This window comes from Talpa europaea, assembly GCF_964194135.1.
Source record: "Talpa europaea genome assembly, chromosome: 5".
In the NCBI taxonomy this organism is placed as follows: Eukaryota; Metazoa; Chordata; class Mammalia; order Eulipotyphla; family Talpidae; genus Talpa; species Talpa europaea.
In genome coordinates, this window is record NC_140071.1 from 114,093,536 (window position 1) to 114,165,624 (window position 72,089).

The window sequence follows — 72,089 nt, forward strand, 5'->3', positions numbered from 1 at the left end:
CAACTAGTCAATCATTTGTCATTTGAAATATCTCAAGAAGCAAAGCAACATACTTCTGATCACTGACATTTCCCAGTATCTCCTGCTTTCCCATGGTTTGTTGTCGTGTAAACAATGCCCTAATTAGGATCTTTGGGATTTCCCACCCAGTGCTCTCATGACTCAGTTGTATGAATTTTAGAAGTCACTGGTCTCCTTATCTAGAAATTGTCTTCCCCTGCCTGCAACTGCTATTGTAAGAATCAAAGAATTAAATGTGAAAAGGATCTTTGAAAAAGTTTGAAAACCCTCCAATATTAAGAGCCATTTTTTATTATCATAACTAGATAAAGTAGGCAGAATTGTCTGTGTTATATTAAGAGGCAGAATTACACACTGAAAAGGAGAACAAAAAGATCTCTGCAGTCCCAGAGCACTGTGTTGATCCTAGATTAGGCAGCTATTGTTTAATCAGCAGGATCATTGTACCCAGTTAATTTGTCTCCTTCCTGGAGCTTGAACAGAGGCAGAACCAATACCAACCTGCAGCCAAGCTCCTTCCAGCTTTAACTCCGAGGAGCTGCACTTGCTTTGATCTGCAGACTACTTGAATTTGATTAATAAGGTGCTATGTTGGAATTGGGTGCTATATTCCAATTATTAACACCATAGCTGATTTCCATTATCCAAGAGGTGAAAACAAAATTAATCACATCCCTTTTTTTAATTCTAAAAGTCATTTGATTCAGCCTGCTTCAAAACACAAAAACCCATCTCCTCCCACACATATCACATAAGCAATGTGAGGCAGAAACCCTGGAAAATTGCAGATAATCTGAAAAGGAGGTATGCATGTACAGGAATTCAAAAATTCATTGTAAAAATCCTATCTGCAACCTTGGGCTCAACAATATTCCTGCACATCCTTTGGGCTGTTCATTTTATTTCTAGGAATCTATCCTAACAAAACACTACTATATGTGCAAAAAGATGGTGTGCAAGGATGTTCATGAAGCCATTTAGTAGAAAAGAATTGGAAATTATAAATCGATAGAATATGATAAATTATGGCACATTTACAGAATGGGATACTATGAAGCTGATAAAAAATGAGGAATATCTACCTTGTTACTTCTCTCTGAGCTCTCTAAAACATAATATTAAAAGCAGAAAACACTGTGGATGTTCAGTGATAATGATGTGTCAATGTGGGTTCATCAGCTGTCACAAATGCACCTCTCCAGTGGGGGCTGCTGATAATGGGGGAGGCTCTGCATGTGTGGGAGCAGGTGGTATCTTGGATGTCTCTGTACCTTAGCACTCAATTTTGCTATGGACCTAAACCTGCCCTTAAAAATAAAGTCAATTTTCAAAACTTGTAGACAACCATACATATGAGGCTTAAAGCCTAGGAGGGAGAAGAAAAGGAATCAAAACAGGGGAGGGAAGGGCACAAGGGACCATGGTGATGTTCATAGGTGTGGTGGTGGTGGGAGATTTACAGGGAATACAACTGGGGGGAGAAATAAAACATTATAAAAATATGAGCAACAATATAAAAAAATTAAAAATTAATAAAAGAAAAAAATAAAGTCTAATTTTAAAAAAGGAAAGGAAATAAATAAAATTTTAAGTTATTACATAAAATGCAATCCCATCCTGGTAATTTATGAAGCAAGAAATAGAGATGAGCATATAAGCAGATACACAGAAAGGGACTGAACAGGTTTAACACACACGCAGTGATGCAGTTCTGCCTGTAGGGATGGGGCAGGGGCAGAGAAGAAGAAAGGTATATAAAACAGACATTCTTCAGGGGAGGGGGAGGGAGAGGGATCAAAACAGGGGAAGGAAGAGCACAAGGGATTACGGTGATGGTGCACAGGTGAACTGGTGGTGGGAATTCTATAGGGACTTCACCTGAGAGGAGAAAGCAAACATTACACAAAAATGAACAGTGATGTAAAATATATATAAATAAATGAATTATATTAAAAAATACATAAGTGGAATAAAGGAAACAGTGAACAGTAAAAAAAAAAAACTAATATTTTACTTTTGCACCCTGACAATGGTTGAATACTCTCAGGAGAAATGTAATCCTGTACTCCTTTTGTAGGGAGAAAGAAATAGCACAATAAAATGCTATTGCAACAAATAAAAGATAAGGCAAAAGATGATCCAAGTGTGAATCATCTTTAAGTTAAATGCTGTGTCTGAAAACTACTAACTAGCTCAAATAATGTTTGTTTGTTTGTTTGTTTGTTTGTTTTTGTTTTGTTTTGTTTTTGCATAGAAGAACTGGGGTGGAGTGTAGGCCAAAGGTACAGGGGTGAGAGGATTCACCAGAGACAGAGTCGGGAGCATAACCAGCATATTGACTGAAATATACTGCTGATGGGAGCAGCAGGCGAGACAGAAGAGGTCTGCTGTGCCATGTGTGTATCTCCGTGGCTGGGGATCGAACTCAGGTAGTAGTGATAGCACTGAGACTTAAACCCGAGGCCCAGCAAATAATGTTTAAATCTTAAATTTTCTGTTGGCAATAATCAAAACCATAATTCAATATCCCACTGAAAGGTAAGAGTAAATTAAGCAGGATTGCTTCAATTAGTAGGATGAAGCTTAAAACAAAATTACTGAAACCTTAAAATAACTTTAAATTATATATATCATTTATTGAAATATAAAGATCTTCATTTACACATTTTAAAACAAAAACATGAACAGGGGCATGTGTAATACATTTTGTATTGGTAGACCCTTCTTATCCAGTTAGCTCTTCTCACACATTCACCACACCACTGTTTTGGGAACACTTATGTATTTTTCTTTTTATTATTTCTAAAATATAAATTTTGGACATTCAAAAGTGCAACAGTTAATGTGCCTGTGGGGAAACTCACAGTTAAAAAAATATAAACAAAGGCAGTGATACAGCTTGTCATAAATGTTTTGGCAGTATTCTCCAAGTCTATATAGAAATACATATATACATATTGATGTATAACATCATTTTATCTTACGTCCCTCTTCACAAAAATAGGACCATTTTGTACAGATTGGCAGACCACATTTTAAGGACATTACTGATCATTTAGAAAGTCACAAATTGTGTTTCTCAGGTCAGCTTTGATTGTCTTCATAAAAATTGAAAGCGAGGAAGGACTGGAAATTTTCATCTGGGGACTCTGCACGAGGCCAAAAAGGAAATAAATCTTTGATACATTGAAAACACTGTTAAAAAAATATACAATCACAAATTTAGATGAGGGCATTTGATAGGACTGGACCCTGCTGGTCTGAGAATTTTCATCCAGTTTCATGACGTCATGCAAAACATCACAGTAACATCAAAATGCAAAGCACCAACAAATGAAGATTGTGCAAGGGAGAGTGAGTGATAAACAGAATGCTTGAGCTGTGATTCTAGAAACACAAATGTATTTCAAGTCTAATTGGCCCGACAGAACCAAGTCAGGTTTTCTCTTTTAATTGGCCAATCTGGCTCAGTCTTCACACTTACTATGAAAAAGGTGGATAAGAAAGTCAAGGCTTGCATTGAGATTACACCAGTAGGTAGTCAAGTACCTCGTTATTGCTGCTACATCTTCCAAAGCATCACCTGCCAAAAGCACACACGGTGATTGCCGTAATCACAGCCCATGTTTCATTCATATGGTGTCAGCAATTAAATGGTATTGCAAAGAATGCCAATGAATCCACACCAATCATTCTGACAGTTTTGGGTGGAAGTGACAATTTGTCCTTCTATCTAACCCCAAAATTTCAGTAAAACTTTAAAATTACTTTCACCAAAATATTGACATTGTTTTACAGAGTCTGGGCACAATGAATTGCATCATTTTTGTACATGTCTTTTCACGAGTGCTGGCAGGGCTGGGGTAGGCAAGTTCAGTCCTTCCTCCCTGAAGTGGGAAGCAGTGTCTTTACTTTTAGAAGAACTGCCAAACCAAGATTTAGCTTATTCAGCCTCAGCTAAGACTGAAAAGTTAAATTAAGAGTAGTAATTCTTAGAAATATGGCATTAAATGTCACTGATCTGAAGCCAAAGATTTAACTAGTAGGCTTCCTGCATGGTTGACTTTTAGCCCAGTTCCAAATTTCAAATTACTTTTTTCCCTGGGCGACTTCCTGTAACGTAAGCCAAACCTGATCAGTCCAACCTAAGCCAGTGTTTCCCAAACCTGATCAGTCCAGATAGTTTATAAAAGCAGATTCCTGCTCCCCCAAACAATAGGTCAGAATCGTTGGTGTGGGTACCGAGATCTGGTTGCCAAGTTACATTTGGGAACCCAGGATCCAGGCTAAGGCACACACAGCCTTCCTTAAACAATGCCTTTTAGGATCTCAGCATTTCAAGCTATTTCTCTTCACAGTAAGAGATGATGAAAGGCCTGGGGCTGATGTTCAGCGCATCCTTCTGACTTTCAGAGTTTATAGAGTTAAAAATATAGATATGTTTGGGGCTGCCAAGTTTATCACCAGGCAGGAAAAAAGCCTCTGCAAATTCTATCTTTTTGCTGATAATTGTATTTTCCATGGGGTAATAATATGGGAAGCCATGTTAGGCATAAGCTTATTCCTCTGTATTGAGAATGTTGAGGATTTGGGGGCTTTGTTTGTTCATTTTGAATCCCATTACTTCAGAGGGCAGTTAATTGTTTTCAGTACAATAGATTAGGGAACCTATTCAGTACACAGTTAAAAATGTCGACTTCCTGGAAGACGCTACTTTTACTTTGTCTTCTTGTTCACAACTAAATTTAATCCACTAAAGCTATTACCATATTTAATAGAGAAACATGTTATTTAATATAAATGTCAAAAATTGTCAAACTTGTTACCTACTTAGTAAGGGTTTTTTTAAATTGTGCTTTATCTGTAGGGAAAATGTGTTAGATATTACACATTTAGCATTACTGATAACAGTAGTATGATTATAAATGTAGATTACAATAGGAAAATGAATTGTTGGGTTTCTAAGTGACCCAAATCTATTAAACAAGGTTGGTTAATTATTATCCTTTATCTCTTTAACACTAAAAAAAAAAAGTGAAATTCTATAGTACCAGTACCTTTTAAGGTTCAAAAGTGGTTTTGCATGTACTTCATAAAAAGTTCAACAGCAGCTGATACCAGGTTTCAAGCAGGAAGTACATGGTTGGGTTGAGTGGTCTCTCCAGAAGTCCAGAGAAGATAGTTAATACAAATCTAAACACATCCTTGATTAGAGTTATTTACATAATTACAATGCTGGAGTTCTGTCGCAGTAAAAATTGTGTATATTCGATCTCACCAATGCCCTTGAAACACAAAGTTCATCTTCCGTGGCCTATCATTTCCTTGTCCATCTACATCCAATCTTCACACACCACTGAGATGCTACCGAAAGCATTGCAAGAGGCAATGCTGAAAAAGTTCATTTCAAAATAATCCACTCGCTCATATTTAGAAAGCTCCCCAAGACCCTTGGCCAGGAACTTCTCTTGACATATCATCCAAGTCCTCCTCTCAAATTTTGCATTGCAATAAAGTGGTTTTCTTAAAGGGACCCCAAGTGGCTTCAGGAGTGGAAAGGTAGCTCCTGAGTCCACCAGTTACAGGAAGCTGTCCTCCACCAGGTCTGAGGAGTCTATGCCAATGTCATCCATCATGTCGATGTCCTCAATGGTCTCATCCTCTCTCTTAATGAAAGTTGAGCTGCTAGAACCTGTCTCAATGGCACTCTCTTCAGAGGTCTGTGAGCTGGAGGAGGGAGAAGAGAAGATAAGTCACCAACCAGGCTGCAGTGGTTTTTCTAGGGCAGCCCCCAAAAGCAAAGGAGCTCTTCCTAGAAGGAACCCTGGTCATTCAAATTCAGGCTGCCCATTCTGGCAAGATTCTGCCACCAAGCAGACAGCTCAGCTACTCATCATCCACCACACTGCATCATCCACCACACATCCACCTCGTGGGCCACATGGAATTCCAAGATCCACAGGTCATCATCACACCTAATTTTCCCTCCTCTTCTAACAAATCTTTAAAAATCATCAAAGTTTCTAATGATCTGAGACAACTTCTACCTTCGGTACTCAATCTTGGCGGAAGAGAACGCATGCACGAGCACAGGGACAGACAAGGAAAGGGGTGAAATCTGCTGCACACTGCACCAGGGCAACCATGGAGCCCCACCTACACCCTTGTCTGGAGCCTCATTATGAACCAGAGTCCACTTGGTTAATCTTGAAACTGGCTAGTTCGGATAGGAACAAGGGTGACTCTCTGAGAGGTCATCCCTGTCCCTAGGGTCCCGGCCACTCACTGGAGGCCTGTGTCAACCCTTGGATATTGTGCCCAACCCGGCTAGGACCCACATTTATGACACTTGCCTGGACACTGTGATTTGGATAGCTGGACCCCTCCTCTGGGGCCAGTCCTCTCAGAACTTGTCCTCCACCCCACCTGGCATAGTTCTCTCTCTGCCAATCCAAACCACAGAGAGAAGGCAGGGGCGTGTCTGCAGAAGTTAACTTCCACCCAATCTTGGCACCAGATCACACCTGCTGCCTTTCAGGCTTCACAGTGTGTCCAAAAGTTAACAGCTGAGCTGACTTTAGGCTCCCAAGCCACAATGCCCAGCTTGTTGTCAATTTTGGGAAGTGAGATAATGGTATTGTAGTCTTTTTTAACAACTTTTTTAATGATTTATTTTTTATTTATTTATATTTACAAGAGCTGGGGTGCAGGGAGAGGTGTGGGGAGTGAGAGCATTCACCAGAGACAAAGGGGGGCAGAACAGGCAGATCTACTGAAATACACTGGGGAGAGAGGCAGCAGACAAGACAGGAGAGGTCTGCTGCACCATGTGGGTCAGCTCCCTGGCCAGGGGATTGAACTCCTGCTGCAGTGGCTACCGAGACCTTCATAATGCTGAGACTTAACCCCTTGCACCACCAGGGAGGCCCTGTTGTAGTATTTTTAATAAATGTAGATACTTTTTAAGATCGAGATTTGTCTTCTAGAGATACACACTGGATGAAACGACATGAAGTCTAAGATCTGATTCAGCCTAACCCCGAGGGGAGCAGAATGGCCATGCGTGCAGACTGGCCACACGCTCCCCTGCAACACATCCACCACCCACAGAAAGCGCCTCATCATTCAGGGCTTTGGCGCTGGCACCTCCTTCAGCTGGGCGGAGGGGAAGGAAGAGGCTGAGGCCCCGCCCACATCCACCTGTGTCGGTTCCTCTTGCCCAGGTCTTCCTCCTCGGGCACAGGATCGATGTCAGGCAGAGGGATGATGTAGCCACTGTCCGCGCTCAGCCTCTGCTCATCCAGGCCACCCTCCCAATCCTTCAGCTTGTCTTCCTCGTTTTTGTAGGTGACACCAATGTAGGCATTGTCGGGGTCCACGCGCATGCGTGCCACAGCCGGATGGTCGCTCTTCAGGAAGTCCAGGTGAATCTTTTCATAACTCTGCAAACATTCATTTCACCAGTTAAATAAGCATTATTGGCGGAAACTAAAGGGAATCAGCTGCTCAGAACTTACTGTTATTTAACTGTGTTTCCCAACTATCTCACAGATGTGGGGTTCAGACAACTGGAGAGTCAGCTGTCAACTGTCCAGAGAGAGATAGGACATGAAGAAAGGGCCACTGTAGGGGAAGTGAAAAATTATCAGGATTTTCCGCCCTCCTGCCATTAGCATTAGTCATGGCTCCCTGCGGTCCTACATGCATGCCTGATGGCGGGCTCCTGGAGTAGGGCGTGGGCATGCACAGGTAGGCGCACCTGGGCTGAGGGACTGGGCTTATAAGGGCGGCGTCACAGGAATGCCAGAGAGAAGGGAGCCGCAGAAAGAGAGGAAGAGCAGCAGAATGAGAAAAGCAAAGCAGAGACCACGAGAGAACACCAGAGAGCCCAGAAAGAGTGAAGACTTGCGGGGGCTAGGAGGCCTGCCAGCCTCCTGGCGCCCTGGCCCCCTACCTGCCGTATACCTGCTTGCCGCACTACATATGATGTAAAAAGTGCTCAAAAAAAGACTGAAAAGCCACCGAGGGCTCCAGGACTCTCCTTTACCCATATGCTTGGATCATAGAGAACTTGCTCTGTGCCTGGCTGGTACTACAGCCACCAATGGCAGAGATCCACTGCTGGTAGGTCTCAAGATACCAAGAGCCCCTTCTGCCGGTTGATATCTACGACTGTACCCCCATCCCTACACACAGTCCCTCCTCTGGGACTAACTAGACCTATCATATTGTCTCTCCTGGGCTTGGGTGAGTCCCAGTCATAATTGGTGAGGATTTCTACTGTGAGCACCATACCCAAAGCCTTCCTCATCTCTAGACACTGGAGAAATCTGATTCAAAACTTGGGAAGGTTTGGTCTAAAATAACCCCCTTTTGAACTCTCCTGCACTGCCGGTGGGAGTGCAAACTGGTCCAAACACTATGGAGAGCTGTGTGGAGATTCTTCAACCTACTAAAGATAGAGTTTCCATAAGATCCAGCAATTCCACTCCTAACTATTTACCCAAAGGACACAAACAATAATTCAAAAGGGCACCTGCACCCCTATGTTTATAGCAGCACTATTTACAACAGCTAAGCTATGGAAATAACCCAAATGCCCAAAAATAGATGACTGGATCAAGAAGATGTGGTACATATACACAATATGGAATATTACTCAGCAATCAAAAAATATAAGCTCATGCTTGTAGCAACATGGATGGAGCTGGAAGGGATCATGCTCAGCGAAATAAGCCAGAAAGAAAAAGAAAAATACCATAAGGTCTCACTCATAGCAGGAATTTAGAAAACCTAAATAAGGGACCAGGAAAAAAAACTATAATAAAGAAAAAAATCAAAATCAACAAGCAACTTTAAACCAGAGACACACTACGGGAGAGGAGGTGCGGGAGAGGAAGGATTAGGGTCAAAATAAGGGGGGTGCAATTGTATAGGGAATATAGCCAAAATGAAAATGCATACATTGTGCAAAAGTGAAAAATGATGTAAGAATTATATAAAATAAAATATTAAAAAATAAATAAAATAACCCCCTTTTCAACAAGTTTCAATCATTTCCTACCAACAAATCTTCACCAAACAGAGCATCTCTGAGTGACCTAAAGTTAATTTCCTTCAGCTGCCTCACTACAGTATTAGTGTAATAGGCAGTGAGATAAATCAATAGACAAAAGTGTTCAACTTCCAGTCCAGCATGGGGCCTCCTAACACTGCTCCTTCTTGAGTAGAAGAAAGAGAAGCCATAAGCATGAAAAAAAAATCTAGCAAGTAATCTGAATCTAAGAAATTGAGTTCATTATACAAGTGTGTGTGGGTTTCCTCATCTCCTCAGCATCTCAGCAGAAAGTTGGTTCATTCATTAACATATCCTGCTTGGTTCCATGAAATTACATTTGTTCCTTTGAACAATGCTTCCTATTCCACATAAAACCAGCTGGAGCCACAGATAACAGCTGAGGTTTTTCCTTCCAGTCAGCTGGTAAAAGCCAATTTCACATGGATTTAAGTGCATTCAAATTAGCTATTTAATGACTGAGGCTGCCCTGAGACTTCTAACTGCACAGTAGCTTCAGATACTCAAACATCTGGAGAATAAAGTGCTTACAGGTGTTGCACACTTAAGATAAAAGAGGAGCATGTGGGAAGGGGAGAGTTTATTCATCATGGCTAGCAGGGGCCAGGGGAGCAATCCCAGAAGCCCCAGCCACTGGATCCCACAATCTCTTTCCTCCTTTGAAAAGTGGGCTTTGAAACAGTGTTTAACAGTGCTGCTCCCTGGCATACCTACCAGATATTTGTCCTCTCCCTTTGCTCATACCTGCTACCCTCTTAAGAGGCCCAGACCAACCTTTTTATATTGTCCAGGCAGCAGATTCTCCACAATCTCACTCAGGTGGTAAAAGGAGGGTCTCTTCTCTGGCTCACTATTCCAGCATTTCACCATGATCTCGTAGCTGGAGAAGCACAAAAATCACAATGAGCACCAGGAGGAGTGTCAGGGATCCCACCACTTTGCACCCACAGACCACTGGGCATGACAGAGACCCACGGGAAGGGGGGAACACTCACACTTCACTGGTGGCATGGTCAGGCTTGGCCATCCGGTACCCACTCTTGATCTTATTATAGAAAGTAGAATCCACCATCATTCCAGGGTAGGGGGTGCCACCTGAAAGCCAAAGGACTAATAAGTTTGTGGGACATTGCTGGACCACCTGGGGTGAATAGTGGGGAGCCCCACCTCGAAGTACTAGTTTTTTCAAGGAAACTAAATGTTATCTCCTTGACTTCAAAAACTGAAATTTAACCAGGATTTCTAAGTTGGACACATCTACATGTGCTAAGCAAACATTTTCCATCTTTAGAAAAAGCATTAAGGTATTTTTCAGTGTTTCTGACTACTGGGTCTCCAGATACAAAACAAAATTTAAAAAAAGAGAGAAATTCTGAATCACTGAGGCCCAGGGTTATTTTCACCAGAAATTCAAGTGATTAAAGCAAAAGTCAAAGCTGAGGTTTGAAACTTCTAGCTAATTCTATGCTGTTAGTGGAATAGGGGATGATCCACAGTGACTTCCATGGAGAAGGAACTAGGATAGAAAATCTCATATCTCTAAAAATACAATGGTTATAAACCAATGACAGAGGAAAGAGAGAGGGAGGAGACCAGTCAGGGAAGATGCTCTTTACTGTCACATCAGGTAACAGTAAATTCGTGAAACATTTCACATTTTTATAACCAAGGCCTGCTCAAGTTTAGTTTCATTTTTTTTTAAAGATTTATTTATTTATGCATACAAGAACTGAGGTACAGGCCAGAGGTGTGGGGAGTGAGAAGATTCACCAGTGACAGAGTGGGGAGCAGAACAGACAGATTGACTGAAAACACTGCTGAGGGGAGCAGTGGGCGAGACAGAAGCGGTCTGCTCCTCCCTGTGGATCACCTCCCTGCCTGGGGATCAAACTCATGCTGCAGTGGCTGCGGATAGCTTCATAGGTTGAGTCTCAACCCCTTGCACTACCAGGAAGGCCCAAGTTTAGTTTTAAAGCGACCCCAGAACCCCTTTCTCTAAACTGCCATTACAATTTTCAATCAGTACCACAGTTTCTCACTAAGTATTCAAGTCCTAGCGCTGTGGGGGAACTGGCCAAGGTCAGGCTGGTGCCTCACCGCTCCCTTGGGTCCCTCACTGGGCAGCATGGGCACCGTGTTGTTCAGGATGTGGCACTGACCCAGTGGCTAAGAGGTCTCCAGACGGATGACCTGGAACAGAAGCTACGCCCTTTCTTCACCACACTACTTTCCCCCTGAGCACCCAGCCCATGAAAAGAGAAAGAGGAAACTCCTCTGGTGAGCCCCTTAGTTGGAAGGCCAGAAGAAAAAGCAGCCAGGAAGAACCATTATCAGAAGCACTTCCAGTGAGAGCCACTGAGGCGTGGCCCTAAAGAGGAGGGGTTAGGGCCAGGGGTGAGGTGCAGCCCAACACCTCCCCAACACCTCCAGGCACACACCAGTCATGGGTGGGGCCAATGTGATATAAATCACCGCAGGGCACTTAGCGTTGTTTCACCCTGGAGCTTGGAAAACAGTGTTTCCTTTGCAGTGGTTGCGAGAACAATCTAAATAAGCAGCCGTACCAAGGGAAAAGATCTCCCAGAGCAGAATGCCATAAGACCAGACGTCGCTCAGTGTGGTATAGAGGTTGTCGAAGATGCTCTCAGGAGCCATCCACTTCACAGGGAGAAATGTCTGCAGGGAAGGAAGGAAGAAATTATTTTTTTTATTATTTTTTTAATATTTTATTTTATGTAGTTCTTACATCATTTTTTATTTTTGCACAGTGTATGCATTTTCATTTAAGGGGGGAAGAAATTAAACTCATGGACAGGCCCGCAGCGTCTTCTGCTCTACTGCAGCAGAAACAAGAAAGGGGTTTTCTTTGGGCTAACAAAGTCTGCACTGGGAACCTGCCCCACACGCATATTTCTTTTGTGTCTTTTGCCCACTATTGTGCTCTCAGTAGCCTGCCCGGCTCCTAGTGGGTATCAGTAAATACTGGGTGAGTGATGAAGGGTCAGTGTTGTCACTTACATCCTCCCATGGAATAACATCTAAAAGTGCTTAATCCTGAGTATGGACCCCCTAAATGTGAGCCCAGAACTGCCCTGCCCCTATTTTCAGGTGTTCCTAACAACAAAATTAAGAACCATTCCAGTGATCTAAGAGCCAATAACGTATTTGAACTTTTAAAAAAGTTATTTCCTCCACTACAGAGACAGACATCCTGATCATTTTGCTGACTTATGAGGTGGACCACCCTTTAATGGAAATACTAAACTGAGGCAGGCACATCAAGGTGCCACATTAGCCTCCTCCAGCCCTCTCCAATGACTGGGGAGATAACCAACCATCACCTTTTTAAACAGGTGAGAAACTGACTTCACCATAGTCCAAGGATTTGTTCAAGGTGCCTAAAGCTGCAGGTCAAGGCCACGCTGCATGTGAAGCACAAGGCCAGGGCCTCTTTTGGGTGCAGCACCCCATAAGCTGTCTCACAAACACAGTGGAGGGGTTTAGAATTGTTCCTGTAGGTGGCAGCTGTACCCTAAGTCTCTTTATCTGCTTAAAGTTGGAAAGGGTGGACAAAAAGTATAAGAGAGAATGACTATTTTTAAGGAACTGTACCTCTAAAATATACTAATTCAAATGGTCTTAATATTTTAGGGGTCAAGATGCCTTTTGAAAATTTGATGAAAGTTGGAGACTCTCCATGCACATGCGTGCATGATATGCATACTAAGAGCTCACCCTTATTCGGTGCTTGTAGCACCCTATGCATTTTACATGAATGCACAGATTCACTCCCCCATGCAGCACAGAAGAGAAGCACTATTATCACTTCCCTGCTACAGACATACAGACAGGGGACCCTGGTACAGTGTCCAGTAACTTGCCCCAGTTCCCACACTCATAAGCACTGGAACTGGCGCTCACACCCAGGCGGTGTGGCCATAGCCTCTGCACTTTAGACTGATCTCCCTGGAGCGCTCTGTTAAAAAACGAGGGCACAGAATGATTGGCAGCAACACCCAATTTCTGAGATTCAAATGAGGGAGGGGGAACAAGGCAAGTGAGAGGAGAGCACACGTACGCTGCCTTTGGACACGTAGTTCGAATCGTGCATGATGTCTCTTGCAAGGCCAAAGTCACAGATTTTCACTATTTTCCCTTGCGCCAGGAGGACGTTGCGAGCAGCCAGGTCCCGGTGGACACACTGTGAGGGGCGGAAAGAAACAAAGTCACATGCATCCATCTGCAACTGGACAGCCTCCACCCCACAACACGCCCCCTGCATGGAGACAGGGAGGCCGTCCTGGCATAAAGAGCTCACTTCCCCAGGCTCTCATCCCAAGCCACTCCCAAAGGAAGAAAGTTCTGGAGCAGCGCAGACACCTGGTGATGATCAGATTCCCTGCTCTGCAGGGAGAGGAGAGAAGCAGCTGTTGCTAAGATCTATCTTCCACGCTTTCCTTCCTCAGCCATCTGTGGCCTGGGTGTGAAGAGGTCTGTTCCCTGAATACACTTACATTTTTTGAAGCCAAAAACTCCATTCCACGGGCAACTTGGTAAGTAAAGCTCAACAAATCCAACAAGGTAAGGCCTTCTGAGTTATCATCAGAAAGAAGGTTTTTGACTTCTGATTCTGCAGAGAAAAAGGAATTACAGGAGTTACGGAATTATGGGTGGCAGTGCTGGTGAACAGCGTGAAATCTCACCCGCTGAGATACCCCCCCGCAGGGCCGTGCTGAGTGTCAGGTTGCAGAAGCTTATCTGAAATTACTTTCTTGCAGGCTTTCTAGACCTCACAGGTGGCAGGTGGGTATATATAAACCATGTAAAAGTTCTATCTTAAAAAAGAAATATATCTGCAGAAACATACCTGGCTTAAATGTACATATATCTCACATACACACACATCATCATCATTCATGATGCATAAATATGAAGCCTCTTTGAATAGGTAACTTCTGGGATTGCTTTTCTTTCTTTTTAAAGCCACCTTCATAGTACCGGACTTATTTTGTAAATAAAACCAACCCCCAATCAGATTCAAGGTAGAAACGCTAAAGCTTTGTGCCAACGACTTTGCATTTAGTTCCTTTGTGTGTAACTTGTCCACTTTCCTCAGTTCGGCCCATCTGGAAGGGTCCCAGAGTTTTCGAGGAAGGAGGCAATCTAGGCCAGCAGTTCTGTTTTTTTGAAAAATTTCAGGGAAGTAGAGACTAGCTGCAGCCATTCACATTTTTCCAGCCAGCGAGGGGAAGGCCAGAAAGCAGCAGTCTGCCTGCCAACAGGGTTTGGGCTGAGCATGAATCAGGTTCCCCTGACATCTGGAGCCAGGTCCAGCCTGGGAAGCAATGTAAACTATTTTTAACAATTCAGGAAGGGAGAGGAAGCACTGGTTCCGAAAACTCTCATTGGTAAATCTTTAAAAAGGGCTTGGAAGTTTACCCATTTGGCAATGAGAAGTGAATGGAACTTGGAGCTACAGCAATGGAAAATATTATTGTGTATTGAGCTTTGCAAAACAACCACATTCTTTCCTAAGTGGATTCTACCTTTCATTTAAGAACTCTGAAACCATTCAGAGCACATCAGTGATTTTCAAAATGATTTCCACAACTCAACACTTTTTTTTGCATTGACCAATGGGAGGGTTCAGACCCAATAATACAGGATGGTGGCACAAGTGGACAATAGACCCATCCAGCAGCCCCTGCCCACCCCTACCCTGTGATTAGACTAGAATCCTGGAGCGACCACCCTCAAGCAGAGGCGGGTGGTCCATCTGCTCTGGGCATCAGCTAGGCTCCCTGGAGTTTCTAAATCAACTCAACCCTGCCACATGCTCATCTGCTTTGAAAACAGACCAGTCCTCCTTCAAACAGCATTCAATAGAAACACCCAAAACACTGTAGTCAGAAAATAAAATCTCAAGTTGTCTACTTTCCAGTTTCTGTCACAAATTGAACACTGGCAAAGCCAAAAGCAGAAGGTTTTAACTCACAAATATCAGAGGCTTGATTCATTTAAAAAAAAAAAAGTATTAGGAACCAATATAAGATTGTTAACTTTTCCTTTTGCCCCCGTAAGAGCATTGAGAAAATACGTCAGTGATCTCCAAACTTTCGTTAAAAAAAATACACTAACACCAAAGGAAGATCATTACATCAGAATCAACAGTTCTTGAAAATGATTACATTTAAAGTTTGAAAAATTCATTATGTTAACTTTCTTCTTCTCAATTCCTAGGCCACAAACCTGTGAAAACATATCACAGACCCTGCTGTGCCGACTGGCTTCTCAACAAGACGTGGCCTGCCAGGTCTGTTTACCACGCTCTCTCACCTTCTGTATTTCCAGCATCCCATTAAACCCAAGCAAAGCCACAGTAACCACAGAGTGAGTGCAGACACATTTACCTAACATCGACTTCTTCTTGTATGAGGCTGGGCGATCATACAGGGATCTCTGGATGTCTGAGTATTTAGAAACCTCTTTCCTTTCCAGCATGGGCACATACTGTGTGGTATCAGCTTGCTTCATGTCCATGTAGTCACCGTTGTTTTCAAAAGATAAAATAACATAGCTGTAAAAACAGAAAAAGAAACCTTAGCCAGGGTGTCCCTCTGGAGTGGTCATTCGACAGTCACTCAATGGTGAGCAGGGGCCTATCTGTGCAAGATGGTGTGTTGGTCGTGGAAGTGGTATGGTGAGTGGAGCAAACCAATCCACGCCCTTCAAGGGGGCAGTGTAGTTGGGGAGACGAGCATTCAGCAATAATCACAGAAATACACCAATCATTTCAACTCCTGGGAAGGAAGATTTTGACAGCCTACGAGGACAATGACTCAAGCTGGTACTGAGTCCACTTTCCTGAGGATGTACATTGAATCCCATTAATAAAGTTGGGAAGTACTGGGGCAAGGAGGGGGGTATCTGGGAAGGTACTCAGCACTTAGAAAGAGCTCCACAAATGGCAGTGACCATGATTATTACTGTTCATTGATTCACCCATTTGTTGGCAGTGCCAATGCTCTGCGTATCTCCAGCAGGAGCACAGACATCTTTAAAAGCCACATCTAAGACACTGGGGCTCCCATAGGCTTATAAAATTCTGAGTCTATTACCTCTAATGTTTGAAAAATGCATTACATTAAGTCTGTCTTGGTTTTTCTGTTGTTCAATTCATAGGCCATGTATCTGGGCCACATAACCATGTAGCCTGGGCAAACAATTCCTGCTACTCAAGAAATGTAGCACCAATTTGGTATCTCTTGAGAAATTAAATATGAAGTGAACTCATTGTACTTTTTGACCTTGTGGAACTTCCTATCTACAGCAACAGTTATAGCAACCTATAGGTTACTTTTCTTTTTTAAAGATTTATCTATTTTTGCATACAAGAACTGGGCTCAGGCCAGAGGTGTGGAGGGTGAGAGGATTCACCAGACAGAGTGGGGAACAGAACAGGCAGATTGACAGAAGTACACTGCTGAGGGGAGCAGTGGGTGAGTCAGGAGAGGTCTGCTGCGCCCTGTGGGTTGCTCCCTGGTGGGCCAGGGATCGAACTTATGCTGCAGAGGCTGCAGACAGCTTCATAGGTTGCGTCTTAACCCCTTGCACCACCAGGGAGGTCTGCAAGTTATAGGTTTCTGCCATGAGAATCACTGTCATGGACTTGACTAGTAGGCCCAGGTTCAGCAAGGACTAGTATCTCAAGTTTGGAGATTCTCAGACAGTTTCTCACAAGATACAAGCACTGAACTGCATTTTCAAGATCCTAAGTGAGCCACATCTAAATAGTAAAGAGGTTCCCAGAATCATTCCAACTCTAATTCTCATTCAAACCTATCAGCCAGGCCTTCCTTCATGACAGCCTAGTCTAAAATATTCTTAAGTATCTGTCTGGAACATGACATGGGATGTTGGGTCAGAGCAGTTAGCCTTGCTACCTCCTCACTGTGAGTCTGTAGACACAAAATCCATCAGAATCATAGGTTCTTTTCACTGTTGAGGTTCATAAGACAATGATTCAAAGCAATGTCTTTGCTTGTACCCACCTCCGTGTGCTTTCATCTGTGGGGTTCAACCCAAAGATGTCCAGGTCTTTCTTTGGCTTCTCTGGGTGGTGGCTCAGGAAACTGTCCCTATTCTTATGCAAATAATTGACCAAATCCCCATAGAAGCAGTACTCAGTGATAATGTAAATGGGACCTGTAGGGACAAAAGCCAGTTAGAAGGTGGGCGTGAAAATGAACAGAAAACCACGAATTGCTATGTGTGCACTGGCAGGAGATGCAGCTCAAAAGCCAAGAGCTTCCATCGATTCAATGGAATCCAGACAACTCCATTAAAGGAACTGATATTTGCTGGCATGTTGGGGGATAAAAGCCTGCACAGTCTTCACAGCCACAGGAGTCCGTTAAACCCTCACTCCCAGGTCAGCAGCCTACCTGACTTGGTACAGGCTCCCAGCAAGTTTACAATGTTTAAATGCGGCCCCAGGTGAGTCATTATCTTCAGTTCAGACATGAGAGCTTGCTTTTCACTGGATCTGGCTGTGGCTGTTGAAAAAATAAATCACACATCAGTTCAAGTGAGCCACTTACTTCCCAGAGAAAGCCGACAGCATGAAGAATCCTGTAATTGGACATCATTTTATTTACCAAGAGTCTAAAAGAAAAATAGTGACTTGGTTCAGACTCTGATAACTAATCCCTCCTCTTTAGGGTAGAATGATGTCACTGAAAATAACTTAATTTCCCAACATACAGGCAATAAGAACCATCTAAACCTAATGAACAGCCTAGGTGCACATAAAACCTAGAGTGGAAAGAACCTGTCCTAAAAGTCCTGTCCTAAATTCAGCATTTACTCTCTATGTGATTTTAAACAATTCACTTAATAGCTGCATATGGAAAAAGGAAAAAATCCCAGGAAGGGACGCTTACGTTTTAGCATCTTCACTGCTACTTTCATGACGGGCTGGGAGCGGCTTAATCCATAGGCAGTTCCTTCAACCACTTTTCCAAATGCACCGGATCCCAGGATACGACCTGTGGGCACCCAGAACCATTAAGGCAGGCAAACGCCAGGCGCCCCCACAGCTTTATTTACCATGGCAGTGCCCATGAGCACACAGAGGATGGGGTTTTTCCTGTCTGGAGTAAAAGCATAATGATGCCTCCAAGATGTCATGTCAAAACCAGGCTTGAGCCCTCAGGGAAGGAAATTAGTATAATTGCTTTTGTCAAAAAAACATTGGCAAGAGATTGGAAAACCCAGTCGGGAGAAAGGAGGGTGCAGGTCTCCCTGGTGTGAGTGCTCGTCTACCAGCTCAAGTGCTAAGCGAGACAGGGCCCCCTGGCATTTGTTTTCTGTGGCTCTCACCCAACCCCCCTGGCTCCCTGTCCTTCTGTTTTCCACATGCAAATAAGGGCATCTTTTGGTTCAATAAATCCTTATCCACCAGAAATACTTCAGTGCGCACGATATCACTGATTCCCAGGAGTGGAGAAGTCAGCTCTGAGCTGATCTCATTGCTGACTGTCAGGAGGAACAGGAACAGCAAAGGCTGACCACGCCCTGGGAGCACAGCACTGTGCTACATGTTGGGAGACACAAGAAGAGGAGACTGTTGTCCCTGCTCTTAAAGAGCTCACCATCACCAAGGGATATTTCCCAGAATGGTCCGTCTTATCACGGGGAGTCCCCAGAGACAGACTCAGCTCCTGAAGGTGCCAGCAGCCAGCAGCACCTTTGACTGCATGTCTGAATTGCTGGAAATTAGACATGGAAGATACTGCCTCCCCAGCAACTAGGAAATACAAGGAGTGGAGACACAGAATTGCCTCTGGGCATATTAGGGATATTGCTCTTCCCCCCACATTATATTACTTTTTATCTTTTCTAAGCTCTGTATCCCTTTTTATAAAATGGGAGAAAATATAATAAAGAAAGACTGGTTCCCAGGAGCAAGTATTTGAAATTGGGAGCAACTAGAGTGTCTTTCTATTTCAGCTTAAGGAACTCTCTATGAAAACCTAAAATTACTACATTTGGGAATGAGTTAGGTAGATAATTAAAAACTGCCTTTGGTATCCTTCAAAGCACATACAGTTAAAATATTCCTATGACTCATCCTTTAGCTCTAACCTTCATTTGTTTTTGTCTTCTTTTCACTCATTCAGAATGTAGTTTAAAAAAAAGAAAAAGAAAACTCTTGGACTAAAGCTTCATGTACTTGGTTTCAACCCAAGACTGAAATATTTGAAAAGTTGGTGATATATTAGTTTGATGATTTTTACATGTTTGGCTTCAAACTATATATTTTTATATCATATATGCTAAATATATTTATTCTATATATATTTCATACATCCTCAGAATGCAGAATGGATCAAAATAAATGTTGTGGTCTTCCGCACTCATTTCTCATCTGATCCTTTTTAGCTACAGAAATTCATCTCATTTTCAAGTTGTGTCATTTCCAAAGCAAAGCCTTTTGATGGGTATCTTTGGCAGTCTTCCTCATATTCTCTTTTTGTAAAAATTGCTTTAACCATAATTTGCTATGGAACAAGATTTTTAAAAAATCGTTGCAGTGATCCAATTAACTCCTTCTTATGACAGAAAAACATTTCTGACCTCCAGTTTTGAATGCCTAGCTCTCAGTAAACACAAGTGCAGTTCCCTTATTCCCCCACAGGCCTATACAGGGTGAAATTGCATCCAAATAAAAATAGGAGTCTCAGGAGAGCGCCCCGGAGGAGCTTACCAAGCACTAGTCCATCTCTTGGAAACTCCCATCTTGAGTCATAAGGCAACTGCATCGGGTCCACATAAATATATTCATGTCCATCAGGGCTGATTGATTCAATGACCCTCCAACGAATTTCATACCTTGGTTTCTAGAAATGACCAGGGCAGATATGTGGTGAATTACTGATGTCCAAGTATATTACGGCTTAACTGCTGCAGCAAAGGGACTGAACACAAGCAGGATTCCACAGCATTCATTCAGCATGTGGTTACTGAACCCCTCCTCTGTGCCCAGCACTGGGTTAGCTTGCTGTTCTTACTCTTTAAGGCTTCAAAGATTTTCAGTTCTTTGATACAATATCTACCTGTTTCCAAATGACAACCAGGACAATAAGTGAGATGATCACAATCACCAACAGCACCAGGACAGCAGCCGCCACCGTGAGTTCAGAACGCAGAGCTGGCGGAGAGAGGCAAGATGGAGAATTTGCAGGAACGTGCAGGAAGGGGGTAGCCTGTGTGGTTGAGTCTAGACCAGAACTGCCTCACTGCTGGTAGGGAAGTCTGAGGCTGACTGGCTCATTTTAGGATGGGCAGTACCACCTCTCCATCATCTACCCACATGCAGCTACTCCTACTCTTCCCTTAGAAGAAAAAGGGACAAATTTAATTCGAGAAATGAAGTATTTTCTCCAAAAATGCTCCAACATTAAGCTCTGGGCAAAATGAAAATTGGAATATTTGGGGGGGATTTCTTGATAACATTTGCTTTATTTTTTATTATATTTTTTTAATTGAGATTACACTGGATTACAATATTGTTGGTATTTTGGAAGTATAGGATCCCCCCTCAGGTATCTCCACCATAGTGCACCCACCACCAAGTCTCCCATAGTGAACTTGAGAGCTACTACAAGTCATGTAAGTTGTTTATTTTGAAAGGTTGCATTTTGTTTATATTGCTTTTGGTATTATTAATTTTTTCATTTAAAAAATTTTATCCTGTTTCAACTGTTGTAAGAAGCAAGCAGGCAGAAGACCCTCTTTGCCCAGCCTCTATCCCCACTCTCAGACTAAAGAGATTGGGGTACTGTCCTGTCAGACAAAAAATGCCCAGAGGCCTCTGCAAGATGCAGTTGGGGATACACTTCTGAAAGACAGGGCTCCCTCAAAGATGCCCCGGAAGGGCCTTTAAGAGCATTCAGCACTGAATTTCTGCCCTGTGAACTTCATTCCTGTATGAACCCATCTGGGCTCCCCGAGGGGGAAAGGGATTACGCTGATGACCTGGAGTTGTCCCAACTGACAAGCAACTCACTGGGCGCCACCAGCTTCAGTTCTCGGTTCTCAGCCCCCAGGAGATTCTTAGCCAAGCATCGCACCGCGATGGTCTCCTCCACCTTGGCGAACGTCACTTGGCCTTCCACGGTACTCCTGTCTCGTGGGTGGAACTCTGTGATGATGTTTGAGATGTTGTTGGCCAAAATCGTCCATGAAGTTTCATTATTACATCTGGACAGGAAAAGATACAAATAGAGAGCCAATGACTGGGAGCAGTGGAGGAAAGTGGAGCAGTGGGAATTATCTAAGATGGCGGGCACTTCTGACCTTGTCTGTATTTCAGGTGTTACATGTTTATTTTCTTATTTTATTTATTATTATTTTTTTAAAGATTTAATTATTTATTTATTCAATATTGACTGATTGATTTATACAAGCACTGGGTACAGTCAGAAGCGCGGGGGGGGGTGAGAGAATTCACCAGAGCCAGAGCGGAGAGCAGAGCAGGCAGAAGGACCGAAGTACATTGCTGAGGGGAGCAGCGGGCGGCAGGAGAGGTCTGCGCGCTATGTGGGACCCTCCTCTGGTGGCCGGGGAGCAGCCGGGGATCGAACCAGCACCGCAGAGGCTTCGGGCAGCTTCGCAACCCAGCGCTCACCCGCTGCGCCACCGGGGAGGCCCTATTTTCTTATTTTAAATGCACATTAACATTACATTTGTTTGCACATGCCCAACAAAGAATAATCTACATGTAGATAATTAAAAGTTAACTGTTTAGGAGGCAAGGTAGTGATAAACTTGTTCAGAACATAACTACCAATCCTAAGTTTTGAGTCTACGAGCAAACTAAACAGTTGGACTTCATGAATGTTGACCCCAATTTCCCACTTCAAAAAGACATAGCCCCCCAGCCTTCTCTCTGCCCACTCTGTGAAGAGTCCCGAGGGTGTCACTTGAGTAGGAGTGACCCTCTAATGAGTGATGAGACCTAGATTCTAGCCCAGTAAAGATTCAAGTCCTGCCCCTTGGCCCTAGAAAAGGGTGGGTCTAGGCATCTCAGCCTCGGAAGAAGCAACCCAGGCTTCTGAACAGTCACCAAGGGTGGAAGAGTGAGCACAGAGCTGACTTTGCTTTGAAAAGGTTGAGGAATGTAGGGATGGAATGGGGGGCTAATGACTTGACTCCACCCAACAGCAGGGACACAAGGCAGTGAGCAGCCTCATGGTGGTATTTCATTCATACTCACAAAAATCTAGGCGCCAAATAGCAGTTTGCCACATAAGAAATGAGAACAAGAGTAAAAATGTGGGCCAGAGGAGTAAAAATCCTCAAAGCAGTAGTTCTTGTAATTTCCTTTTCCAACTGAGGCGACTAGAAAGGGCGGATGGCCATGTGGGTGCGGGAAAGAGAGGCAGCCCCACGGTAGTGGGCACAGTATTAAAATATGCATTTGTAGAGAACTGAAACTCTAAACCCTAAAACCAATACAGTGTAAACCACCGTTACCTCAATAAACATAATTGGGGGGGAAATTCCCCTTTTTGGATTAGAGAACCTTAGAGAATCTGATGAAAGTCATGGGCCTTCATACAGTTATCCATGAATACACAAGTACATGCACACACAGCACACACACATGGAGTATCCCTTCAGAACCTAACTTGTAGTTCACCAAACTTAGGTCAAACTAGAATCAAAAAGATGAAGAGCCATCAAAAGAAGTAAAATTCGGGGGCCTCCCTGGTGGCGCAAGGGGTTAAGAAGCAACCTATGATACTATCTGCAGCTACTGCAGCACAAGTTCGATCCCCGGCCCGCCAGGGAGCAACCCACATGGCACAGCAGACCTCTCCTGACTCGCCTGCTGCTCCCCTCAGCAGTGTATTTCAGTCAATCCACCTGTTCTGTTCCCCACTCTGTCTCTGGTGAATCCTCTTACCCCCCACACCTCTGGCCTGTACCCCAGCTCTTGTACACATAAATAAATAAATCTTTTTAAAAAAGAATTTCCTAAAAGACATTAAAAAAAAAAAAAGAAAAGAAATAAATTTCAAGGCCTCCCCTGGTGGCACAGCGGTTGAGCGCTGGGCTGCGAAGCTGCCCACAGCCTCTGCAGCGCTGGTTCGATCCCCAGCTTCTCCCCGGCCACCGGAGGAGGGTCCCACATGGAGCGCAGACCTCTCCTGCCGCCCGCTGCTCCCCTCAGCAGTGTACTTCGGTCCTTCTGCCTGCTCTGCTCCCCGCTCTGGCTCTGGTGAATTCTCTCACCCTCCCACACTTCTGACTGTACCCAGTGCTTGTATAAATAAATAAATAATCTTTTTAATAAATAAATAAATAAATTTCATTGGAGATCCTTTGTGTCAAGGGAGAAATATTCTAACCACAAAAAAAGAAAGGATGGTCTGGTTTCCATACTTCTTAATATCCTTGCAGATCATCCACTCGATCTCAGGAAGGGGTGTCCCTTCGGCTGTGCACCTCACCGTCTGTCCCCCGGTAGAGCCATGGTGGTCATCGACCAAGTCCAGAATAGATGAGGGAACTGCAAGAGGTGGAAGGAAATGGGAAGTGAATGATTCAAGTCCCACAACCTCTGGGAATGACCACATGGAATATGAGTTCTGAGTTTGTCCTGGTGACCTGTGACTCTGAACCTGGTTGTTTATTTAGTGACACCCCAGTGTGGACAGACCCACCTGGTGAAGAGCAATTCCACAGTGTTACCATTTTAGGATCTCTGCCCTGTGGAACGAGGGGAGTGTAAAGACCCTGTGGTTATTTGACTTGAAAGGCAAGGTGGCTCTTGAAATTATATTATAGCTTGGGATCCAACTAAGGGATTTAGCTAAAGCAAAGTCTAAAGCAACACTTATCAAAGTGCACCTGTGGGATATTATTAGTTTTTAATCTGGGATCGAGTAAGAGATATGCTCATTCTTCTCACAGATTTACTGTGAGGGTCAAATGAGCTCACCTAAGACAGCACATGGCACATGGTAGGAACTCAATGAATAGGTGATGAATGGATATAGGCTGGGACACTCCATTCGGATAAGGGCCACTGTGCAATACCTACAGGAGAAGCTAAGCAAAAATACCAAAACTCTCTGGAACAATCCATGGCCCTCTGGACCAAAAAGCATTACTTCACTCTTCACAGAATTAGAAGGTGCCAGATTGAGAAGCAGGTGCTAGGAAGCTGTTGGAGCCTGGGAATTCCCAGACTGTTCCAGAAGAGCCTAGAAACTCCCAGAATTATGTGAATTCATAAATCTAACAAAGCTATCTCTGTAAGTGACATCTCCAGTCCCTGCTTCACCCTAAAGTGCTGCTTTACCTTCCGAGACCTGGAAGTAAAGTGCCAGGCTCTCCTTGGGAAACAAGTGTTCACTGAGTAGCATTATCTTTTTCCTGCCCTTACATACCTTGAGTTAAGAGTTCAAAAGTATAGCTTTTCACATCATCTTCATTTTGAACTACAATAGTATAATGGCCACTGTCTTCCTCCTTAGCTCGGATCAGCTTTAATTTGCTTCGATACCTTGAAAGAAAAAGACTTTGGTATAGCAAGTAGTAGTCAAATTCTAATCATCTCAGCAATTACCATCTGCAATTTAAATTTTGTTTTTGTGAAAACCAAAAACATCTTTTTATGTTGTCACTTTTCAGGGATTCTAGATACACTTTCCACATGTTGAAGGTCTGGGTTGTAGGCACTTAATTCTCAAACAGAAAGCCGTTTAAACATTCTGAGATGAGCAACCACTTGTGTGGTTCCAACTGCAACCATCTGGTAAAGCCTGACTTCTGAGCAGGAATAGACACACCACACTAACTTTCCCTTTTATAAGCTATTGATTTGTATCTTTTTTTAAAAAAATACCTGCTTCCCCTAAATAGCCATTATTTAGATGGTTCAACAACGGAAACCACTGGGAAAAAGAACGAGCATGCTCTGTAAGTGCTGATATGGACAGATTGCTGGGATATAACTTGCTTGTATTTGCTTAAAGAGGCACTAGAAGGTTTTGTAAGAACTTAATGAAACTAACAAAAGTATTTCCCCATGGATGTAAGAAGAGGACTGGGCAGATGGGGACCGGAATGGAGTGAGGCATCTTACAATGCACCATCTTTATGTTTAAATGTTTTTAAAGTTCCAGATTCCATAACCTGAATAGTTATATTTGTAGAAACTATATTTTCTACTTTATTTTTTTTTAATTGCTGTATTTCTTCATACTTTTTTAAAAACACCCTTGTTTATTTTTTCACAATATAAGATGTCTCCCCTCAGGTGCAGTCACCATAGTTTTCCCACCACAAAAGAGCCCACTGTCCTCCAGCACACTCTACCATGCTCTCCTCATACTTTATTAAAAGGAATTTCTCCTAAAAGTTTTCTTATATATGACATCAGAAACATTTGACTGGGATTTATTTGAAGTTTGCTGGGTCTCTTCTTTGAATCAATGTTTTATTAAATTGTTTTTGTTTTCTCTTGTCAAAGCAACAAAAACCCATTTGACAGCCAGGCACACTTGTGTCCATCAATAAAGTAGGTATCCATCTGACTGTCTTTCTTTACGGGACATCACAAAGTGGAAAAGCAACTGGAGCACAGGATCACTGGCCACGGAGTGAGCAGACCTTGGACATTATTGAAATTCCCTGTGCCTCAGTTTCCTCGCGTGTAACATGGGATAATTGTATGCATAGCATAAAGTCATTTCAAGAATTAGTTCAATGAAATGAATTGGATCGATGAAATGTGTGCAAGTATTTTGAAGGCTTACAAGTACTCTGAAATGTAAAATTTTCTGGCATTTTGGGGAGCATGCTTGGCTGGTTTTTCCTTTGCTGCCCCCTCCTGGACAGGCTTCAGGACCACATTTCCTTAGAGTCCCCTCAGGCTCGCCAGGCTGCTGATAGCCAAATGATCTTCTGTCCTTCATTTTGTACACACGTTCAGCCAAGAAAGCCAATGGAGTTCTACGTTCCAGGAAGCCAAATGCCCCATCTGTCATGTTCATCCTTCTGTTCTCCAGCCCATCCATAATGGCAGGAAGAGTATGTGTTGGAGGAACTCTTGAGTCAGGCAGCTTCCCTGAGCCACTCAGTTGGTGAGTTTATTCCTGTCAGCTCTATTGATGGTGCCTCAGAAGCCTTTGCAGATTGCCCGTGCAAGTGTTGGCTGTGCCAGGCTACCCCGCTCCTCTCCAACCTCACAGCCTAGTGGATGGCTCACCATGACCACCTCTTCACATATCTTCATTTTACATCATCTGAATGCCTTCCAGATTCAGTGTCCCCTTCTTTTTCCATCACTGTTCTACAGCAGAGGTTGCACAATCTCACTGTCTCAAACACTGCTTCTCAATTACATATGGGATGTAATAGGAAAAGAAGAAAGCAAATCCTGGGGCTAAGTAATCTGATGAGAGAGGTTCTATTCTCCTCTGCCCAGAAAGCTGGAAATACACCACTGAATTTTGTCCCTTGGTACAGGACTGGATTAGCTGGGGCCTTTGAGATGTGCCTTCTGCTCTTGGATTCCAGTTTAGAGCTTAAAAATATGCAACAGACTTCAAAATATCATCTGACCCAATTCCTTGCCTGGAAGGACACAAGATATTATTAACCCTGGATTTTGATGAGGAAACAGGCTGACAGGTGACCCAAAACCCTACCACTAGTTAAGAGGCGAGTGTAGTCTTCTGTTCTCTTCAGAGAGCAGTCATCCAAACCACTCACTGTACGCTTCCTACTAACCAAAGTTATCCAGGCTCTCTTATTTCCTGTGTAGGCTGTGACTAGGGCAAATGTGTTCCAAATTAAGTTGATGATGTTTTATTTCATGTAAATTTATGTGATGATTGCCTTGCAACATGAATAACCATAACTGTCTACTTGCAGTATGCATAATGGACATCAAAGAATATATTCAATCCAAGTGGGTCCAACTTTATGGTCTTCCCTCCACCCCATGTGAGATGTAGGTACCTGTCTTTCATTGGGGCATAGAGCTCCTCAGTTCTTTCTTCTCTTATTATTAATTACTTACCAGTCTACCATCTCCACATTGCAATATTATCATTAAAGGTAATCCTAATTCAGATCGCTGCATTTTTCTAAATCGACTCTAGATTTGAGTTGTGTGACACAGCACCTCGGACTATCACACATCAAAGGAAAGGGATACTTGGGCAGGGTGCTGCTTTACCTTATTTCCTGAATCTTTTCTACGTCAGTGGTGATCTCGGTGAGGTTCTCGATCAGAGTCAGATTGTCCTTCAACCAGGATATCCGGGGAGGAGGGTAGGCCTGCACATCTACCACAAAGTGCTTGACTTCATGCAGGTTGACAGTTTCCAACTGACTGAAGTTAGGTTCGATTTCAATGAACCCTTTCTCTGTACAGGGGAGAGTTTCCATTAAATAGTGATCAGCGCAAGAAGCTCCCGAGTAGCATGGGTGATGACATTTTAGAAAGCAGAATGTACCATGGACAGAAATGGTGACCTTCTTCATCTCTTTCACCTCCTTGGTGGCCTGGCGGGCAGCACATTCATAATCTCCACTATCTTTCACCGTGGCATCGGGGACCTTCAGAGTATACACCAATGTGATGGACGGGACTTTGATTTCCTCCAGCTTTGTGATGCCTTTGCCTTTCTACAGCAGAATGGGAGGAAAACCCACTTTTAAAAAGTCAGCTCCTAAGAGTGAACCCTCGTGTAAACTGTGGACTGTGACCGATGCGTGCACAAGTAGGTTCAAAGATTCTTTCAAATGTAGCGCTCTGGGGTAATGTGGAAAGTTGATAATGTGGAAGGTTGTGCTTGTGTGGCGACAGGGGGCATATGGAAAATCAACATACATTCCACGCAAATTCGCTGTGAACTTAAAACTACTCTAAAAAATTTAGTCTAGTTTAAAAAAATATTTTAAGCTAACCTCCTTACAAAATCATGTTTGAAAAGGGTACTTAATGGCACAATAAGGTATTGGTGTTATACTACAGAAAAATAATATAACAGAGTATTATTTAAAGTATAATGCCCAAATATCAAAATAAATTAAAAAAAAACAAAAAATTAAGCTATAATACCAATTAATTATGAAACATTTATCTATGTATAAAAAAGACTTATTTCCCTAGGATACTAATAGTGATACCCTGGGAAGGGCTTTTCCTTTTCAACTATAATTTATAAAGTTTCAACAACAAAACCTGCATTACTTTTCTCATCAGATAAAAAAATTTGTTTTATAAAACAGTATTTTCACTACTAATATGCATTTTTGGGTCAAATAGCACATACCTTGGTTTGGGAAAAAATGTCTATCTCTAATAAATGAAAATATTTCTATTTTGAGAAGTATGAACATAAAAATAAAGTAGTTTCATATTTCAGACAACATGTATTCATATGGGACCGTAAGCGAGGCTTACAAGGCAATATGTGGACATGCCCAACTTGCAATTTGATGCCCTGAAGGGAAAGGGAGAGTGGCAGCAAGAGCATGGAACAGGAGAGGAAATGCCCAAATGCCAAAGCAGGGAGCAGAAATTTGCAAGTCAGGAGTGAAGGGACAAATATATATTTATATGGGATTTTTGTGCTCCATGAAGCCGCCGTGCTCAGCATGGCTAGTCATTTCTGCAGTGGGCTGTCATAGCCCTTTACACTCACTCCTCTTACACATTTACCATGAGCATTAGGATGGATGAGACAATGCGTGTATATCCCCAATGGCAAGAGATGGCACAGGCACCTCTTTCTTTATTCTCTCTACACTCCTCTCTTGCCCCCTTCTTCTGTGCATGGACCAGCTTCTACCAGAGTGCTTGGATTTAGCAAATCTTCCTGAATAATTAAAGCTATGCCTGTTCACTGAAGGCGAGCCATGCAAACAAATATGGAGCAGATAGGAGGCAGAAACTTGTGCCCTGAGTAGCAACAAAGTAGAAATGCAAGGGGAACAGGCAATCCACATTATCAAACACTTCCAAACCCAAAGGTATGGCAGTCAAGGAAATGAGAATGAATGACTATCTCAGCAACTAGCAAACTTGAAAATCCTATTTTTTTCTTTTCTAATATTGTTTGTTATAGCCATAGAGCCTTCGTATTTCTGAAAGAAAAGAAACACCCTGTGAAAGAGAAGGTACAGTGTACAGCCTTTGTGCAATCTGAAATCTTGGTCCAGCTTTTGTCAACTCAAACTCCCCTACCTCTCAAAGAACCATAGAGTCATCTATCAAAACAAATGGGTCTTAAAACCTGCTAATTGCCCATTGCAGAGATGAGGTGCTCAATGACCAGCTCCATCAGGAGCAGGTCTTTATCAAGGATAGGTCTTTGAAGTCCAGCTGTGCCCCACTCTGCCACCAGGAGCCTTGAGGATACCTACCACTTCTCCAGGGTAAGTCCACTGAAGGTCCACCACCTCATTGTTAAAGACTGCACAGGTGACCTCAACTGTTTCCCCTGACTTATAGACAGTTTTAAGAGCTTCCATTTTCAGATCAAGGTTTGATGTTGCTATTAAGAAGAAAAGAACAAACACAGGGGCTTAAATATCCATAGTATAGTTAGGATCTTCATATGGTTTGGATTTTTTTTAAGGAAATTCTGAAAAATAATTTGCAAAGCACTTTGATCAAGACAAACATCTGAAAATCTCAGAAGCCTTGATACTGGGTTGGCATACATAATTTGGCTTATAGTTAATAACCCAAAATAACATATTTGTGCGTGGGTGTACACAAATACATATGCTATACACATTAAATAATAATGGTAAGAATAAATTGCAATTAAATGAGAACGCCACATTCCTGAGCATCCAGGCTAATCGTGGTGGTGCTCTTCTGTGATCTCTGATGGGTATTTTCATTTAATCAGACAACCTTTCCTGACCAGCTCTCCTGTGGACACTTTGCTGCCATCCCATCACTTACCATTTTTACCCCTTTTCTTCCCTCAGTTTTTCTTGACTCACTCTGCTCCCCAGTTATTCTCAGTACTTTTCTAGAACCAAGTACAGTGCCTGACCTAAAATAACCTTCCTAAGGACCCAGGGGCATGTTCACCTGCTGCCAGACCCATGTGCAAGTGCTCAATAACATTGACCCCAAGGTTTCCCAGGCACCTAAACCATTCACATCAAAGGGATGAAGTCTACAACCACCAACTTTTCTCAAAATCAAAATAACTTTTCTTAAGTTGCAAAAATTAATTTGGGCATCCAACCCCCTACAGGAATGTGTTTGTTTGAAGGCTCCTGTGGTCAGGAATGTGAGAAAAACTGTAAGAAGCTTATGCAAGAAAAGAATTCCTTACAGTATTTTAAATTCAACTAATGAAACATGAAATCTTACAGGAATAAGAAAGATTTTGCCTCTAGTTATATGAAGTTGAACATTATCACAGCCACAGGGGCCAGTCTAACAAACACTGTATGGTGAAAGTGGCCTCCTACATCCCCAAATCAGAATTCAAGATCTCCATCATCAGAGAATATGTATAATTGTTTCTTTAATTCTACATGCATCTGATTATTTTGTCTGTAACTCCGACTCTAAGAAGGACCAAGAGGGTACCAATACCTTTTAAAGCGTAAACATTGAACGCGATGGTCTTGAACTTCCTCCCTTTGACAGTGGCCTCACAGGTATAGGACCCAACGGTAAATGTGCCATTAAAGCCCTGTCTGCTGTCGTAGGAGGCGGAGGCCTGCACCTCTCCGTCGCTGTTGAGCAAGGTGACCGGAGTCTCGGGGTCAGTCGTGCGACAAGGTATGATGGCAGAGTCATCGTCCTCCACGATGACTAAATAATCTGTCATTCCTAGAGGGACGAAGGCTATATCTGGGTCTGTCATTTAAAAAAGAAAGAAAACCAAATTTCATATTAATTCCTCTTTTATGACTCTCTGCAGAAAAATTACCCCACCAGCATTAATCTTTATATTAAGTGTGAATTTTACCTTCACACATGTACCCTGAAGCTTCATCCCATAGACATTAGTCATCTTAACAGAGAGAAGGTGATTTTAAAGTATGAACCAGGCCAAACTGCATATAGCTTAATAAAAAATACTGATGTTAAATAAGAACATTAGCCAGGAATCATAAATGTAAACAAAATGTAAACAACTACCTAAAACAAAACAAAAAAAAAATGGATAATAAACTGCTCAAAACAAGAGAAAAGTCCTAATTTTTAAAATCATGAGTTGCAATAGGTAACTTACCTATTAAAAAAGTCTCTTGAAAAATAAAAGAAATTTATTAATTTAAAAATTTGAGACTTTCCTTTTTAAAAGACAAGCTACTTAAGCCATGATGGCAAGAAGTACTATAGTGATTCAAGCATCAGTTTCAGAAAGAGCCCTTTTATCTCTGTAACTGCAAATAAAAAGATCCCAAACTGTCTGACCACAGTGATATTTGTGCTGGGGGAAAGAGGAATGAGAAGAACTTTTAGATAATTTTAAGGGAATCAAAACTCCAGGACTTATGTACCATCCATTCGTGGCAGGTCAGAGGTTACCTCCAAATTTAGAGAAATATAAGTGTAGCATTTATGTGTGAATGAAGTGGGAAGTGGCAGACTAAATACTACCGCTTTTTGCAACAATTTTTCTTATTATGAGGAAGGAAAGTTCCCATAGATTAAAGCATAGTGAAAGAAGTAAAAAGGGTTTAGATCCACTCGGATGCCCGTGATTACAGAGCAGGAAGAGATGCCAATTTTAAGAACATAAAAAAGCAAAAAAGGTAGGAAGATATACCTCAGAAACCTCCTTGGCTTTACTTCTGCCTAAGCAATAAGTATAGCAAGAGTTGTAAATGGTTTAAATGGTGTTTATTTATTTGTACTTGAGCCATAGCCCCTTTCAATTCCTCCACCTACATGCCAACACTTGATTTTGTGTTTAGAATTCCAAATTCTTGAAGTCTTTTAGCAAAGATTCCAATAAAGCTGCAAATTAATTTCAGTCTGGTATCCACAACACATGAGCTAGGACCTCCTTTATGATGTAAGTCTTACTTATAAGTATGCAGAGTTTAAATAATGTCATGGTCTTCTTAACAACTGTCTTTGGTAGAATTCAATAATATATACAGATATAACATAGGTAGGTATAGGAAGAGTTATACAGATATATGCATGGACAGATAGACACATAGGTACAATGATATAGCTACAAAGACAGATATAGGTGTAGGTACAGATACAGATATAGATACAGATCTAGGTACAGATACACAGGTGTAGATATACACATCGGGAGAGCTGACACTGACATAGCACAGATGTAGACACAGATGATGTAAGTGATAAAGATAATCACCAAGGAGCACACAGGGAATGCTAGGCGGGTAGTAGACCAAATGCATCTCAAGCTCATGGCTCAATAAGGATGGTGGCTGAAAGAAAGCCCCATGCACTCCCCTGGCTATAGGGGGCATAAATGTCCAAGGCTGGGCTCTGAAGTCCATCACAACCCAAGGCCTCATCCTTCAGGGAAGCTTCCAACAGATGACAATGTGCAAATGGAGCACTCCTGGACCTTCCTTATACAGAGGTCTAGGACTCATCTACGGCGCCTTCCTTCCCCCTGTTACTCTCTGTCACTTACCATGAGAGTAAGGGCTCTACAGGATCCCTCTCCACCTGCCCTCATAGGCTCTCCCCTCATATCACCCTTTCATGCTAAGCTCATCTTACTCTTAATTGACATCTACCTTCTCCAAGGACAAGAGACAACACCATTAGTATGGAAATTGCCCCTAAATTTTAATTAAAAGGAAAGAACCATCCCTTGCACTTCATCAAGAGTAAATATATGCATTATTGAATCTGAAGCACAGTATGGTCATTTGGAAGCTATTATCATGCACTATCAGCAGTGCCAAGATCAGGCCCACCTGATTGATGTTTGTGACCCCTGACACTCAGTACAGTCCCCCCACACACAATAAGTATCTGTTGAACTTGAGTGAACTGAATAGAATTGAGTGTACTTCCAATGTTTTGCACAATGCCCATAAAGGATCTACCATAATAAAAATGGTTTTCAAAATGTAACAAGATTCAACACCTTAGCAGTGATTTCTTGATGACATTACAACTGATCTTTATTTAACCTTGTGCGTTTTCCTGTATGTGTAAAACTTTTCTCCAATAAATATTTATTATCTTACAATTAAAAAAAACACTTTCATGCGTTAACAGTGAACAGGTTATTTTCATTCAAATATAAGAACACATAAGCCCCGAGAATGAAAACCAAACGTTCATCCGAGAAGGACAGGACGACGCGAGGCCGGCCCGGGGGGCCTGTGGCTCACCTGGCACGTAGATATAGATGCTTCTGCCTTCAATCTCGCTTTCCTCTGCCTGCGTGTGGTTGTAATAGCAAGTGTACAGTCCCGTGTGGGCCGCCGAGGCGCCGACCACCTCCAACACTGTCACAAAAAGGCCACTGTTGTTTTCTTCATTTCTGATTTCCACATTGGGGTTCTCTTCTTCAGACATGGGGTACTGCCAGCTCACTTCACTCTCCCCAAAGCATCTCAGAGAAAAGGATGAATTCAGCTGCACAACCTTTTCATTTTCGTTTGGAAGGATAGAGGGGAATGAAAGCTGGCAGAGGATTAGGCTCGGTCCTGTAAAAGGAAACACGCTCTGAATAGGAGGCAGCCAGAAAGGACTGTCTCACCCAGAGAATTGAGAGAAGCGACAGTAGCAGCTCAGATCAACAATGACCATTTCTACGCAAAAATCCGTTAGCCTGGATGCCCATGAAAGGCCCTCCATTGTAATAGCCGCCGCATCTGCTGAGAGCAGCAAATGCTCCAAAGACCTCAAAAGCCCCCAGCCCCCCTAGATCCACCCTCCCAAACACTCCAATGGAGAGAGGGCGTCTGATTCCAATTCCATATTTTAGACTCTTATCTGTGACCATAAAATATCGCAAGAGGCATAGGCTCAGGCACATATGCGTTCACATGGGTGCACATTCCCCGCAGAGTCTTCCTTCAGTAAGAAACGGGAAGAAAACAGAGGCAGGGAGGCTGGCAGAACAAAGCACAAAGCGGATTTATGCTCAAGAATTGTGCATCTCGCATTTCTCATACAATCTGGCATGCCTTCCTTCTAATGGTTTCCTGAAGCCAAAGCCGAGGGGAGGTGGGGTTTAATAAAAAATAAATAACAAGTAAGTCCTGGGAGTGAAAACTTTAAGTTCATCTTAGAACCTAAAATTTCAGTCTAGTTTCCCTGTCTAAAACCCTGATAGAAGAGACATTGTGTATTATATCTCTAATTATCAATGAATGGTCTCTAATCTCCCTTGGATCCCAATGTGGGAACCCCAACCAACTTCAATATGCACCCACCATGAGTCCTGCAGTTTCTTAAGATGGGGGATATAAGTACATCTGGGTCACCATTGCCCTGTGGATGGGTGCATCCTGACACGTTTAGAACTACTAAATCACTGCCCTCACTTACTTCTATTTTATCCAGGTGGAACAAGACCTAAGACACTCTCAGACTACTTAACTCCTCAGACTAGCAAAACAATGGCTTCCTGGTGAACATCAACAATGCATTGAGTATCTGGATGAAAACTAAGAAAGTCCAATAAATAGTTCAACAAATGGCCCCAATGGCATCCTCCTGGTAGAAAGGAATTAGTAAGATTCCCCAAGAGTCAAATAATAGATCAATTCAATTCTAAGGGAGACAGTGGCTCTGAGACTTTCCAGCAATTTAAATATCTTCTACTTAAGATGGGTATGACTGAAGGCACATATAATTTGCTGGGCAAATTTTCCATTATGTATCTTCTTTGAACAGTCTTAATTTCTCTGATCCACCTCTGTTAGAAATACATATTGCAGGAGAAGGAAGAGAATGGTGGACACATTTACACTCTTATTCCTCACATTTCAATGCTAGGATTAAACCTACACACTAAAAGGGGGGAGGCATTCTTTTTGAATTGGAATTAGTGTCATCCAGCAAAGGGAACAGAAGGGCTTGTGATCATTCTGGACAACACAATTTTCTACTTCGATTCACTCTTTTGGACTGTGTGTGCCTTAAGCAAAGAACTTAGACAACCAGGCTTCCCCCTAGGACAGTGAGCGCAGAGACACCCAGGATCCATACCTGTGAGGAGACAGCCTAGGACCAGGAATGCCCAATGGGAAGTCCCCATAGTTGTGGAAAACTGAAAAGACAAAAATCAAACAGAAACTGTGTTAGTCAACATGACAACCTATGAGGTTGGTACTTCTTATGCTTTGCAGTGTGGAAAATGTTAGTAGCATCATTTCAGTCAAAAATGTCTCAGATTAAATTCACGATTAAAACAGTAAAATGCCTATGGAATATTACACAGCTGTGAAGAAAAATGAAGTAGTGGCATTTGCCACCTATGTTGAGTGAAATCAGCCAAAAAGCACAAGATAGATATTGGATGGTTTCAATCATCTGTGGAATATAAATACCAAAAAATATTACACACAAACAATAGAGAAAATAAAAATTTAAATTCAGAAAAACAAGAAGATAAAGCTTACCAGAGAGAATGCAGGGAAAGGTGGAGGGGATGGGAGAGGGAGGCAGATGGCACATAGGCACAGGTGGTTTGGTAGAGGCAAGAAAAAAATTTAAAAATTAAATAAAATAAATAAGCAGACAGGCATCTTAGAGTTTTGTTTTTATTTTTAAGATTTTCATTTATTTTGTTTTTTTCTGCTTGTCCTTCCCAAGTTCTGTCTGCTTAAGTTCTCAACTGCTTGATTTCCTACAACAAATCTGGGGAACAGAAGAGAAGCAGAGAGACAGATGGAAACTGAGGGTGCCTAAAACACAAACAGGGCACTCAATGGGTAAGACGAAAGGAGGGGAGAGCATGAAAAAGAACCGTGAGGATGACAAGAAAGGGCCGCTGTCACCCCAGGGTAAACCACTGAGGAGTCCCTTCTGGCCTACTGGCTACAAAGCCTTTTCTTTTCTTTCTTTTTTTTTTATTTTATATATATTTTTACATCATTTTTCATTTTTGGGCAAAGTATGCATTTTCATCATGATTATGGTCCCCATATAATTCCCATCCCCCTTGTTTTCATCCTATTCCTCTCCTCCCCCCCCCCCCCCCGTAGAGTGTCTCTGGTTTATAGTTGCTGGTTGATTTTGATTTTTACTTTATTATAATTAGTCTTTTTCCTGGTCCCTTATATTACTCAGCAATCAAAAAAGATAAACTCATGCAGTTTGCAGCAACATGGATGGAGCTGGAAGGGATTATGCTCAGCGAAATAAGCCAGAAAGAAAAAGAAAAATACTGGATGGTCTCACTCATAGCAGGAATTTAGAAAGCCTTTTCTTTATCCTTTTTGTCATGAGGCCCACACCTGTGTTTCATGCCCTCCACTCCTCCGGCATGTAGTCACTGGTGACGGCACTCACTGAAGTCCAGGAAAAGGGGCAGCAAAGGGGCTACAGGTGTTGAGGCTGTTGAGCAACTGAATTCCAATAGCATAGGCCCCACTGAAGGATCTGGGCAGTGATACAGGCCCCAAGAGGACCCCTAATAAAGCCCCACGTAAGCCTGGGCCCGCCCATACTGGGTCCCTCAGTGGCACAAATCCCCAGCTCATGCAATGGAATGAGCTCATGGACTTAACTTGTTCCATCCCTGACTTTGGAACCTGAGGTCATGTACTCATGAGTCCTGAGTAAACTGTCTAAAACACAGAACAATAAAGGAGAAAGTCACTGTGTCCTTGTGGTTAAACCTAGATGTTTGCCCTTTGGAGGGGAGGAAAAGCAAAGCTGGAGAAGACCCAGCAGACAGCAGTTTTGGGTGGTGCCCTGATGATGCATTTTTGCTTGAAGGTGGCAAGAATTCAGATTTCTACTTCACTGAATTCCACCAAGACAATGAAGGAGGGAAAAGGACAGAGTGAAGGCTGGTAGGCTGGTAATGAGCAGTAAGTTGGAAAGAAAAAACATAATTCTGCAATTTCTTGAGGGCAAGAAATCCATATTTGTTAAGTCAAAGTTTTTCTGTGTATGCTGTGTTTGTTGATAATAACCCTGTGACACATTTGATTTTTAAGAAGTGGCCCTTGAGGCTCAGAGAAGCTTAGCAAATGATCAGAAGTCACACAGCTGGTGGGAAAGCCACACTTCTCACACAAAGTCTGTGTAATCCAAAAGCTATGCTCTCTCCAATCTACCATATGGTCTCTCTCAAGGGAAGGTCAGTGTATCAGCCTCGTGTGCACCCCCCTCCTCAAGCCTCAACTATTTCCTCATGCAAATTGCCCCTGCTTTCCTTCTCTGTTCACCAGAGTGACAGGAGCATAATTGCTGTGCTGTGAACCCAAATGCAATTTGCACAGTGTTGGCTGGCTGAGGGCTCCGAGGATCCTGGCATGTGCCCGGGGAGGCAGGGTTTCCACTCTGGTGCAATGAGCGGGCACAGCAGGCCCCAGAGCCAGGCTGGCCAGCCTGATTTACCGCAATTAGCAGTAAAGGCCTGTGTGTTTGTACATATAAATATCAACCTCCCACTGATAATCCACTTAGCGCACTTCAAAGGAGCCCTCCAGAGCCAGCTTGATGTCTTGGGTTTTATCACATTTATATCCTGTATTTCTCTAGCAGAGCTTGCCAAGGATGCATCTTTAAAGCATTCCCGAGCTTGAGAGAGGGGCTTGCTGCTTTTACAGGGTGGCTCTGAGCAGCGTTTTGCCCAGGCCAGGCCCTACCAGATTTCCTCTTGTGTGTCCAGATAGGGCAGAGCTGCTGCCAGGGAGGCTTATTGACTGCCATACCAAGTGGGTGATGTGTGATAATGATGCGAATACTGAGAATCAACATGTGTTTGCTTAAGATTTCCAACTCCTTTCTCTGATAAGAGTGGTTCCCCTTGGCTCGAAATCCAGGAGTATTTGTGAAGTTTCATGTCATTACTCATCTGTAACTCAGACAATTTACTCCTAAATAATTACAGAATGATTGTCCTACAGGGAGGTAATGGAAAACCACAGGAGAGAAGGGAGGCTTCCCTAGGCGCTGGCCCTGTAGTGAGAATCTCTAGGAGACCCACTTACTATTTCTGGTGCTTTTCTACCCAGAGAGTAAAAGCTCATCTTTAATCTGTAACCCCTATCCTGGAGCTCATTCAAAAGTCAAAAGTGCAAATATAAGTAATTAACATTGCAATTACATGTTGTAATGCAATATGAACTAAACATTATATAATATCCATGCATAGACATACAGTGTGTAACATAGACATTGTGAGCCAGTAAGAGCAAATCGCTTTGCAAGGAGAAACAAAGAATTTCATCAAATTTTTTTTAAAAGCAATCATTTCTTTCATCCTCTATTCTGGGACTTCAGTCGCAATTCTTTATAAATCACAAGTCCAAAAAAGCATTGCCGCCATTAGAGAATGGTCAAAGTCACTTTCAGGCAAGTGACTTGGGGTTCTCTCCACCCCACCCCCATTCTTTCGTCCTTCTCCTTCCTTCTCTCAGAATAGAAAGCACATTGGACTGGCTCTGATTCCATATTTGACATGATCCATCTCTCTGAACCCTAATCTCTTCCTCTGGAAACTGGGACTAATAAACTGACTTGCTGGCTGGGCTTCCTACATAATTATAAAGACTAAATAATATCACTAAATTGAAAGGACTTTGGAAACTGCAGCTATTGGTTTTCATATTGATTCTCTTTCTGCAGACTCCTAAGATGTTTTATGTTGTGACAGGAATTTTGTTGCTGCTTTGCGGTGGGAACACAATGAGGGGCACAGCTGTTGTGGAGCAGGTTTGCATGGCAAGACTCTGCTATTTGAGCAGAAGTTCCTGTGCCATTTATTGAAAGCACACAAGCTAGTAAAAGCTGATCATGCGACAATGGTATAAGGAATAAAGCCCGGAGGGGGAATAGGGGACAAAGTTTTTACAAGGGGACATCGTGACCATGCGTCAAGAGACATTTGCGTCAGCAGAATATTTGATGTTATCACAGGTAAAGTTATCCCGAGACCACCACGGAGATAGTCACGTAATCAGGTAAACAGCAGCCTACGCGTCCTGGGCCTGCCTCATGATGCGGGCTACACTCCCATGTAGTCAAGGACTGCTCTGCTGTGATTTGTAGATAGCAAATAGGTCACAGTTGCCCATGAGTGGCCAGCTAGTAGCCAGCTCATAGGAACCCACAGTTTTAGATGAGAGGAATGTCATGTGGCTACTTCAACTTCTCCTGACCATGAACAGCAGGTCCCAGAAACCATGTGACTGGTCCTGAATCACCTGCCTGGTGGAAAAGCAGATCTGCATTCCCCTTCAGCCCAGGTAGTATAGTTATCAAGATTATTTTAAATTAAATCAATACATATAGTCACATATATTTGCAGTCACTATTTTCTTTTTAACAGGTTGCCATCCCATCTCTGCAGACAGAAGTGAAGAGCCATCAAGCGTGACCTTATACCCAAAGACCACAGCCAAGCTAGAGAGTAAACAAAGCTAGCAATGCCACAGCCCCATTTCCAGAAGAGCTCTGCATTCTCATAGAGCCAGAGAGCTAGCTTCCTGATCAACAACTGTACAAAACATCGTGTGCAGAGCTTTGGATACTGAATTTCACCCCACCCTGGCATGATTAAAGGCCACAGGAGATACTCTCACAGTCCCCAAGCCACTGACGATTTCAAGATTCAGATTTCCGAGGTTTAGTTAATTTCAGCTCTCCTAAGTTAATTCTAACTGTGAAAATTACATATCCTGCTTTTCCCTGTGACAAATGTCCTACTCAGTCTCATAAATTCTGCCCAGGCAATCTAAGTGCGGGTCTACACTGGTGGCAACTTCACCAAGGGCGTGTTTACCATTTCTGCACTCCACCAGAGCCAGTTTTGTTGTTTTGGTCTCCCTGAGCTCCATTAGACATTCCAGTGATAGGTGGGGGCTAGAGTATTTTTCATGGGAACATTTATGGAATGATCTGAGCTCATAAACCTTTCTGCTCACACTGTACTAGATATTGAACCACAGGAGACTAAAATGACACTTCCTTTGGATAAGTATGACCCCTAATGGGACAACAATCATTGTATCTTGTAGTACACTTGAACGTGAGATGGATCACCAAGCTACCTTGCGCGCGCGCGCACACACACACACACACACACACACAACACAGAGAGAGAGAGAGACTTCACTCATAAAGGCACATGCCTACCTTCCTCTCAAGGTCTCTCTGACAATCAGATGTAGTAGGCAAGCAATTTGATCATTACATAAATACAAAGGACTAACTAATGCTAAAACCTGCGAAAAGTCCTCAAAATAAATATTGTCCGCCCAGTGATTCTTGGAGTTTTAAAAGAAAATAAAATCAGTTGTCATCTTTTACTGGATCTTGAACTCAAAAAAGGCATCCGCAAAGCCCATCCCCTCAAGTCACTGCCGTTCCCAAGTAGGACCAGCAGATGGCAGTGTTGGTCCAGGGACGTGCGTCCCGGGGTGGGGGCGGGGGTGCGATGCTCCAGGACACCAGACGCCGCCGCTGGTTCTAAGCTAAAAGATCCCAAATCCAGGAGGGAGACGGGTGGAGGCGGCGGCGGGAGGGGGTGGGGGGAAATAAGTAAAACATCCCAAATCTTAACCTCCAATCTCCACCTTTCTTTGATTGCACCTTCAGGTTTCGCGGTGACCTCAGCTCGAGGCCCGCAGAATGGCAGCACAAATAGGGACATCACCCCCGAAAATGACTAACTTTCCGCGGGGCCCCCGGAAAATTCGGTGAGGGACAGACACCATCACCATTGCGAGAGGCTCTGCCGGCCAGCGGGTTCTCGGAGGGTAGGAGAACGCGAACGTGCATCAGGAAAAACCTCTCGAGAGAAGCGAGGGTGGTCCAGGATTTTGTTTGGCCAGGTGGGGGCGGGGGGGGGGCGAACACCTGGCCAAACTGGGCTGTGGCGCGACGCCGTTACCTGGCCCGCGCTCCCCAACCTGTTCGCAACGCCCTTGTCACCCCTCGTCAACCCGCCCGGCGAGGGCCTCGACGGCCCGCGCCCTGGAACCGCGGGCTGATTGGAAACGACTGTTCCCGTTGCACAATAACGCAGAGTCGTAAAACAAAACAGCAACAGGCCGCCTGCGCTGCGGGGGGACTTACGCGGGGCTTGAAAACAAAAGTCGGCGACTGCTCCCCCAAAGCGCCCAGGAGCACCGCGACCACTCCCCCAAAGCGCCCAGGGGGACCACGAAAACTCCCCCAAAGCGCCCAGGGGGACCACGACCACTCCCCCAAAGCGCCTAGGAGCACCGCGACCATTCCCCCAAAGCGCCCAGGGGGACCACGACCATTCCCCCCAAATGCCCAGGAGCACCCTCCATCCTCCCTGCTCAGTTTCTCTTACTTTACCATCTCCCCACACCCACCATCTCCGCCCCCCGCGCCCCCGCAGCTGCGCCCGGGTCCATGCAGCTCTGCGAGGTGCCTATCTGAGCCCTCCAGAAGTAGGCGGGTGACTCGTTAGCCTTTCGGGGGTCCGGCGGTCTCCAGCTAGAGGTCCGGCCGCCCGAGATTGGTGGTACGCGGGGCCGCGCTCCCAAGCCCCGCCAGAGGGCGCAGCAGCCCCGCGAATCTTACCAGGCTCGCCTGCTCCCCAGTGCGCGGAGGCTCCGCTCGCGGTCGCCGGCAGCGCAGCCCCGGCCGCCGCTCGCCCGCTTTCGCCGGGGAGGTTCCACGCTGGCACCGTCCGCTCTTGCTTCCCACTACAGCGTGGGTCGCTCCCCTCCCACCGCCCCCGCGCTCCCGGCCGCCCAGCCCCACCAGGGTTGGTGGCAACGAGCCGCGGGGTTCCGCGCCCCTGCCCGCCGCGCTCCTGGGCTCAGAGCTGCAGCGGCCGCTGCGCCCCAGGCTCGACGCTGGGCGTTTGCATTGTTTTCGGCTGAGACCTGGGAGGGGGCAGGACGGGGTGGAGGGAGAGGGGCCGGGTGGGGTGGAGAGGGAGCAGGGGGTTTAGGGTTACAGTCGTGCGCCAGCGCCTCCTATGGGTCCGAACGCGACAAGGCGGGGGGCTGCTGGCGGAGAAGGTCGGGGCCAGCTGAGACTGCGCTCCCTCCGCTTTTAGGAACTGGCTTTTAAGAACCGGGCCCTCCCCAGTGCCCACCTTGCCCGACGCTATCCAGTGCCGCGGCTGCCCAGCGCACACTCATGTCTGCCTGTTCCTCTCGCTCCCTTTTGCAGAGAAGGTGGGGAGAGGAGAGTGGCTGCAGAAGCAGGGAAGGCAGCGCCCCAAGTTCGAGGTTTTCTTTATCCCCCTCAATCTCCTTTGCCAACCGATCCTTGGCTCACTGCTTGTTTTAAAACAAAAGGAAATGCCTCAGAGCCACTTCAGCAAAAGACCAGCACTGGCGGAGCCCGGCTAGCGCGCGTGGGCAAACGCAACAACCCGCGTGGGCGGCGGGCCCCAAGACCGTCCCCTCTGGACCCCAGACAACGAATGCTGCGCTCGGACCCCGCGAAGTCTGACGCGACGCACGCTGAGAGCCGCACCTTTCGGTTACCAAGCTGGCTTTTAGCTCTCCCCAGAATTGCTACTTTTCCATCAGCAACACGTAACCTTGTCGCCGCTCCCGGAGTCAGGAGGGAGTCCCAGGCGCTGGGGTTTGCAGGAAGGCGCTAGTCACCACGTCCCCAGGCTGCGCGCCGCCCACGGCCAGTCCCCGGGAGGCACAAAATGGGCCCGCCTCGGCGCCAGACGCGTTAGCAGCTGAAAGCCCGGCCCCACGCTCCTCCCCTGCACCCCTCCCCAATCCGCGCCCCAGTAGGAAAATGCACCAGGGGCCGAGAGCCCGGGCTCTGCTTTGGATTCTTCTCAGACTATCTCGGGGCTGGTGCTAGGGCCGAGAGGCAGCTACCCGCTCCTGCTCAGTGTCTCCCTCCTTTTCTTTCCCCCCGGGGTCTCGGGACGCCAGTCCTGGAGTCCCGCTACACTTGGGTCCAACCAAAAGCAAGACTTTGCAAAACCCGAAGTAGTGGCTGACAAGGCTGGTCGGGTCCCCGCCTATCAGGGAGTCAGAGAAGGATCCCCCTTCATCCGAGAGAGGCGGGAAGAAGAGAAGGTTGCAAACAGCATCCCCCGCGGGTTGTTGGGTGGGTCAGATGGGGGTGGGGGTGAAAACCAAATTCTGCGCAGCATCCGACGGGGGCGCACACGTCCGCTCCCGGCCGTCCCTTCCTGCGCTCCTCCGGCCCTGCAGCTCTTTGGGCTCTGGGGTGTTCGTCCGGTGAGCTGCGTGGCTAACTGTCGTGCCCCGCGTACCCCAGAGGTCTCTCCCTGCTCTAAAAATCTGCCTGGTTCTGGTCGGGAGCGACCGCAGCAAGGCGAGTCCATCCAAAACGTTGAGCAATTGGACTGCGGAGCCAAAACGCCGTTTCCCACACCGCCCAGCCCCGGGCTTTTCCAGGCAGCTCAGCCAGGGGCCAGGCAGTCCCGACCTGAGCAAGGGCCGTCCACGCTCCCTCTCCAACCCGGGTTTGCTTCGCCCTCAGAGGTGGAGTGCGTGGCAAGTTCTTCCAGGTACTTTTTCTCCACGTCCCTAAGTCTTAGCAGGGCTGGAGGAGCAAAGTGCGGGGCCGGCGCTCTGGTTGGGGGGGAACAGCAGATAGAGGGCACTGACTGAAACGCGAGGCCAGGCCACTGACCGCTCCAGCACACCTGGCCAGGCAGCCCCGGCTCCTAGCCCCGCGGGCGGCCTTCCTCGAATAGGGTCACACTCCAGTTCTGAGCTGGCCGCGACCCTTTGCGAAGAGAACCGCTGATCCCAGTTGTTTCTGAGCCAAGTGGACGCCGCCCGCTCCCCAGACGCTGCAGGGAGAAGTAAACCTCACGGATAAAGGCAGATTTCCACGGGGACAGTCGGCGTAGGAAAGAGGGGTGCGAGGAGATGGCTCTAAAGGAGGCCGGCGCAGGGAAGAACCAGGGGGTGACTGGAGAGGATGAAGCGGTGCAGAGACTGCAAGGCTGCGAGTGTCACGTTTCTGCGCACGGAGACGCGAGGGCGTCCAGACCCGGGATCCCCGAGGGATGTGCTGAGGATGGTTAGACTCCCCACCTTTCAGTCTTACCTGGAATTAAGTTCCTCTGTTGGGAATCGTCCCTAACTTCCCTACAAGAAGTTCCGCACTTTTCTGACGACTTTTCCTCTTTTTTTTTTTTTTTTTTTTTTCCTGCTGCAGCAGCAGAGCCCGGGGCTGTGCAGCTACAGCTCCACCGAGAATGGGGAAGCGCAGAGACGGGTGGGGGTGGGGACCACCGCGCACAATAAGGGCCCCTTGGAGCGCTGTTCGAAATTCCTCAAATCCCAGTTACTGGAATGCGAGGCAACGACGACTTCTTCACTCGGGGCCAAATGTGTTTGTCATTACTCCAGACCTCCTGCCCGCGCCGCCTGCGCCGCGGCCGCTCCAGAGCTAGGGCGCGCAACCTGAGCGCACGGCAGACTGCACAGCCTCTCCCTAGCACTTCACTGATCCCACAAACGCTGGGGGGCTCTTCAAACCCTTGCCCAAGTCTGGGCCCCCTCTGCTGGTCTCGCAGCTGTCACGGTTGTGCTGAGTCTGACCGGGAATTGCACCCGGCGCAGCGCCGTCCAGCAACGCGCCCTCGGTGGGCGCAGCGAGCACCCGGCCCGCACCCAAGGTCCGGACTCCTCCAGCCGAGCCCTTCACGCCTCCTCACTCCGCAAACCCCTTCTGTGCCGCACCCAGGACCCCTCCCTCCGCCCCTCCCGCGGCCTTCCCGGCAGCTTTCCACACCACCCGGCACAGCGCTGCCCCGCCAAACCGCGAGCGAGAAATGAAAATACTCATTAAAAACCTGTCGCCTTCCAGGACCCACTGCCAAGACGAGGGCAAACACCTTTGTCCCCACTCTCAGCGTTTCTTGGGGCGCGTCCCAGTACCCATGAACACAACCCCCAGCTCCAAAAGAAACCTCAAAAATGTAAGCCTAAACAATTTCCTTAGGAGGCCATAGAGTTGTTAGGAAAACGCTGCTTTAAAAACAGGTCTGAAAATGTAGGGGTTTTTTTAATCCCTAGACTTTCGAACTCTATGGCTATCTCCCCTCCAAGTGAAGTTTATTCAAAGTAAATTACTCTCTGGACACGCAACTGGAATTCAACTCCGGTTTGTTTTTTTTTTTTTTTTTTTTTTTATCGCCCAAACTTTGAGTAAAATTACTCACTTCTAGCCCAAAGGGCCTGATCGGGGACCTCGCTTACAAACAAAAAAAATGATATTTTCTCCTCCCTTACCTTCTTTTCCTATGTCAACTGGAAATGAAAATCCCACATAGGAAGTAAAAAGAATGTCCACGGCCTCTAGTTCTCTCCCGTAGTTCCCTTCTGTTTCTCTCCCTCTAGCTCCCACTGTAATGGGCTCAAAAACCGCGTTTTGTAATTGATTCAATGTTACAGTCCATCCTTCTAAAACTAATCATTTGCTCTAAGTAAATAGCTGTCAGGAAATGAAGCCCCCCCCTCCTTTGGCCTCTTCAAAATAAAAGTTTCCCTCGGACTCCCTACGTTCAGAATCTCTCAGCCTCCAGATTGCGCCTTCGTTTTTTTGCTCTTACGCAATCAGGGGGTCCAGCCCTAACCCCCAGACTTCGACAACAACTGGGGTGGGGGGCGGGGAGAAGCAGACCAGATGGGGTGGGGGTGGTGGAAGTGGGAGGTGTTGATGCGCTGCCGGGAAAGAGGTTCGTGAAAATATAAACTGCCCATCATTTCCAGAATGAGTTTTCCCCTGATTCTGAGCCTATTTGCCTGCGCGGCTATATTGTTTTGTATTCTCTTCTAATGGAAGCAAAAGAAGGTGTAAAATTGCAGTGAGTGCCCAAAAGCGTTTAAAATCTGGAGTTTAGAAATGTCCCTCCTATAGAAACTCCTAGCTCGACTAGCCATGGGCCTTTGGGAGAAGTCTCCGGGAAGTTGTGTCGTTGTGAGCCAGGGGTCTTTTGGGGAAAGTGCCTTGTAGTTGCTAATCCTTTAATAGGATTAGGCAAACTGTTGAGTCCAATATTAAGATGATGGGTTTTTGGTTTTGTTTTTTGAAATGGGGTACAAAGAATCAAGTGTCTGCGTAGGTTTGGAACATTCTGCGACACAACGACCTTTAGTCCTTAGAGCCACTTTATCTTGCCCTGCCTTTGTTTTCGGGGTTATCTGGGCGAGGTTGCCCTGGTTTCTATCACGCACACAAAAAGGTTCTGGCTTGGGTGTTTGGGGAATCCACTACAGCTAGTCCGCCACCAGCGCGTTGGGGGTAGGGGATACATTTTTACCCTCCCCGAGCTCTCTCCCCTCGCGCCCCCTCCCGCGCCTTGAGTTCGGACCCTAAGAGTACCTTCGGGTTGAGAGCAGAACCCCAAACCTTGTGCCCAGCGCGACAGGCTGGAAATTGCTGCTGCAGCAGCCAGCAATTTTGCTGGTAAGGGGAAGGGGGCGCTGACGCTCCAGAAACCGACCTGGGCGGAGAGGGGCTTTGGAGAGAGGACTGGGGAGGGAGACGGGTTCACCTCCCCGCCTTCTTTAATTTTGAATTCTCTTGTTAGATGGAGGGTTTGTCCCTCATCCCACCAACCCCACCCCCAATTCCCACCCCCACACACACTCGGAAGGCCAGGGCAGCCAGGTCGACGCTAGCCCTTAGGACTGCCATCACCTTCTCTCTCGTTAGGAGGGTGGACACAGGACAGAGGGCAGGGAAAGGTCACAGAGAAGTTCTCCAAGGGGGTGCTGTGCTAAACTAGGACGGGGTCCTGGGACGTGGGGCTCGGGAAGGCGCCGAGGGGTCCCAAGCCTGCAGCCCTTCAGCGCGCCTGCCTCTCGTGCATCTTCAGTTCGGGTGACTGCTCCGCTCACTATTGCTTCCACATGTTCCTTCAGGAAATCATTGAAGGCAAATATATGAACAGCCCCTTGTTCGGAATGCTAACAGGATACCGTAATGTTTGTAGATAATGAACCCGTCCTAACGACTCTCCCTCCCCCCTCAAAAAAAAAAACCAACTCAAGTGAGGAATAATAAGAAATAGCGGGTGCAGGCTTTCATAGTATTTATTGATAAAGACAACTTGAGATCTAAGTGTGGGTTGTTGTGGGTCCCCCCCCCCCCTACAAAATACCTAAGAGGGTAGGAGGCAAGGCAGGAAGCCTTTTGGATACAAAAGGCCTGCTTTGCAGTCGGGGAAACTGCCAGTCCGCTCGGGTCTCCTAAATGCAGGGCCCCAGAGCTCCCCGCCCACAAGTGGTAACTTCACAGTTCGTTTCAGAGGCGCTTAAAGGGGCCCGAAAAGCTGGCTGGGCGGAGGTGACTTTGGACCGAAATCCCCGAGAGTTTAAAGCGACCCGAAAGGATGAGCAAGTGAGCACCCAGTTGTCCTTCTGGTAGTAATTACCTGCCTAATTTGAATGATGCCTTTGTTATGATCATTAACAAACATTTGCTAAAGGTTTCCATGTGTTACATTCCAGAAGGTTTAAAGGCCTGGGGAGCTGACTCCCGGGACAGCGCGTCGGTGGGGGGTGGCGCGGGGAAGCAAATGGTTGGGGAAAGATTTCGCCTAGGCAGGGCCGAGCAAAGATGGAGCGAGGTCAACATCTGTCTCCCCAGAAAAGCAAAATAAACCAGGAGCAACCTCGGTGTTGGAGGCCTTGGAAAAGAGGCGGTTCGTTTCATAAAGCTAGTACTGCCCTCGTACCCCCCACTCGCAGCCCCTCCCACTGTCATAGGCGGGTTTGAATCCTGCCGTCCGCCTTCTGCGGCTGGTCCGAGGCTGCAAGAGGTCTGGTCTGAGCGCGTCCGTCAGTCCTCGCGTCGCAGGGAGGTGGGGCGAGCCGAAACGCGCTCTTCCAGGGTTGTTCTCAGATCCTTCCAGATTGTTCCCCCGACGCCCAGGGTCCTGGGTGGTCCTGGAGCCGCAGCGGGCGAGAAGCGTCCCCTGGCCCAGGCGGGCTATGGGCTCCTTTTTTCTCTCTCCTTTGGCTTCTGCCCGGGGCATCGTGGGGGTCCACACCGCCCGTGCGCCCCGAGGAGTGACCTTCGTCGCCCGGGTAGCTGTGCTAAGGTCCCTGCCCACACCCGGATTTTGATTTGTAATCTCCTGTGGCTTTACCTTGAGGGATCATCATGGGGCTAAAAATGAGGATTTTAGCCCCTGAATCGGCAACCTGGGTGGCTGTGACCCTCTGGGAAGGAGGCCCAACTCCAGAATTATGCTGGATCGGGAGATTTGGGGACACTGGTGGGGGGCGCCGCGGTCCTGGCGGGGTCTCCAGCGCCTAGGCCCGCGGGCGTCAGAAAATTGGTTGCAAGAGCATAAAGAGATGTGGTAGAGCCAACCCTCAAAAAGAGGGTCCCGAAAACGTCTTACAACCAAATCAAAACGGTCACGAAAACGAAAACAAAATCTTCCCCCGCGACCTGCCTCCCGGCCTCGCTATTTCAGCTCCAACTTCTAGGTAACCTCTGCGGCCGCTGCGGGCGTCCAACGCCTTTTGTGGGCGTTTCTCGCTGAGTTGGCTTTTTATATCTTTACCCCAGCCCTGCTCCCTACTTCCACCTCCCTCGGATTCTACCTTGGAGAAGGCACAAGGTCTATTTTGTCTTATGAGACATTGTAGCGGTTATCAAAACCCTTTGTGAAAATCACATCTAAACAAACTTGTGCTTTTTCTCTTTCAAATACGGATCGGAGTACATTTCCAGCTTCTTGGTTTAAAAATGAAAGACCATTTGAAAAAGACAACGCCCCCCTCCATCCTTGACTCCCTCTGGAGGAACTGTCTCCTTGGGCCCACGAAGGCATTTCCTGGGGAAGGCTTGTAGCTGGGGAGCGCAAATATGGGGTCCTGGCTGGAAGATTTGGCTTTTGCCTCGGGTCTACCCCAACTGCGACTTGAAACCTGCTCACAAGTCTTGGAAAAGAAAGACTCCTCCAAGGGGTCCAAACTGGTCTTTCTGATTTGGGGTAACTCCTCTGGGAGACCCCTGGCACACTCCCCTTCTGCCTAGAGGCCAATTGGATCTAGGGTGCAACATCTCTAGATTTGCCTCCAAAGAAAAGCAGAATGCAATTCCCTGGGGCTGCTCACCAGCTGGACCCCCTCGGAGGGTTCCTAGCAGCTCAGCGGGTTGACAAGCAGAGGCCCAGAGACTGTGAGCCCTGTTTTGTGACCAATAGGGCCCAAGTGGACCAACCTGCCTCAAAGGTGGGGAAAATGTGGTAATGGCACAGGAAACTTCTGGATTTTGTGGTCATTGTATGAGACTTTTCCTTGGGAGAGAACCCAGCATCTTCAGTCTCGGGATATTGTGCCTCCTACTCCTGCTCCTCTGTAGGACATAGTTTCTGTTACTTTTAATTTGAAAACCCATATGTGTGTGTTGGGGGGGCGGTGACTAAATTGGGAGGTCTGCTCTTTATTAGGGGCCTTGGTCTGCCAGATTTCCAACACACAGCTGTGGCTTGGGAGGGCTGGCTCTGTTTAGGTCAGCCTGACTGAAGAAAGGGCCTTGTCCTCAGGAAGTCCCAGGGGAACAGCAGGGTCCTGTGATGTAAAAAAAAAAAAAAAAAAACACACAACCTTCCAGCACAACCTTCCAACCTTCCAGCATTGTGAAGTGAAAAGTGAGTGGAAACTGGGTCCCACAATTAATTATATTAATTATAGTACATAGGTTTGAATATAAACCATATTATTTAATCAGGGTAGTATCTTATTTAATCACCAAGACAACCCATGATTGTGCATTATTCCCATATCAGAGATGAGCGAAGTTACAGGCATTGAGAAATTTGCACACAGAAGGGCCTGCATCTGCCTGTCCGTTTCCTGGCTTCGCTTACTGTGTGATGTGACCAAGACAAATCATCTCTCTGAGCCTGAAATTCCTCATCTGTATTGACATGTATAGATAGCCCAGGGTTGGTAGGATGATTGAATGAGACTGGATATAAAAAGCTCAGAGAAGGAGCTCGATAACTTTAGCTCTCTCTTAATTCTTCAGACTCTTTCCCCACAGGCATAGCCGCTGTCACACTTATGCTTTCAAGAGAGCGCACACAGGCACAGGACACACTCATTTATCTGTGAGAAGGTTATGAGGAAGATGGTTAGAAGGAGGCCTACCTGGCCAGCCCTGATTGGCCTCAAGAGCTGGGTGAAGGCTAGTCTAGTTTTCTGTTTCCTATGCTTGATTAAAGGGGGGGAGAGAACTTCTTTTTTTTTAGGCAGGTTTTTTTTTTTTTTTAAGATTTATTTATGTATGCATACAAGAGCTGGGGTACAGGCCAGAGATGCAAGGGGTGAGAGGAGTCACCAGAGACAGAGTAGGGAACAGAACAGGCAGACTGACTGAAATACACTGCTGAGGGGAGCAGCGGGTGAGTCAGGAGAGATCTGCTACTCCATGTGGGTTGCTCCCTGGGGGGGCCGGGGATCAAATCGTGCTTGCAGAGGCTGCGGATTCCTTCATAGTGCTGTGCTTAACCCCTTACACCACCAGGGAGGCCCTTTTTTTGTTTTTAAGATTTATTTATGTATGCATACAAGAGCTGGAGTACAGGCCAGAGATGCAAGGGGTGAGAGAATTCACCAGAGAGAGAGTAGGGAATAGAAGAGGCAGATTGAATGAAGTACACTGCTGAGGGCGAGTCAGGAGAGGTCTGCTGCGCCATGTGGGTAGCTCCCTGCCCAGGAATCAAACTCATGCTGCAGTGGCTGCGGATAGCTTCATAGGTTGTGTCTTAACCCCTTGCACCACCAGGGAGGCCCAGAACTTCTTGGTTCTTAGTTATTACTTCCCGATATCTCAGGCCTTCTCAAAGGGATCCCAGAGGCAGGAAGAATAGGAACTGGGCAGCAACAGAGAAGCAACTGAAAAATTGAAGACAGCCTGGCATCACCAACCACAGTGTCTGTAAGAAGGCCAGGAGAAAGAAAGGTAAACTGAGGCCTCAACCTCTGGGAACCTGGGGTGAGGATCTGTGAGGAAACCCCTGGGTGTCCTGCTGGGGTTGTCCACTGGAAACCTGACTTTGAGAGGGTAGACTTGGTATGAAGTGTCCCATGCTTCTCATACATGGCCCTCCTTACCCTACTCACCTCCCTCCAACCTTGTTTTCCTAATTCATCAAGGTTACCAACCAGAATGTCTCCTCTTCTTTGGGGAGTTGATTCACTAATAAAAGAAATTCACTGAGCATCTGCCTTGTGCCTGGCGCTATCCTGGACATTAGGAATATAGCAGTCAGTAGAACATGGTCCTTGCACTCAGGGAACTTGCTAGTGTCATCACTGAGTATCAAGCTCACTTCTTTATTTTTTTTTTATCTTACATTGTCTTTTTTTTTCCTTTTTTAATCTAATATTAATTTTTTATTTTTTACATCATTGTTCATTTTTAAACAATATTTGCTCCCCCCATCCCCTCAGGTGTAGTCCCCATAGAGTTGCCTTCCCCAAGGCACCCGTGCACCATCACCTCAGTCCCCTGTGCTCCTCCCTCCCTCCCTCTGATCCCTCTCCCTCCTCCTCCCCTGCAGGATGTCTCTGATTTATAATTGTCCATTTTTGCGTTGTTGTGTTTTGTACTGTTATTATTTTTTTACACTGATGTCTTATTGGGTTCCTCCATATTCCTGCTGTAAGTGAAACTACCCAATATTTTTCTTTTTCCTTCTGGCTTATTTCACTGAAATTCACTTCTTTAGGAGATGGTTATGAAGATGGCTGAAGGAGACAGGACAGGCAAAGTGTTGAATCATGGGCCACAGAACCTCCCAGACTCTGCAGAATGTACAACTGCACAACTGGAATTTTCAGACTCGGGGGCAGGGAAGGGTTTGGGAGATGAGCTTATCTTAATTCAATTTAATTTGATAAATACTGAGTCAAAGATGCCCAATATTTTGTGCCAAGTGCTAAGTTATGGCTCTGCCTCCATAGGGTTCATAGACTAGTTATGCAAACAACTGACCATGAAGCTGCAAGATAATGTTGCAGTGCCTGTTAGAGTCAGAGTGATGTTGGAGCACACGGGAGGAGCCCGACTCCAACCTGAAGGTCAGAGCAGGCTTCTTAGAGGTAAGGGATGTCTCTGAAACCCAAGAAGAGTAAGAATCTAGTTGAGGAAGAATCACAGCTGCTTGGTGGGGAAAGAGATGGGGAGGGAAAGCATAGGAAAGAAAAAAAGAAAAAAAAAAAAAAGAATTGTGGAGGCTCTCCAGGCCGTGATAAGAGTCTGGAACTTACATGACTGGAGCAGAATTGTATTTTAGTTCAGGTTAGTCTGGATGATGCCAGGAGCCAGGGAGGCTACTATGCAATCTAGTCAGCGAGAATGTCCCCCTGATGCCAGGCTAGTGATGGGGGTCTGGGGAAAGTGGGTGGAAAGAGTAAGTAGACTGTGCACACTCGGGGCTGAATGGGAGCTGGGAGAAAGAGGGGGGTCCCTCGCTCACCCCAGATGGTTGGTACCATTTCTGTTGGAGGACAATAAGAACAGATTCGGGAGGAAAAATGGTGAGTCCACTCTAAAACATGATCCAGCACCTCCCTGGTGGTGCAAGGGGTGAAGCACAGCATTATGAAGCAATCCACAGCCTCTGCAGCACTGAGTTTGATCCTGGCTGGCCGGCCAGGGAGCTACTCACATGGCACAGCAGACCTCTCCTGACTCGCCCACTGCTCCCCTTAGCAGTGTATTTCAGTCAATCTGCCTGTTCTGCTCCCCACTCTGTCTCTGGTGAATCTTCTCACCACCCCACCCCACCCCCACACACCTCTGGCCTGTACCCCAGCCCTTGTATGCATAAATAAATAAATCTTTTTTTAAAAAAATATGATCCATTTGGCAAAACTTAGACAAGGGAAGGATTACTGAGAAGAAAATCCAGAACAGAATCTTGAGTAACTCCAGCATTTATCAGTGGGCAAAGAAACCCTGAGAAAGAACAGCAGGAATTTTTATCTCCTGAATATTCAGCTGTTGTACTAAGTCCATCCACAGGGAGCTGGGTGAATTTAAAAAGCTGTCTACACTTATCAGTTAAGTTCAACATTATAAATCGTGGCCAGACATATCTGGTGACTTGTATTTTATGAGTGATTATGAAAATTGTATGAGAACATGCGAGCTTTCATTATGACATGACTGACAATACTCGATCATTTTCCCACATTCATACAAGCATCCATGTGTACCCACATTTGGACTTCAGATCACCCAAAGCTCCAAGTGGGTGTTAAAACCAGATCCTTGTCCTAAAGCTAAATCACAGTAGCTCTGTCACCCCTCATCATGCACTGGACAGATGGAGGCACAGCGCACTCTCAGGGACAAAAATACAGATGTCAGAATATGATTCCAGTGACGAAGATTGCATACTATCTTCAGTAATGACTCTCCCTCCTCAGCTATAGAACCTCTGATTATTCATCTTTCTGGTACAAAATCTTTTTCTCAGTTTCCCTGACAGCTAAACGTGGCCATGAAGAAAAGTCTGGCCAAAGGGATGTAAGCAGAAGTTGTATGTTCAACTGCCAAGAATGTCCCTAAGTGCAAAAAGCACAGACTTCTCCATCCTGTCTTTTTGCTGGATGGAAAGCAGATGGACCACTGGCGCTTCAGCAGCCATCTTAGACTCTGTGGCAACCTTGAAAATGAAAACCATGTGCTACGGTGCAATAAAATGGAAAGTCCTTGACCCACAAACCTCCAGACACACCCTGATAAACTACCCACTGCCTTTTTGGAAATGTAGAAGTAAAATTCTATCTTGCTAAGTCACTTCTTATAAATTCTGTTATTCCAGCCAAACTTTATCCTAACTGATGAAGTCAGAAAGGGTTTATTTTTTCTAATACAAATGTAACTGCCCTTGCTCAAAAATGAAAACTGTCTGGGGATAAAAGGGCTGAAAACACATACACAGCTGTGTGACATCCCCATTAAGTCTACCAAGTCTGGATGTGTCCCTGATGCTGTGCTCACATTTACGATGTTCCTGTGGGATTTTGAGTGTATGTGTGGCTTCACAACCTCAATGCAAACATGCTGTTTCTTCAACTCAGCTTATCTTTGGACAGTCAACAACACAAAGCGGAATCTGGATGAGACAAAGAAAATAAGCTTTAGTTCTGTTTTCCTTACTGTTTCTCCTTGCCCCAGGTTTTCATTCTTTAATATATTTGTGTTCCTACCCTTGTTTATATTCTTACAGTCTGCAGGTTTCTCGCCTTCTCTCTTTGCTTCTCCCAGAGCCTTAATCTATTTACATTCTCATTTGATTTTTAGTAGTTTAAAAAATATGCCTTCAGAAAGGGAAATTTCCTGTCCACATTTTAAGGTAATAAAATGACCTTGCTAGTAAGTGGTCCATAGAGCTGAGGCCAACTTCCATCAGACCCTTGGCAGAGAAATGCAGCCCCACGGGGCAAGACGATGATTTTTGATTGGATCAGGAGTTTAATGAGAGAACAAGTTTCTCTCCTGCACTAAGGTAGCTACAGATGTGCATTGGTATCTGGGTGGGAATCTCAACCCTCCTATCCAGCTACAGAGAGTCTTTAGTCATTTACTCCTTCTCATACTTGAGGGGAAGTTTCCCTCACAGCCCCAAAATCAGAATCAGCTTTCCTTTGTCCAAGCCCTTCTCCTCAGCATTTACCCCATGGGAGGTCGCTCCTGTGTCAGGCCCTTTGCTAGACCATTGGATGTTGTGGTAGAGAAGCAAACAAGTCCTCAAGTATCATGGGGTTTAGATCCTGATGGGGAAGAGAGAAGATGAGCCAGGCCCTGATTAATTGGCAGCTGGGATAAGCGCACTGATGTTCTGCTGTCATGGGGACCATGGATGGTTATCATGAAACCCAGGCAGTTCCTGAGCCTCAAGAGAGGCTTCCCTGAGGAGGTGCTGTGTAATGCTGCGTGCAATTCTGAGGGAAATAACTATAGTCAGTTATTGTTTTTAAGTCATTCAGAAAATTAGAACCTGGAAGACGTGTGTGCTGGGAGTAATACAACCAGAGCAAAGAGCACTCTCCTGTTTTTGGAAATGATAGTTCTTAGTTCCCCAAAGGAGCTGTCATTTTCTAATGTTGAATCACAAAACGGACACACTCAGCTAAGGGACTGCCTTCATTCAGAGGGGATAATTTCCTCCCCCCTGGGTTTGGCTATCAAGACGTCAGGTTGCAGCCAGCATTGGTGACATCCCCAAGTCAAGTTCTTCTGTTTTCCTGGGGTGGGGTTGTCTTGGGGACATCAGAGGAACGTGTGCTGTTGTCCTGCTCTGTGAGCTAATGTTTCACAGGTTAACAACGACAAGGCGATTGCCATCGATAAAGGCACATTTTCAATTATCCACTGGGTACAAACAGCCTATTGAAGGTGTCCTACACTGCAACCCAGTTCCTTCAAGGATTCCATTAGACGTTCCACGTTCCTTATTGTGCGTGCATTTGGTTAATGATTTTATTGCTCTCTATGCGTATTTAGGCAATGATTTCACTGAGCCTTAGATGTATGATTAGTGCCAATTCTTTTTTGGAGAAAATCCGACCCGTCTGTGGAGTTCTCGCTCTCCCTACCGCGATTTTAACCCACTAGAGGGCGCGAGAGGCCAGCTCAGAATCTAAGTCCTTCGTGGCGACGTCCACATCTAGTGCTTGAAACGTAGCCGAGAGTGCCCAAGTGTTCTGGAAAGGAATCAGGTTAGGGTCTCTCCCTTCCCTAAGCCTCCCGAGTTACCCCCTAAAAAGTGGGTCAGTCCCAGCCCTCAACAGCCTGGGGTTGCACTTGAAAGGCTGATCCTGCAGGGAATCGTCCTGAGGTTTGTGTTATCAATGCAGGGGGGAGGGGAGGTGCCTGGTGTGATTCAAGCTGCATCGTTTCCACCCCTACCAAGTGCCAGGCTCTGTGTTAGGTACACGGAGGGTAATTGCAATAAATTAAAACAAAAGTTGGCGAAAATATACAGTTACAAATTTAGAGAAGTGAAACCACTGCTTGGGATGCCTTATCCAATCTGAGAAGTTAGGAGAAGGCTTCCTGGAAGGTGTCTCAGCAAGACTTGAAGCATAAGTAGAAACAACCAGGTGAGAAGTTTGTGCTTTGCAGAAGGACCTGATCTAAGGCATAGAGGCAGCAATGGGGAGAGAAAGCCTAGGCACTCCATTAGCTGCAACCAAAGTAGATTTGAAATCCATCAGGACCCCGGAGACTTCAAAGAGGTAACTGAGGACCTGAACTTAAGTTCAACTCAAATGAAACTGTCCAAAATTGACTTTTGTTGCAAATACCCATGCCTCATCGTGTTCACTCTGCATCCTTTGCTGGAATCTCAGTCTCTGATAAAGAATGTTAGAGCAGGTTTGATGGATTTTCACAAACAGTCCTGCATGATGGAGCTGAAAGATTGGACTTTCTGAATATCTTCTGTGGAAATATTATTCTAACATCAGTGGGCATTGTGGGAAATGTGTCTTATCAAATAATTTTCCATAGGGGTCCTGAGGAAAATTTGATATTATTACTATTAGCTCCATTTTGTCCACTTGGGAATACAAGGGCCATTGAACCCTAGCCAATGAACAGTCTCATATTTCTATGGATAAGCCATGTTACTACAGACACAGATACTACTTGACATATACTACAGGAAGAATCTGGATCATTCTAATCCAATACCTATTTCCATTCTGATCAAATAAGGGCATAACTGTGATGATGTCCCATCTTTGCATTTTACTTTCTACCACCAACCATCTTCAACTGAACAAGGAGTAGTGACAAGGTTTTATTTGTGAAAGTTCATGAAAGAAAAATTATATTTCACTACTCCTTGAGATAACACATCCAACTATCACACAAGCAAAAAGGAAGGCACCATGAATATAAGTTCTGTCAGAGATTCCTGTGGGTCACCCAAATTATCCAGTGCCAGAATCTGAATTATATTTGACAATTCTGGCATATGTAACTGCTGTCTCTGTAGGTCCAAAAAACAGTCGAACATCAGCAATTCATATGGTTTAACCTAATACCTAGCTTACTAAATTAGTCTATTATTGTGGGTAGAAATTCACATCTCCTATTTGTTCTGCACATTTCATAAATGAATTGTCTATAGCTATGTGCTTGCATAATTAAGTTTTGTCCTGGCATTCAAATGAGATTAAATGTATTTCCCAATAAAAGACAATTTAAAACTGCAGGCTCACACTTCAGATAGTAGTTATCTTATCTGCCTGTCTGAGTGCTGTTTGCTTTCCCTCAAACCACCAATAAAATTTGAGAAAGTAGAATCAGCCACTCAAGAGGCCCCTGCCCCCACAGACCTGGATGATGGGGAAGAGCTGGACTCATGAGAGCTGCTTCATATTTCATCTTTGAACAGAATGATGAGCCAGGGTGACTGGCTAGAAAACACAGCTCTCTCTGTGACCATGACAAGCTTCATTCTAAAGCTATCTTACAATAACTCACCCTTAATCACAGTCACATATCTCATTCAGAGAGTAAACATAGTACTTCATGGAAGAAAAATAAATTTTCAATTATCCTGATACTTTCAAGCACATTTAGATCACTGTAAGTATGAGTCACTTTTTTAAAATTTCATTTTCTTTGTTTCATTTTAGATGACCCCACACTCCCAGGTCACTTTACACCATCCAAAAGTGTTTGTGAATAAGCTAGATTTTCTGATGCCCCTTGCCAGCCCTGGGCTGAAAGGGCAGTGATTCATCACCACGTTGAAACAAGATACTCAGTGGAAAAGGTGGCTGCTTACCCTAACTAGCATTCTGAGGCAGGGATAAAAGGGTATAGAATGGGGAAACATTCCTGGAAGTTCATCATCATGCACTTTGCAGTTAAAAATAATCTGTTGGGTCATCATGGGAATAGAGCTGCTAATCAAAAAACTCGGAAGTAAAATTCACTGTGTGTTCCCAGCATGTGGTTCACACTACACAGATGACAGTAAATTCAAAAGGCACACTGACTACCTCCATGTGCCAGGCTGGGTACTAGGTGATCAGGTAGAGGCACCATGGAAACTAAAAATAAAAAGCTATTTCCCAAAAGTTTAAATCACATCACTAAAAAAAGAAACATTAGCCTTTGAACAAATGCAGTGGGTCAGTGATGGGGCTGCCTGGAGCTGGGACATAGAGATGGCCTAAACAATGAAGATTTTTTTCAGGAAGGAAGAACCAGGTCAGCATCCAACCTATTCAAGATACTCTTCTAAAGCTGCTGCTTGTCCTTTATCCTCCCAATGGTTGGTATCACAATTCTCTGATTAGCCCCACCTCCTTCCCTGTCCAAATCTGTTCAGTCCCCACAAGGTTTCCAGATTTACCTCTCCAAACTTTCCCACATCATCTCTTCCTCTTCTTCCGTCTTGCCTCCAGGGCCCTATTTCTAGCCCTCAGCATCTCTGAGGAGCACAGCCTCCTTAACTGCATTTCCCACCTCTCACCTTCCCCTCCTCTTAGAATCCTCTGCAATGTGCCAGAGGGATCAGCAAATCTGATTGAAGTTTCTCCATGGTCCCCAGTGACTGCAAGACCATGTTCCAGAATCCTGGGGCAGCTCCAAAGCCTGCCGTAAGGACCCCTGACCACGTCTCCAGCCTTGCCCTGGACACCTCTGCCTGGCCCCGGCAGTTTGGGTGAGACCTGAACAATTCAGAAAATTATTTTGCTTTTCCTTCTCCCTATGTTTTCTGGCTGATATTTAGGGTTCTTTTTTTTCTTAGTAAAGTTTTTTTTTTTTGGCAGTGCAGCTCCCTATGACCTAAAGGAAGAGTCGGGGAGAGAGGAATGTAAAGATATTTGTGCCACTTTCTGGTGGCAGGTGTTTGTTTATTAGACCCAAAGCTAAGGTAGTGGAGAGGCTCTGGAGGAGAGAACCGGGGATCCAAGGAAGGAAATAGGCCATTCAGAATGGGAACATGCTGCCCTTTTCCCCTCCAGGGAGTCCATTTCAGGACTGGCGCAGCTATTGATGTTCTGAATCACTGTGACTTTCTCTGTTTCCCCTGAGATCAGCCTTATATCACTAGAGGTTATTGGAAGTCTTGACTCACTAAACATGGATTTTCACCTAAACTTAACTCTCCGCTAGTCGTTCCTATCTCAGATAATGACACCGCCATCCTTTCAGTTGCCCAAGTCCCAAATCTAGGAGCTTGTTTTTCCTTCTCCTTTTTTTTAAAAAAAAAATATTTATTTGTGCATACAAGAACTGGGGTACAGGCCAGAGGTGCAGGGGATGAGAGGATTCACCAGAGACAGAGTGGGGAACTGAACAGGTAGACTGACTGAAATACACTGCTGAGGGGAGCAGTGGGCAAGACAGGAGAGGTCTGCTGTGCCATGTGGGTAACTCCTTGGCTGGCCCAGGGATTGAACTCATGCTGCAGAGGCTGTGGATTGCTTCATAATGCGGTGTTTAACCCCCTGAGCCACCAGGGAGGCCTGTTTTTGCTTCTCCTTTAAGCCCCATTGAATTTACCTTCCAAGAGTATCTTAAACCTGACCATTCCTCTCTATCCACTTGGTCCTGAGAGACTCTTCTCATCAGGAATCACCTTCCAATTGCCTCTCCACATCTGCTCTTACCTACCATCCATTCATTTTACACACAGCCATCAAAGTACTCTTATAAAAATATGAACTAATTTTTTATTAAAGTTAAATATGTGTTATTGAAACATATCAGATATACAAAAAGAATACAAACCATAATATATTACTCACTGGTTTACATAAAAATGTGGAATTCGGTGATTTTACATAAAATGAACACACTTGTGACCAGTATCCCAGAAGCCCCTCATGCTCCTCCACACTGTCCTTCTCCCCAGGGTACCCACTATGCCAACTTCCAACACCAAAAATTGGTTTTTAGCTGCTTTAAAACTTTATTTAAGTAGAATGATACAACGTGTATTCTTCTGTATCTGGCTTCTTTCTCTCCACATCTTGTTATTGAAATTCATCCATGCTGATGCTTATAGTTTTAGTTTGTTTATTCTCATTTCTGGGAAGTAATCCATTGTATGAACTCACCACAATTTATTTATTCTATTTACTGTTGATGGGTACTTGATAGTTTCCGGTATTCTGCTCTCAAGAATAATTCTTAACCATTTCACATATTGGGAAATCAAGCCATCACGCTGTATGACTTAACTTATGCATGTTCATTATTTCTCAGCAAAACTGGGGGAAATGGAATATGAGCATCTGACCGCCTGTCTTTTGGCTACTATGCATGTGTTCCATTAATATACCTATGAATGGAATTTCTGGATCATGAGGTGTGCTCATTTTGGTCAATACTGCCAATTCCCAAGTAGTTGTATCAACTTAGGCTCTCACTAGCAATGTATAGTGCTCCATTTGCTTTTATCTTTGCCAACTCCTGATATTTATCTCTTTCATTTCAGTCATTCTAATGGACATTGTGCTCATAAATCTCACCAATGTCACTTCTCACATAATGGCTTTCAATGGCTTTTCACTGAATTTATAACAAAACCAGACTCTTAATGTGACCCTGCCTACTCCTCCAATGTCACTGCAGGTCACTTCCATGTCACTTTCTGTCTTCCCACACCAGTCTTTTCCTTCTTAACAACTATAAAGCTCTTTCCCACTCTGGGCATGCACACTGCTCTCCTTCAGCTTGGAAAACGTCACCCTGTCCCACCCTCTTCTCCAGCCTTCCTTCCTATCCTTGCTGTCTCAGATTTAAATTCTGTCCTTTGGAAGTCCCTGACCCCTCTCACCTATTCTCCCTACACAGTCTGTACATATTTTTCAGTTTCCTTTTCTTTCTCTCCCATTAGACTGTAAAGCCGATGAAGAGCCTTATACTTCATAACCAGCCCAGCCCTGGGCCTGGCAGACAGTGCTTAGCTTATACTGGGCACTCATCAAGTGTTTATTGAAAGAATGAGTGAATGAATCCAATCTAGTTCAGACTATGAGTTAAATTATGTTTAATATCTTCTTTGAGTGAGGAGTTTTAATATCCACTAAAGGAAGAAGTCCTTGTCTGTGTGTACGTGCAAAAACATTGGGCCTCCCTGGTAGGTGGCGCAAGGGGTTAAGTCTCAGCACTATGATGCTATCACCAGCCACTATAGCATGAGTTTGATCCCCAGCCTGGGAGGTGACCCACATGGCACAGCAGACCTCTCCTGTCTGGCCCACTGCTCCCCTCAGCAGTTCATTTCAGTAGATCTGCCTGTTCTGCTCCCTACTCTGTCTCTGGTGAATCCTCTTACCTCTCCACACCTCTGGCCTACACCCCAGCTCTTGTATGCATAAATAAATAAATCTTTAAAAAAAATTGCCAGAAGTGAACATGGAGAGGGCCTGAGGGATGCACTGGGAAACAAGCATCCTACAGCTTGTCCAAGAGAATAACATCGCTAGGAAAAAAGAGTTGCCATTAATTCTAAAGAAGGGAGAAATGGCAGGGAGAAGGTTTGTGTATTCCAGGAAATTATTTTTTTTTAATCAAGTAGCCTTCCACATCCCCAGAAGTCACTCTAGTGTCTTCCCAAAAGGAATCTCTCTTTTATGGATATAAATTATTCTTAGGGAGTGATTTCAGCCCTAAGGATCAGCTGGCTCAGATCCTAAAGCCAATAACTTCAGAGTGACAAAGAATATGCCTCAAATCTTGTAACATTTCAATAACAATGGGGACAGATTTGATAATGTGAAAAATTGTGCTCCTGGGAAGAATTTTGAGAATACATTAATTATTATAAATTGGTAATTTTGTACATTTCTTAAATATGTTCACCCTCTCTTGTGCTAACCTGATTTTCCTCTATTGTCTATTCCATCAAATAGCATCATCTGACAGCCACTGCTATATATTTCCTACTGGACTAGAGAGGCTGAGCATCTTCTGTGTGTGAGCAGAATAAAAAAGTACAGAGTATTCAAATGAGAACAAGAGCAGGATTATTGTCATTTTCATTTAAAATGCCATATTAACTTTCCAGATAATTGGAAAGCATTTATCCTTCATGGCATATGCATTTAAAAGGTTTACTTTGGCTCCAATAAGCCTACTGATTTAGCCACAAAAGTATGTTTCAAATAATGAGCTGCATGTTCAACATATCTTAGCACTATATAAATGTGAATTTCTGTAGGGCATGTGGTATTTCAAATTAAATGGAGTCATTTTGTTGTTTAAAATACCTCATTTCAGACAAAAATAATTGGCAGTAGATCATATCAGTAAACCCTTGAGGTCACCTAGGTGCTTAGCTACAAAGCTGTCCGAGCTGGTCTCTGTCCTTAAAGAGCAGGTATTTAATGAGGAGAGACAGACTCACAGGTGGAGGTGGTGAAATGTACAAAGGGTTGCAAAGAAGGACCATAGTGGTTGTAGAGACCAGCTATAGAGAACAGTTTACCCCATACTTGATTGGGGAGGAGGGTCAAAGCCTCAAAGAAGTTGTTCTCTCTTCCTTGTTATTCCTTTCCCCCAGTAGTTCAAAATTCAGCTCAAATGCCAGTCCTCAGAGAAGTTGCCCCAATATTCCCATAGGGGTTTTCTGACCCCTCTGAGGATGACACTTGTATCACTGTTACCTGTACACCTGTGGGGGGAAGGGGAAACTTAATGTAGTGGTCATGAGTATGGACTCTGGTCAGACAGCCTGGAATGGATTCTTGTCTGATGCTTACAAACTGTGGCCCCTTCATGAACTTTTCTGTTCTTCAGTCTCCTCATCTGTGTGAAGATTTAAGAGGTTAGCCTGAATAAAAGCACTTAAGAATAGTGTCTGACATGTAGTAAGTGCTCAAAGGAGTTCTGAGATTGCTCCTGACCTTCTCGTCTCTTTCTTGATAAGTTCCTTAAGATCAGGTATTAAGATATTCATCTTTGGGCCTCCCCAGTGGCGCAGTGGTTGGCGATGGGTTGCGAAACTGCCCGCAGCCTCTGCAGCTCCGGTTCGATCCCTGGCCACCAGGTGAGGGTCCCACATGGCGCACAGACCTTTCCTGCCACCTGCTGCTCCCCTCAGCAGTGTACTTCATCAGTCTGCCTGCTCTGCTCTCCGCTCTGACTCTGGTGAATTCTCTCACCCTCCCGCGCTTCTGACTGTACCCAGTGCTTGTATAAATAAATAAATAAATCTTAAAAAAAAAAAAAAGATATTCATCTTTGTGTCCTACCCAAGCCTTTTCTACTTGTGTGTGAAACAGTCCCTTAGACAATCTTTAGACACTCCTCCAAGGTCCCTTAATGATCCCTGAAGCATTTCAAGTCAAAATTGTTTGCTATTATTGATAAAAGTCCCCAGGAGCCATAAGGATCAAATTGAGTTCCCTGTGAAGGTTTGAAAAATGCAGAGTACATCATTTACACCAAAGACTTACACATATTTTGTTACCAAGTGATACCTAATACTTATTTGTTACCCAGCAAAGGGTCTAAAAACTGTCACCGTGTTAGAACCTCTCTCACCAGTTCTCATCACCATAAATACATACAAAAGAGCCGTAAGTGCAGTTAAAATAAATAAATAAATAAATAAATAAATAAATAAGGGCCTCCCTGGTGGCAAAGAGGTTAAAGTCTCAACACTATGAAGCTATCACCAGCCGCTGCATGAGTTCAATTCTCTGGCCAAGGAACTGACCCACATGGCACAGCAGACCTCTCCTGACTCGCCCACTGCTCCCCTTGGCTGTGTATTTCAGCCTATCTGCCTTTTCTGCTCCCCACTCTGTCTCTGGTGAATTCTCTCACCCCCTGAACCTCTGGCCTGCACCCCAGCTCTTGTATGCATGAATAAATCTGAGAAAAAAGAGAAGAAAACGTATTCTAAGAACTAGCAAGGCAGAAGGTCCAGCCACCTATTGATGGTATCAGGGGGAGGTGTATTTATAGGGTGTAGCAGAGGTCTGCAGCTGTTGAAGGAGGTCAGGGGTCCACTGGTGGGCTGGCTACCTTCCATAGCACCTCTGGCAAAAAAAAAAAAAGAAAAAAGAAAAGAAATCCACATGTCTCCTGCCATTGAAAGTGCTCCCAAAACATGGCAGTTCAGCTCCACCCCCTTTCCAGCAACACATTCACTCAGGATGTCAGGAGCAGCTTCACACCAAGCACTGTGCAGGCTTGTGGGGTGGTACTAGATGGTCAGGGGGTGGAGCTTGGTCCCTCCTGCACTGGGTTCTCCAAGGTGTTGAGCAGTTATTATTTGCCAGGTACTTGGCTAAGCATGTTACACAAATTATGTTGCTTAAGTCACACTTAAATCTACAAGGCACCTTTATACTCTTATAGGAAGCCTGAAAAATTGCCATTACCTGATTTCCTGAAACCAAAAATAAATATTGTCAATAAAATAAAATTTTTATTATCTAAATACAGCACAGTTAGATGATATACTATTTCAAAGGCATTTCTTTCCACAAACTTGCTATCATTACAGTGGTATTGCACTTCTCCATGTTATAATTCTAAAATTACCATGTGCATAGAGGGGAGATTCCTTTGTACCTTCATAATAGATTTCTCCATCACTCTCGAGGGTACACGCACACAAATGCACAGTCAGCTACGTTGTTAGAATATATTGTACAGGTCAAACTGTAATTAAAATAATTATTATTTATGTAGCACCATAAATGTATCCACTACTTGAGTCATAATCACAGTAGTTAGAGACAGAAAACAGCAATTATATAATCCAGTCAACCCCAGCAAATGTATGTCGGCCAAGATCCCAGCAGAAAGGATCTGAGAATTAAATTCAAACAAAAATAACTTTCAAAATCTCTCCGTTCTCAGATTTCTCTTCTCTTCATTTTAGTGTGGGTTTCATTCATTCATTCATTCAAAGAACAAAAATTTCTACTTTGTTTACTTTATGCCAGGCCCTTTGTTAGCACCAAATATCTACAAGAATAAGTAAAGGTCCCTGCCTTTAAGGACCTCAATTCCTGAAAAAAGACAAAGGTGAATATCATAGAGTCTGCCCCCAAGGGACCTGTAATTAAATGGGAGTGCCTTGTCTATATGCAAATATCGCTAATATGAGTATCCTGCGAAACAATAACCGACATTTACAAAACTCTTAACCACAGGAGAGACACTGTGCTAGAGGGGTGTGTGTGTGTGTGTGTGTGTATGCTATTTTACCCACCTACACTCTCCAGTAGATGATTAGGTAGAAATTTTTATTCTTATTATTCCATTTTGCAATTAGTAAAGATGAAGCCTGGAAAAATTAAGCAACCTGGTCTCAAACAGCCTCCATCCACCCAGTATCCTGCCCCACACTATGAGACGTGTGCTTAGCAGTGAGTACCCAGGGCTGCTTGTGTGTGCAACGGTTCACAATGGACAGGGAGCCAAGCTATGATCCTATCTTTTCTCAGTGAGGGGCCCAGATTTTGGTACCAAACAAGACCTTGGCACAGTTCTTTCCTCTCCTGTATCCCTGGCTGCAGGGTGACCCCAGAGCAAGCATCATTGTAGAGTCAAGCAATGGCAACCTTCCAGAAATGCACCTTCCACAGATATACTATCTTCCCCTGCTGTATCTCACTTTGCATCCATGCTCTCGGATAGTTAAATTTTCACTGACACCCTGTCTTCCAGGGTTCCAAAGGTCTCCCCCAATCTGTAAAGCAAGATTCTTAAGACTCTCTTCTCAGGCTGGACACATACACACACATACACACACACACAGAGGCTCAGTCTCTACAGGGGCTTCTGTTCCAGAGTATCTCTTGACAGTGAGCACATTGAACCACTAGGAATGGCTCCTAATTATGAGACTTCCTTCTCTGGTGACCTTTGGCATCACCCTCCTTGCAGGGAGGCTGTGGAGAAAGTGACTGCTCTAGCTCCCTGGAACCAAACAGAGTTTTTGGCATTATTGCTGATGGAGCTTGCATGTGACACTTATGCCATAGCTATTTCACTTCCTTATTCACAGTGGAATGGGATGGGAAGAAGGAGTGGTAATGTTTGGATGAATAAGACAAAGTCTCTGCCCTGCTGATGGTGTACTTTCAGATAGGATCCAGCAGTGGTATCCATGGGAGGTAATGGAGGAGGAGAACATGGGGCTATTATCCTTGCTTCAACCATTCTCACACCTAATTTATCTGAGATCCAGCTCTCTATGCCCACCTTGTATTCTGAATTCCAGATCCAAAGGTAAAAGAGCAGTCAGGTTGTTAATGCGGTATAAAGTTCTCTAAGGGATGCTTTGAATCTCTTTGGAAAAATTCTTTTGAGTAATTTGGTAATTGTTTCTCCCACCTAAAAATGACTGTAAAGGGTTCCGGCAACTGTGAACTAATAAGTAGAGCGTGGATGACATAAACACTTATCTGCTATTGTTCTTTATTTGGCCCCTGATCAACAGCTAAGAAAGTTGGGATGATATAATATTATTCCTTATTTAAACATTTCCCCCAGTGGGAGACATGCTATTAAAATCATTGCTATTAGCAGCAAGCTTGCACTAGGTTCTCACTACAATGTATGATTCCTCAACAGCACAATGATTATGAATACCTCAAGCCCAATTGAGGGAAATTTATTAAGAAAGAAGAGGACGTTCTTTGATGTCCTTCAGCAAGCTTTGGCCCAGAGGATCAAAACACTTTTCTAGAAGCTCTGACTTATTCTGAAACAGCAAACAAAAGTATTTTTATGCTGCACTGTTTCAAACAATAAAACAGAATATAATAATATGAACCACAAAATTTGACCACTGCCCTTTTCCACCACTATGTCTCTTTCAAATTATGTAACTTCAGGATCCTTCATTCAAAAATACAAATACCCTGTGAAGTCAGCAGGGCAAGTAGAATTAGCTTCAAGTAATGGATGGCAAAATCAAGGCTCAGAAAAGTTAAAGGATCTGATCCAATCACACAATGTGACAGTGTCTGGCTAAAATGCATATCTCCAATTCTCCAAAGACTGACCTCTCTCTAGGGCTGGTGATCTAGGGCTGGTGACCCCTGAATTCTGAACTTTGGGATCTCAGTGTGAGTTGCTTTCTACCTGCACATTAACAGTTTACTTGAGCACTTTACTCTCTAATGGTCCAGCTCATAAAAAGGAAACAAGGTGGAAATTCGTTACTAAAAGTCCTGGGGAAAAAAAAAAAAAAAACAAACAAGCACACACAATATTTTTGAGCTCTATTTTTTATTGAAACTTGGCTTAAAATTGCTCCCATTGAGCTTTCTCCCAATAAATAATCAACCCCAAAATATTTATTAACCACCTATCATGCAGGTAGAAAGTGAAGGATAAGAGTTATCGAAGGCCTGAGGGAGTTTGAATCCAACAGGCAGAGACCAACACAGAAGAAACAGTAAGTAACATCAATAGCTCTTGAATGTTGACTGTGATGGTGTTTAGGGGGAAAATGACCCTGTACATAGATGAACAAAAGCCATCAGCCCTACATGTGCTAGCTAGAGCTGGGCTGGAGTAGGCTCTCCAGGCAAAGAAGCCAGTACCTTATTATTGTCTTTTTTTTTTTTTTAATATTTATTTATTTATTTATACAAGCACTGGGTACAGTCAGAAGTGTGGGAGGGTAAGAGAATTCACCAGAGCCAGAGCGGGGAGCAGAACAGGCAGAAGGACCGGAGTACACTGCTGAGGGGAGCAGCGGGCGGCAGGAGAGGTCTGCGCGCCATGTGGGACCCTCCTCCAGTGGCCGGGGAGCAGCCGGGGATGGAACCGGCGCTGCAGAGGCTGCGGGCAAGCTTCGCAACCCAGCGCTCAACCGCTGCGCCACCGGGGAGGCCCACCCTTATTATTGTCTTTATGCCTAGTTGACCTAATAGATTGAAATCACCTCAAGGGAGATTATTTATTGTTGTATTTCTTTATTCCCACAGTTCCTATTTTAGCAGAATTGTCAAAAAATATACCCTCTAGAGCTAGAAACTCTGGGATCAAATACTGACTCTGTCATATATTAGTCTTGTGACCTTGGACAACTTATTTAAACTTCCTATGGCCCAGTTTTCTCTTCTGTAAAACATGTTTCAAAAGGTTGCTATGAAGAATGAATGAATCACTAATTCAAGGGTCTAGAAAAAATGCTGAGGCAGCGTTTGTTCCATACATATTAACTGCTATTAAATGGGTTGCATTCGATAGAGGATTGTCTATTTAAAGAGAGTATAAAGACATAAAAGCAGAGTTTTAGTGACTGAATATTTGTGAACACATTCATGCAGGAGTCTTGCTGAGCTCTCACTGTGACATTGGAGCCACAGGTTGAACCAGCTGGACAAGGGTCCTCAAGGAACCAGCACAGAAGAGGGATGCAATAGAAGACAGCTTTTTGTTATTATGAAAACTGACCATTTTGAATTATGTTGCTTTTTATAATTAATTGACCTTACTTTCCAGAAGTTTTAGGTATAAAGAAACATTGAGCAGGTAATATAATGTCCCTAAATACCGCTTCCAAACACATAGTCCTCCTATAATTAACATCTTACAACAGTGTAGTACATCTGAGTACATCTGTTATAATTGATGGTATCAATATTAACATATTATTGCTAATTAAGGTCATAGCTTATACTAGGAGTCACTTTTATGTTATACAGTTTATTTTGGATTTTGACAAGTGCACACTGTCATCTATTCACCATTAAAGTATCAAACAGTATAATTTCATAACCCTAAAAATCTTCTGTACTTCATCTATTCCTTTCACCCTTCCTACTCCCCCAACCTCTATAAACCATTAATCTTTCTACTGACTCCATAGTTTTCCCTTTTTCAGAATGTCAGGTAGTTGAATTTATGAAGTACATAAACTGGAAATTTATAGACTAGTTATTTTCACTTAGAAATATACATTTACAATTTCTCCATGTCTTTTCATGAGTTGATAATTCATTTCCTTTTACCACTCACTACTATTCCATTATACAATGTACCACGGTTGGTTTATCCATTTACCTATTGAAAGACATCTTGGTGGTTTCCAGTTTGGGACAATTATGAATAAAGCAGTTGCAAATACTCATGTGTAGGTTTTTGTATAGATATGTTTTCATTTGGGATATCTTGGAGCATGATGACTGGATCACTTGGTAAGAACTTAACTTTGTAAGAAGCTGCCAAATGGTCTTCCAGAGTGTCTGTACCATTTTGCATTTCCACCAAACAAATGAGAGTTTCTGTTGCTGCACATCCTTGCTAACATATGTTTATTCCATCTGCTAACTTCTTTGGTGTAGTGTCTGTTCAGATCTTTTGCCCATTTTTGATTGAATTGTTTGGAGTTTTTTGCTAAATTGTAAGTTCTTTATTTATTTTGGATACAAGTCCTTTATCGAGTGTGTGTTTTGCAGAGAAGTTCTCCTAATCTGTGGCTTGGCTTTTCATTCTCTTAAAGAGTTATATTGTTTTGAATGCAGTCAATACTTCTTGACCCATTAGGGTTAGTAACCCACTGTGACATTTAGAAGTTGTACTAACTTGTTTCACAAAATAGATATAGAAGCAAGAGACAAAAACAGAAGCACATCTCCTGAGGACCTCAGGAACAGCTCAAAGTCATCCATGGCTATGTCCATAGAAATATTGGTTACAAATGCAAAAGGAGCTGACCAGACATCTTATGTTATAATTAGAAATTTAAATAGATTCAAACTACATAGAAAAATTATACTTGGGTGGGGTTCCATTAAGAAAAATCCTTCCTGTCCTGAATAAATATTTGCAAGTAAAAATTATGCATTTTTCTCTCTACTTGTATATCCAGTGAGTTTCTTTGCTTTAAAATATATCTCTGTGTTTAATAAAATCCATTGTGAGTATGTCTGCAAAAGGGTATTAAACCTTTGATGGGTTGTTATAAATCTTATTTCTTGGCCACATTAGCAGAAATCTAGACCAGGAACCCCTCTCACTCCATCCCTAAAGAACTTAACAATGTCAGCTAGTCATCCACATCCATGACTTCATCCATTACCCATGCACAGCCAGTGTTTCTGGCTGAAGCACTGTAATCACTGGGCATCAGAAATAACTCCGCTGGACATCTTGGGAGGGAAGCAATAGGGAAAATTGTAGGGAGGACCTAGGCGTGGCTATGAACCAGTTGAACGTTTTCCAGGAACATTTAAAACATTCTTTTTACCCTTGTGACAAGTGACATTGGTTTTCTTAATGAGCACATGCAGCCAAAAATCCCAGTTCATACATTGGAAGGAAAACAGTCTTCTAGAGCAAGCAAGACTGCTCTGAGGAGCAAATTGAGAAATGATCCCAGACCCAGAATGCCAAGAGTTAGTTTCTGAACACCCTTCCTCAGACCACCTGGGAATGGTGTCCAGGCCTCACCCTGGCCCCCAGAAAATTCTCAAGGCCACCTCTCAAGGTGGCTTGTCAGCCATGGACAGCAACCCCACTAGCCTGAAGGAAAACGCAATCTGAAGCCTTCTAGCAGAGGAAGCATGAAGAATAATATTTTCCACATGACTGCATTAAAGAGTCCATTAAAATGAAAAAAAAAAAACACTTGCAAGTATTATGGAAAATTCCAAGTTAATGTACTTTTGTAAAAGTCTGGTAAATATTTTGTTGGGAAATTCACACTTAAAGAAACAGTCTTTGAGGGTCCTGAGGAGAGAAGATTAACCTGACACACTTTCAGGTCAAAATGGCTTCTCTAAAAACATGCATATACCTTCAAAGGACACAGTGAAAGGACTCCCATCCTTTCTGTGCTAAGGACTCTCCCTGCCCACTCAGTGTCTGTGCCAAGGACAAGTCAAACCTAGCTTGAGCCCCACCCGCACTGGCCAGTGGAGAAAATGGCACAGAGACAAAAACAGAAACACATATCCTGAGGACCTCAGGAATAGCTCAGTCATCCATTGGGGGTGATAATAGCCACCCTGTGCTTTTGCTGTGTGTTGTTTTTCAGATTGCAATCATCACATCTGTTCTTTATCTTGCCTCTTCCATAGGGATTTGTTTACAAGGGTCCCAGAAACAGCAGGGACTGTTGAATCTCCACACAGATGACAGAAGACCAGGCTCCCAGGAGTTCGCTGAGCCAAAGGCGGGGGTTTGCAAGAGTAGCCGCCAGGGCTCCCCAGTGACTCAGGCCAGGAACTGGAACACCTCTGGAAGGAGACGCCTTGTCTAGGATGCTCCAGAAACACAGATGCAGTTTTGCTAATGTCAACCCTTTAAAAGTGCTGGCCCGTTTCCTCCCCACACAGAAATTCTAGTAGGCTCTGTCTACCCCCATTCTGCCATTTCATTCCCCTGGTCTTTTCTCTCTGTCCCTTCTTTCCTCCCTAGAATCCAGGAAGTCAAGGTCAGAGCAGTCTACCAGTCCCTAAGATCCATTTTGTGGGCAAAATGTTTGTGGAATAAAAGTGTTCAGGCCTCACCTGGGCACCCACAATTCAAGAGCACACCTGTGACTTTCCAGAGTAGCTGGGCCCTTGGTTTTGTTAGAGGAACAGTAAGGAGCAAACTCCAGGCCAGTGGGAGATGCTCATAGGGAAAGGGGAGTTTCGAATTCCATCCCCGGACCTCTTTCTGGAACCCACCCCCATCTCTATCACAGGTAAGGAACATTACAACTACCTGCAAGCCATGAATCTGAATTCCTGAACAGGATGTGGCTGCTGAGGACCAGGTGGAGCTGAGCAGCCATGTTGGACTCAAAAGACTGAACGCACACATGTCAGGACCTCTCTTTTGACTGCCTTTGCAGTGCACCCTGGTTTCTTCTCAGCT

General features: G+C 44.6%; 1 protein-coding gene across 1 annotated transcript; it reads right to left on the minus strand.

Moving 5' to 3' along the window:
- Positions 1-5,600: 5,600 nt before the first annotated feature.
- On the minus strand, positions 5,601-35,376 carry PDGFRA (platelet derived growth factor receptor alpha; the record flags this gene model as incomplete). The annotated part of the gene is made up of 22 exons (XM_084233840.1): positions 5,601-5,748; positions 7,222-7,463; positions 9,872-9,977; positions 10,093-10,192; positions 11,662-11,773; positions 13,176-13,298; positions 13,612-13,727; positions 15,508-15,674; positions 17,149-17,302; positions 17,542-17,652; positions 18,040-18,144; positions 19,866-19,998; positions 20,215-20,309; positions 21,168-21,361; positions 23,549-23,675; positions 24,559-24,674; positions 27,357-27,546; positions 27,637-27,808; positions 29,552-29,682; positions 30,750-31,016; positions 33,500-33,817; positions 35,328-35,376. 22 exons carry the CDS (start codon positions 35,374-35,376, stop codon positions 5,601-5,603), a joined length of 3,276 nt encoding a protein of 1,091 aa, XP_084089966.1.
- Positions 35,377-72,089: the final 36,713 nt, after the last annotated feature.